General features: G+C 39.1%; 1 protein-coding gene across 1 annotated transcript; it reads left to right on the top strand.

Annotated features, from left to right (window-relative positions):
• Positions 1-25,538: 25,538 nt before the first annotated feature.
• LOC308051498 (annexin A1) lies at positions 25,539-38,506 on the top strand. The gene is made up of 12 exons (XM_080361937.1): positions 25,539-25,614; positions 27,839-27,932; positions 28,719-28,813; positions 29,355-29,468; positions 30,078-30,168; positions 31,067-31,146; positions 32,093-32,149; positions 33,564-33,657; positions 34,273-34,368; positions 35,778-35,836; positions 36,689-36,811; positions 38,307-38,506. The coding sequence occupies exons 1-12, from the start codon at positions 25,549-25,551 to the stop codon at positions 38,364-38,366; spliced, it is 1,029 nt and encodes a 342-aa protein (XP_080218063.1). The 5' UTR covers positions 25,539-25,548; the 3' UTR covers positions 38,367-38,506.
• The last annotated feature ends 33,583 nt before the right edge of the window (positions 38,507-72,089 follow it).

Genomic DNA, 72,089 nt, shown 5'->3' with positions numbered 1-72,089 from the left:
TAGTTTTGTAGCCTCACACAGAGCTTTTATATCTTCGGGTCAGTTTTGAGGTAATGTCTCAGTATTCAGTCCACAGTGTGGCATATTTTCAGAGAGTGTAGCCACCTAGAGCATTAATTATTTTAATGTCTTTCAAATTAAATAAAATCACTATAGAAATTATTAGCATATTAGAGTCACCTCTCAGATGTATAGGGTTGCTCCTCCAGAGATGCCTGCACAGAAAATTCTGTTGAAACTCTGTACTTAAATGCTAACTGGAATGCCAATGTTGTATGTGAAGTGTCATATAAGATACAGGGAAATAGATAAAACTGTCATGTACTCTCATAATCATAGTGAGCTTTTGTTGACCTCTGGCTACGCTGAAAACCAATCCAGAACAGCTCTGATAATGGGGCTCTGAGAGTTTCTGCAGATCATGAGATGGCTAAGTCATTCAAATTGCAAGTTTTCAAAGTGTGTGACATGACCTGGAACTGCCAGAACACAAACTGAACCATACTCTATTGAGAGATGCTCTAGGACCCCAAAAAAATCTATGCTGTAAAGGAGTGGAGAAATGAGCCAGGTTTGTATGATAACTTGACTCTGCCAGTGCAGTATTTAAATCATAATGCACACAGTTGAATTATTCAGCATCTCACAGTTTGAGTATGATAAATCAAAAACAGATTAATTTCTCTGTCCAGTAAACTGAGGTTTCAAGACTATGGCAGAAAAAAATAAATTGGAAAAGTAAAAATACACAGCACCTGTTTCTTGTTAATAGTATTTAGATTGTGTGAACATTGTGTCCTATTCTATGACCAATTGTACTTCAAGCCACAGAACATTTTAATTTTCGTCAAAATGGCAAAATAGTGAAGTGAATTTAAGCATTCATGGCAATTTCTTATTCCTTCTCGAGACCTGGGCTTTGTGAGGAGCAGTTGGGGAAAACTAACTTAGTGCTATATGTGGGCCCCACCTCTCTGTTGTGAGTAATATCTCTAATTCTACCTACTCATTTTTAGGAAGGTAACAGTCAGTACCTCACATAAATGTCTGCAATGACAGAAGAAGAGACAGAATATATAAAACAAATGTTCTTTTAATAACCTTACATAGAGATGCTGTCTGGGAGTAAGCTTCTTCATCGCTCCTTGTTACAGGCCTGTTCTACCAAACCACAGACTCTCCTCTATTCAATATTAGCCATAATGCAAGTGCATACACTAGGCTTTCTTGCAAAAGCATCAATGGGCTCAACAGAGCCTGTCCTATCCCCTGTGCTCTGATGCAAGACAAGGAAGAGCAGAGAGAGAGAGGACTTTCAGGGTTGGTGGGAGTGTCTTTAAAGTATGTTACAACAGATGATCTACAGTTAAAGAGAAGAAGACTGGTTCTTTGACTTGGGAAGACATACAGAGCATTTCCCCCTTTATTATATGGAAAATGAGGTACAAAAATGGATGTGGATAAACTGTTTTCCCAATGCCATGAACAAATGGATACTGGCAATCAAGGCTGCAATGTTTCCCTTTGCTGCTTACAACAAGGTGGAAATCGTCATTTTTATTGCAGCAGCTGAACACTCAGGCAAGCAGTCAATTAACAGATTGTAGTAGCAATATTCACTGTAGCTGGGAGATTTGGAATGGGCCTTTTGGAGCTTCTTCTGCTGTTAATGGATGGAATAGTAGATGCCTCTGCTATTTACCTCCAGGCTGAATGGTCTTAGTCTGGTCCTTAGTTCTCATTGAGCACTGCATCGTGCTTATATTGTTCTATAATATTTAACCCTACATTCATAGCAATGATTGCTGTCACATGAGTTCAGCCCTTTTATTGTTAATAGTAAGATTACAGTATCACAGTATGTTTGGGATTGGAAGGGACCTCAAAAGATCATCTAGTCCAATCCCCCTGCTGGAGCAGGAACACCTAGGTGAGATCACACAGGAACATGTCCAGGTGGGTCTTGAATGCCTCCAGAGAAGGAGACTCCACAACCCCCCTGGGCAGCCTGTTCCAGTGTTCTGTCACCCTCACTGAGAAGAAGTTTTTTCTCAAATTTAAGTGGAACCTCTTGTGTTCCAGCTTGATCCCATTACCCCTTGTCCTATCATTGTTTGCCACCGAGAAGAGCCTGGCTCCATCATCATGGCACTCACCCTTTATATATTTATAAACATTAATAAGATCCCCCCTTAGTTTCCTCTTCTCCAAACTAAAGAGCCCCAGCTCCCTCAGCCTTTCCTCATAAGGGAGGTGCTCCACTCCCTTAATCATCTTCATTGCCCTATGCTGGACTCTCTCCAGCAGTTCCCTGTCCTTCTGGAACTGAGGGGCCCAGAACTGGACACAATATTCCAGATGTGGTCTCACCAGGGCGGAGTAGAGGGGAAGAAGGACCTCTCTCGATCTACTAACCACTCCCCTTGTAATACACCCCAAGATGCCTTTGGCCTTCCTGGCCACAAGGGCACAGTGCTGGCTTATGGACATTCTGTTATCCACCAGGACCCCCAGGTCCCTTTCCCCTACACTGCTCTCTAATATAGAATTTCCTAACCTATACTGGAACCTGGGGTTGTTCCTGCCCAGATGCAGGACTCTACACTTGCCCTTGTTAAATTTCATTAGGTTATTCCCCGCCCAACTCTCCAGCCTGTCCAGGTCCCGCTGGATGGCAGCACAGCCTTCTGGCGTGTCAGCCACTCCTCCCAGCTTAGTGTCATCAGCAAACGTGCTGATAGTACACCCTATTCCCTCGTCTAAATCGTTAATGAATATATTGAATAATACTGGCCCCAGTACTGACCCCTGAGGCACTCCACTAGATACTGGCCTCCAACTAGACTCCGCACCATTGACTACCACTCTCTGGCTTCTCTCCTTAAGCCAGTTTGCAACCCACCTCACTACTCTATTTTCTAGACCACACCCCCTCAACTTAGCTGTGAGGATGCTGTGGGAGACTGTGTCAAAGGCTTTACTGAAGTCAAGGTAGACCACATCCACCGCTCTTTCCCAGGGACAGAGGTGAGGCTGACTGGTCTGTAATTACCCGGGTCCTCCTTCTTGCCCTTTTTGAAGACTGGAGTGATTAATTCTCTTTATCTTTTATTATTCCATCCTGTGCCCTGAAAGTACCTTAACAATGACCTCTGACAATATTTTACAGGTAGAGGTTTGTTTCTATTGTCATAAGCTACTATTTTTTCTTCCTATTCATTCTGGTCAAACCACATTTTTTTCTCTAACATTCTCAGGTTACACTGCCTTTAGAAAGAGCCTTGCTGAATGTCATTGCTTAACAGGGTTGACAATCAATGACCCTGTTTAACTTGCTATGCTCAACTTCTAGTGTGAGAGAAGGTTACACAGCCAGTTGGTCGACTCCTTTTTTAAAATTGAAAATCCTTAATTATTGTAATATAGTACACTGGTATGAAGAACATATACAGAAGTTCTCAACTAAAAAATTTTTGGTGTGCCCAGTCTCTGCTCATTCATTTTTAATTTCCCTGAGAATAAAAACAGATCACAATGCCCCACTAATGGGGTCCTATCCAACTCCAAATAAGCCCTGGAAATCTTTATTTTTAATCTTTGATAATGCATTTAGATTTTAAACATAATGCTTGAGAAGTGTATTTGACAACTTAGAAAGTATTACTTTTATTAGTATATATGGAAAGGTTTCAAGTATCATAGAGTCACAGAAAGGTTGATGTTGGAAGGCACCTCTGGAAGTTGTCTGCTCCAACTCATCTACTCGAGCAGGGTCAGCTGGAGCAGACTGCACAGGAATACATCCAGGTAGGTTTAGAATGCCTCAGAGGAGACTCCACAAGCTCTCTGGGCAGCCTGTTTCAGTGTTCTGTCACTCTGAACGTAAACAAGTCTCTCCTCATATCCAGATGGATCCTCCTATGCTTCAATTGCACTTCATCCTATATTTGTGCACCACTGAAAAGAGCCTTGTACAATGCTCTAGAGAGCCACTCTTGAGATATTTATAAGCATTGATAAGATCCCCACTCAGCCTTTTCTTCTCCAGGTTGAACAGACCCAGTTCTCAGTCTTTCCTTTTAATGAAGGTGCTTCAGACACCTAATTATCTTTTTAGCTCTCTGCTGTACTCTCTCTGGTAATTCCTTGTCCTTTTTAAACTGTGGAGCCCAGATCTGGACACGGTACTGCAGATGTCACCTCACCAGGGCAGAGTAGAGGGGGAAGATAACCTCCCTGAAACTGCTGGTCACATGCTTCCTAGTGCACCCCAGGATGCCATTGGCCTATTTGGCCATAAGATCACATGGTTGGCTCATGGTCAACCTGTTGTCCACTAGGACTCCCAGGTCCTTCTCTGCAAAGCTACCTTCCAGAAGGTCAGCCCCAAACATGTACTGGTGCATGGAGCTATTCCTCCCTAGATGTAGGACCCTACATCTAGTTCAACCTTTGCTGAACTTCACTAGGTTCCTCTCCACTCAACTCTCCAGCCTGTCCAGATGTCGCTGACTGGCAGCACAGCCTTCTAGGGTACTGGCCACTTCTCCCATATTTGTATCATCAGCAAACTTGCTGAGAGTCCACTGAGTCTCTCCATCCATGTCCTTGGTGAGTAGTTTAAATATGCTCATTAATATTAGGTAAGAGCAGACTGTTCCTTTATGATTTATGTACAAGACCTGCACAGAAAACCCAGAAATCTTCTAATTTTTCCCTCACACAGCTTTTCAGCAGCCTGCTGCCTAATGTGGAGCCAGGCCATCCATCCTGCTTTCATCATAGACTTTGCATAACTGTTCATTTATTCTTTAATTACATACCCTTGAAAAGTATGCACAGAATCTGGCTTTTTGCTTTCACATATATAAACTCCTAAATGGGTATGCAGTAAAGGCCTCAAACTTAAAATGACTGGATATGTTGGATACGTTTAAAGGCAAACCTCAGTTACCTGCTAGCCTCAAAATATGGCCACCTTGGAGTGTGTAAAAAAACAAAGAAACAAAAAAAATCTGAAACCTCACAATAGTATCTTGTAAGAGGTATTCTATGTAACAAAAATTTGTTTAGGATACCCATGTAATTTCATGACAATCTATGATACATATTATCTCTCTGGAAAACCTAGTAGGTAAACCCCAAAGTTTGTCAGTGTAAACTTGATTTCCTTTTGTTGTGGCACTATGTTATCTTCTTTGACGCAGAATCCTCTGGTAAAATTATTTACCTTGAAAATGATTTTTTTCCACATACAGAAGTTAAGATTTCAGGGATTCCATTTTCTTTAGCCCTTTGATCATTTCCTTGTACAATCTTAAAAAAACTTATATCTTTCAGTATGTCTCTCATATCAGTGAGTTCTTTTTATCCTTGACTTTCACTGACACCTGAGAAGCTTAAAAATAGATCGTTATCCTCTTCTCACTTTTCACTTGTCTAATGTAATAGTGGCCTCACTCCACCATTCCACTCTCAATAACTGTGTGCCAAAATGAAACACAGAAGATCCTTTTTTTTTTTTTTTTCCTTTTGCTAAATAAACATTATGTCTCGAAAAAATTACCTTCATCTATTGCAACTGGTTTGTTTCTCAGGGCCAGCATGTCCATGGACATCAGAGGTAACTTCTGATACTTTCTGACAGGCTCCGACCCCTCATGCATGCATATTTAACCTGTAGAAATACAAGAGCTTCATGAGGCAACAAGACACTTGCAGAAAGTAAAATGGAAGACATGGATCAGGTTTAACCTCGCTGCCTTCTGTGGCTAGCAATGTCTGTTTTGTCAGGAGACAAAAACAAACTAGAAGAAACTCAAAGCTGTAGAAGACTTCACCATAACTGAAAAAAAAAAACCCCAAAAACAAACAAACAAAAAACCAAACCAAACCAAACAAACTAAAAAAACCAAACCAAAACAAAACAAAAACAAACAAAAAAACCCCACAAAGAAATACAATGCAGGCAGATGTTACATGCTTGAAAGCACAACTACTCACAAGATCAAATACTCACAAGATTAGAAGGGTTTCTATAAAAAATTTTATGAATGTCCACGCTCCCTTTTTTCAGCTGAAAGAATGTGAAATATGATACTCTTGCTGCATTTCCTGTAGGGGTGAAACTGGTAAAGATATAATGGGCCTTTTATGCAACTTCAGCCTTAATTTCACATAAACAGAGTTATTCAGTGCTTCCAGGTGAAACTGCTGTTACATCAGAGCAAATTTTGCCTTGTTTCGGAGGACTGCTTCATGGAAGTGCATTGCTGTCTCCCTTCTCTGCTAATGAAACACAAAAAAGTGCATTTATCATTGTCAATACCATTATGCTGAGGCTGCTGTCAGCTAATGAGACAGGCAGGTTGTTTTGAACTGTAAATCAAATATGCTGTTCTCTTGGAATAACTCCAGGCACACAACGTTTGATGTATTCCTATATTAATAAGAATAATGCAGCAGCAGGAACTGGGAGAAACAAGTACTACTCAGCAGTTGCAAAAGCAAATACAGAACAAACTGTTTGCAGGCTGGTGTGACCCAGCTTCGGCAGGTGAGACCAGTGGCTCGGGATTTCTGCTTCACTGATACTGTTCTGTACCCCACCCCTGTGTCAAAAATGATTAAGAATAGGAGCTTGCCTTTAGATTGTAGTCCCAAAGAATATCTTTCGGTATCAGTAAGTCGACAAGCAGTTTTGCTGTGGGTTTATAGGAGGCAGCTTCATTGGTAATCTTCTTCTAAATAATCCACAATTTATTAATTTTTATGACTAGCTTCTCTTCTTCAATACATTACAGCTTCACTGGGATGTGAGGAATATAGCATGATATGGGGTCTAGATGAAAGTTTTCTTTGGAAATATACTTCCCTTATATGAAAGAAACTTTTTGTGATTTTTCTTTTTCCAAAAAACCCAAAATACACTTTTTTTCTTTTTTTGTAAAATACATATTCTTGCAACAATAAAAGGATGTACGACACAGAATTAGCACTGCAACTGCTTTTAAAAAAAAAAAAAAAATGAAAATGGCAAAACAGACTTTCATTTTTTAATATTCACTGTAAGGCTTCTTACTTAATCTTTTAAAGACTGTGTAGTAGCCCCAGCCCTGAACTACAACCTGACTGTGCTAGCTATTAAACAAGCACAATGAAACAGTCTGTCTGTGCCACAGATATCTCAAGTCACTCCTTTCAGGACTTTTGTTCTGGTTGTTGTTCTTGCTAATCTTACTTTAGGAAGAATCTTCAAATGACAGATCTTCTTTGTGTTTTTACTTAAAACACATTTCAAAAAAATCGCTTTAGTTATCAATTGTAGCTTATTTTTTCTCTTAAATCACCATCATCTTGGAACTCAATATTCCAGTATTGCTTCTGGTATTTTGCTACCAATATTTCATGCATAATTTTGAGAAGGTAAATTTCTAAGTCTAGAAATCTCATGTTTGTCTTTGTATGTTCCAAAGCACCTTGATTCACTTTAAAACCTTGTAGCAGCTTCAGGGATCAGTAATACATTGTAGTATAGAATTAAGCCACATTAAAATGTCACATCTGCAATTTCCCCCTATGACGAAACCTGGATGCAAATAAAGCTCTGAGTTATGTAACTTTAGGCAGGTCTATAATGGGACAAATTACAACAAATACAAACATGCCTTGAAGTTTCTTCTCTTTGAGACAGAAACAAGCCCAAACCCTTGACAATTTCTAATGAATAATTATGACTTGCACCAGGTCATCCATTGCTCTCTATGTGGTATTTCTGCCCAAGTAGCAGCAGCCTTGAAGCAACTCAGCCTGGAGGAAAACTGAAACACAAAATAGGAGTTTTCTGGATTTTTATCTTGAAACACAACAAGTAAGTGCTATTCAATATCTGAATACAGAAGTCACTAACAAATCTGCTGGATGCAAACTCTTTTGCTGAAAGTCAGCAATGAAATTATAGTTAAATCGAGGAGAAAACACATAAAATGGAGGAAGCCAGAAAATCTACATCTTACAAATGCAATATTGCAGATTGTTCTATCTACGTTTTTCTACAAAGTTTTGGGAAAAAGCATATAAAAAGCTTCCTTTTGTCTGAGACGAAACTATTCTAACATTCCATAGAAGTAAATCAGTTCGACCATCACTGAATAGTTGTGAAATAGTTGTGTCTGTTCTGCACAGAAATTTCACTCCTAATTTTCACAGGTAAGCTACTAAGCGTAATAGTGACACCTAAGCCATCCCAGACAAAGTTTCATAAGCACGAGAATCCCCCATTAATAAAAGGAAGGTTCTTATTAAAATAAATGGTATGCCTAGTTTCCTCAGTTTTTGCTGACGGTTCTTATCACACCCTGAATGTAAACAATTAGAAAAACATTATTTGTTTTTATACATTTATTACGAAATTCCTGTTTCAGTGTGGTAGTGGGAGCCAAGCCAGGGCTATGCCACTCTAAACAGGTCTCAGCTTGAATCAAGTGATTCTGAAGCTTCAGAACATGATAGTCACTCCTCATTGTAGACAGGAAGTAAGAGATGCTTTATTGTTTTAACTTGAATGTTCATATTGTATAGATTTACTCACTGGTATTCATTTCAACATGCAGGAAAAACCAAAGGAGCACAGTTTGCTAAAGATATATCTGGGAATTTTTGATTTCTTAAACTTTTTTAAAGGAAAAAAGGAACCCAGAAATGGTAGTAGATGTTAAGCTACTTGAAAATCAAACCAATTTCAGAACACCAAATTAGCTTTAAAATCCCAGAGACAGAAATTTAACCCTCATGTTGCAACACCACTGGAAGTTCACCTTCTCATTAATTTTTTGCTGGTTGGCGTTGTCTCTTATTTATTTGAAGTTACAACAACATAATTTTGCAGCAGGTTCAGTCTCTTTCACCATACAGAGGACTTTTCATCCTGCTTTTCAGCTCCACTGGAAGACACGGCCTAGCTCCAGTCATCCTAGAACCAGTTGTGACACACCACCAGCTCTCCTGATCTTTTTGTTTGACTTGTTATTTCTTTCTTTGCCGTTTGCTTGTTTTCACAAGACTTTCCTCCATTAAGGACACTGAGCTTTCCACTGCTCTCATATATTGTTAAAATGTGTGAAGCAGAACTCTGTCTTTTGAGTTCCCTTCTCTTGAATGACACTTCTGTTATTATAGACACCCCCTGACTAGCATTATAGAGTATATAGGACAGTAAAAACCTTATCTTTTCTTACTTCTTTGTTTTATCCCCTTAAGAGTTCCCACTACATGTGCTCTGAGTTCTGCCTTTCCCAGGGATTTCCTATTTTTCTTGCAACTTCATCTTCATGCAGGTCTGTTTTGCTTACCTACGATTTGGAGGATTTGTGTAGCCAGGGTTTGGAAAGCTTTCTTTCCTAGAGGCTTCCTAGAAGGTCCAGATCTTCCTCCTATGAATTACTTTGGCACACAACCATGGTGGATTTTGGGCTTATGCCTGGAAGGCACTCTCAGAAGTTGGAAAAGGTTCTGCAAGTGTTTCTCAATCTGTATCCCTAAGATGAATTCCTGGTGTCCTTAAAATGAGTGACAAAGCTTGAATTCATTTAAGCTCAATGAGACTTCTAGTACCTAAAATTGTGGCATCTTGACCTGACTTTGCACACAGATATCCTACCAGTTCTGAGTACTGCATGGATTTTTTTTTTTTTTACCATAAGACCTGGAAAATACCTTTACACTTCTAGAAATCTTTGGAGCTACATAGTAAGTATTGGAGCCAACTATAGAAGCCAATGCATGTTGATGAAAGCATGAAGCTCCTGTAGCCAGCGTGTCAACGCCAAATCACAAAATATTGGCTAATCCATAATAAAACAGAGAGGTGAATGATAAATATTTTATATGTGGTGCAAACCCAAATACAATTAATCCCAGCTAGAAAATGCCTCAAACCATTTTGAATTATTTGAACTATTTTGAATCAGTATCAAGACACAAACAGATGTTGGCCAATTTTTTCACTCTTTGCAAGCTTGCAATGAGGTCTGAAGCTGAAACATCATCTGAATGGGAAATAACGCATTCATGAAAATAAATCCTCTAACAGACAAGCTATAAAGAGACATTATACGGTTTTGATGATGTGTCTTATGAAGACCTTATTTGTTTTTCTTTAAGTCTGCAAGTTAAAAAGAAGTTGTGTGTCTAGATTTTAAGCTCTAAGGAACTCAGCCTATCATATAGGATCATGGGTATGCCCATGATCACAGCCCAATTCTACATGGACTTGTCTTGAATCATGCACATTAGGTGCAAATGAATACATAGTCCTGCTGTTTTCACTAAAACTGAAATCTAATTGCTTGTGATGTCAAAGGAAGATGTGGAGGTCTGAGGAGGTAGTATGGAGAAAAGATATTTTTCTGAATAAAGTCAGCGACACATGCTTCATATAATAAGAATCTATATAGGAATTGGTAAATACATGTTAGTAGAGGAAGTGCTGAGCTTGCTCTGGAATGATTTGTTGGAAATATTACTATCTTCAGTAAGATGGATGTAGCTCATACAGTGGTGACATTACATGTTCTTAGATCTATATAACCTATATCACTGTCTATTACTTGAAATCTGAGTACAGCTGGCTATTCTGCAGGTCCTGGTTGGCTATAGAAATGCAGTATTGTGCTTCTCCTCAGCTGTGTAGGTTGTAGATAAAAGCTACTGAAGACAAACTAAGTCACAAGGTGCAAAATGTGGGAGAGACAGACTCCAGGTGGCTCTGCCTTGCTATGAGCTGGCTCAAAATGGAGGACTATCCCAGTGGAAAATAGGCAGATTTCTGTTTTATGACTTATTCTCTGACTTAGTACACTCAGGAGGTCCTGCAGGATCATGCTATTTAATAAAAATGCAATTTATTACCATCAATTTCTACTTAAGGACAAGGGTAATCTGAAGGTCACTTATAAAATAGTGTCCTTTGGCTGAGTGTGGGTAGAACAATCATCTCTCAAGTACACCCAAAATTAAGTCTTCTTTCAGATATCCCAGGTAGAACAAACACAGAACTACAGAAGGGGAGACATCAGCCTCTGAAATAGAGGTAAGGGCTGCTGATCTGGGTTGGGGCAACCACCAGTATAAATACAGGCTGAGGGATGAAGGGATTGAGCGCAGCCCTGCAGAAAAAAACTTGAGGATACTGTTGTGAGCTCCCAGCCCAGAAGGCAAATGGTATCTTGGGCTGCGTCAAAAGGAGTGTGACCAACAGGTTGAGAGAGGTGATTCTGCCCTTCTGCTCTGCTCTGGTGAGACCCCACCTGGAGTTCTGTGTCCAGCTCTGGAGCCCTCAGTGCAGGAAAGTCATGGGCCTGTTGGAGAGGGTCCAGAGGAGGTTACCACGATGATCAGAGGGCTGGAACAGCTCTGCTGTGAGGACAGGCTGAGTGAGTTGGGATTGTTCAGTCTGGAGAAGGGAAGGCTCTGGGGAGACCTTATTATGACCTTTCAGTACTTAAAATGGGCCTCTAAGAAAGATGGAGACAGATTTTTTAGCAGGGCCTGTTCCTATAGGACAAGGGGTAATGGTTTTGAACTAAATGAGGAGATCCAGACTAGATATGAGGAAGAATTTTTTTACAATGAAGATGGTAAATCACTGGAACCTGTTTCCCAGAGAGGTAGTAGATGCCCCATCCCTGGAATCATTCAAGGCTAGGCTGGACGGGACTCTGAGGAGCTTGATCTGGTTGAAGATGTCCCTGCCCATTGCAGGGGGTTTAGACTAGATGATCTTTGAAGGCCCCTTCCTACCCAAACTATTCTATGATCTTTGTCTCAACATCCAACAAAATTCCTAACTTGTTTAGGAGGAATTCCTTGGGGAAAGTCCATCTATACACCCAAGCTGTTAACAGAGGCTCAAGAGGCACATTTGGCAAGATCGAATCTGGCAGTTTACCAAAAGTGAATATTTTTATTTTCGATTTTTACTGAAAATTCCTGTTTCTCTCAGCAGAAACTGTATTCCATATTATGCTGACTATTGCAACAAAATAGTGATACTAGCAGTGCCTGAGAGATATCTCATCGAGAATAAAATAAAGAAGGTTTGTGGTTTTTTTCTCATGTATACTATGATAGTGGCTGCATGTCTTGCCACTCTTGAAAAAACAATACTGGTTCAACAATAAAAAATATATGAACAGTTACAACTTTATCAGACAAATGATGGAGTTGCAGTTAAAAACTTAAAAATACACACTAAAGCTCCCTCCAACTAAATTGTAGTTTTTAAGTGTAAGAATTTTCTACAATAAACCTCTTTAGCTCAGATGGTGATTCACTCCAGCTTCAGAAAGACGGTGAGTCAACATCTCCCCACCCATTAAGAAGAAGGAAAAGCCAATGGAAACAGCTGCTGCAATGAGATCTAGCACAATGCCTTCAAGTCAGATCACTCTGAAAGTCAAAACACAGGTCTGAAAGAAAATAATTTTTAAAAAAAGTGTGAACTACCATGATGAAAATGGGATAATAATTCAATTATTGAGAAAGCGTATTATAAAAAAGAATCTAAGTGGAGGAGTGTCCTACTAAATACTTGTAATGCACTGATTCTTACTCTGCAGTAAGTTCTGCTGTGCTGTTTTCTTTACTGACAAAATGCCAAAGACTTATAATGATTCTCTAAGCCTATGTAACCCAGCTTTTTATGTTATTTCAGTACTTCAAAAGACTCAGCTACATGCACAGGGAATATCCACAAATCTCCAGCTTCACAGTATAAGTGAATTGTAATTAGCCACGCTTATTAACTGACAAGTGAAACAGTCCCAGAAAAAAGAGTGTAAACAGAGGTTTTGGGCAATATCTGACACAGGTGAAATAAGAATTTGGAACCTGTGCCATTTGTAGTGCCATACTGACATAGAATCATAGAATCATTTCGGTTGGAAGAGACCCTTAGGATCATGGAGTCCAACCATAACCTAACTCCAGCACTAACCCATGTCCCTAAGAACCTCATCTAAACGCCTTTTAAACACCTCCAGGGACAGTGACTGCACCACTTCCCTTGACACTTTCTTCCAATACCTGACAACCCTTTCTATGGAGAATTTTTTCCTAATGTCCAAACTAAACCTCCCCTGGTGCAACTTGAGGCCATTTCCTCTTGTCGTATCACTTGCTACTTGGGAGAAGAGACCAACACACTCCATGCTACGACCTCCTTCCAGATAGTTGTAGACAGCGATAAGGTCTCCCCTCAGCCTCCTTTTCTCCAGGCTAAACAACCCCAGTTCCTTCAGTTGATCCTCATCAGACCTGTGCTCCAGGCCCCTCACCCGCTTCATTGCCTTCTTAATAATAATAATAATGCATCTAAGCATATACTCACATGTAGTATTTATTCCAGTGACTGCACATGAGAGATTGCATCCATGAAGTGGCTGTTAATTTTAATTTAACACAGAAAGAAACCATGCACAAAGATACAACTGAAGGAGCATATTTGGTCAAACTTCCACAGAGGTTCCCAGCAGACATGTTTTGCCAGGCCATTGGCTCCCATTAGCCCTCACTTAAACACATCTCACAGATTCACTGATGAAGCAGTTTAGTAAGTTGCTTGCTGTGTAATGTAAAAAGAATAATTGCTTTGTCACTTTCATCTGCACTCTCTCTAGCACCTCAATGTCCTTCTTATGATGAGGGGCCCAAAACTGAACACAGAATTCAAAGTCCGGCCTCACCAGCGCCAACTACAGTGGCACAATCACTTTTCTAGTTCTGCTGGCCATACTATCCCTGATACAAGACAGGATGCTTTTGACTACCTCAGCCTATTGATCCAGCCAGACCAGATCCCTCTGTATGGCCTTCCTACCCTCCAGTCAACACTCCTCCTCAACTTAGTGTCATCTGCAAACTTTCTAAGGGTGCACTCAATCCCCTCATTCAGATCATTGATAAGGAGATTTAACAGAACTGGTCTCAACACTGAGCTGTGGGGAACACCACTCACCACCAGCCACCAACTGGATTTGACTCTGCTCACCGCAGCTCTTTGGGTCCAGCCCTCCAGCCACTCCTCCAATCCACTGAGGAGTGCACCCATCCAGGCCATGAGCTGCGATCTTCTCCAGGAGAATGTTGTGGAATATGGTGTGAAAGGCTTTATTGAAGTGTAAGTACATAATATCCACAGCCTTTTACAGAATCACAGAATCACAGAATATTAGGTATTGGAAAGGACCTCGAGAGATCATCTAGTCCAATCCGCCTGCTGGAGCAAGAACACTTACATGAGGTTGCATGGGAATGTGTCCAGGCAGGTTTTGAATGTCTCCAGAGAAGGACACTCCACAACATGCCTGAGCAGCCTGTTGCAGTGTTCTATCACCCTCACCATGAAAAAGTTTCTTCTGAAATTTAAGTGGAACCTCCTATGTTCCAGTTTATACCCATTGTCCCTTGTCTTACCAGTGGTTGTCACTGAGAAGAGCCTGGCTGCATCCTCATGGCACTCACCCTTTGTATATTTATAAACATTAATAAGGTCACCCCTCAGTCTCCTCTTCTCCAAGCTAAAGAGACCCAGCTCCCTCAGCCTTTCCTCATAAGGCAGATGCTCCACTCCCTTGATCATCTTCGTGGCTCTGCGCTGGACTCTCTCCAGCAGTTCCCTGTCCTTCTTGAACTGAGGGACCCAGAACTGGACACAATATTCCAGATGTGGTCTCACCAGGGCAGAGTAGAGGGGGAGGAGAACCTCTCTCGAACTACTAACCACACCCTTTCTAATACACCCCAGGATGCCACTGGCCTTCTTGGCCACAAGGGCACAGTGCTGGCTCATGGTCATCCTGTTGTTCACCAGGACCCCTAGGTCCCTTTCCCCTACACTGTTCACCAACAGGTCATTCCCCAACGTATATTGGTACCTGGAGTTGTTCTTGCCCAGATACAAGACTCTACACTTGCCCTTGTTATATTTCCTAAAATTTCTCCCCATCTGACTCTCCAGCCTGTCCAGGCCTTGCTGGATGGCAGCACAGCCTTCTTGCATGTCAGTCACTCCTTCCAGTTTGGTGTCATCAGCAAACTTGCTGACAGTGCACTCTATTCCCTCATCCAAGTCATTGATGTATATATTGAACAGCACTGATCCCAGTACTGACCCTTGAGGTACTCCACTAGATACAGGCCTCCAACTAGACTGTCCCAATGACCAAAACTCTCTATCTTCTTTCCTTCAGCCAGTTCACAGTCTACCTATCACGAAGGCACCCCGAAGTTAGTTTAAGGGACAACAGGGTCCAAAACAACTTTCATTAAACCGGTGAGAAATAGGGTTTTAACACTCCGAAAGTTACTTGAATACAGGTTCGGATATCAGTTGAGGAAAATTATTAAGGGGCAGCAACTAATACAACTGGAGGTCCACAGTGTGCATGCATGTGGCTTCACCAAAAACAGTTCCAGAGCCGCCCCTGAGTCCAGGAAGAGTACACACTTGACTGAACACGTTTTGGAATTATTTTAAAGGGATGCATGTACTCGTGTTGAGTATGGAAAGTGTACACTCGTGATTCTGCGAGGGCAAATTTATAATACAATTGCAACCCTGCGAGGAGAAATACACGTGCAAATATGCACGGAATATTACATGTGCTTATGTGGAAGGATGGGAGGAAAATACACTTGCGATTCTGCAAGGGTTAATTTATACACGTGCTTGTATTGAGCATGGAAAGTACACGTGCAAATGTGCACGCAAAGTATAAATACATGTGCAAATGTCCATGGAAAGTAGATATGCTAGCAACCTGTGAGGGTTAATTTTACTCATACAGGTGGTAGCAAGGCAAGCAGAGTCTCCATCCTGGGCAGGGGGGTGGCGGGGGATGGCAGTGGCTCAGCTCGTAACTCCAAGAGATCCGCACAAGAGGAGGAGTGTCAACGAGAATCCTGTTTTTATAGCCTGATCAGATCTGACTGTAGGCATTCCAGATGCTTCTCTGCACCCCTACACTGACTGTGGGGTGCCCCTGAAGCTTCCAGACATGTCCCATGCTGGCCGCAGGTGCCCAGCAGCTCCCTGGCACCTCGGCACTCCCTTAACTGCCCTGGCCAGGGTCTCTGGGGCCAAACAAAAGAAGCTGTTAGCCTCAAGAAGCAGAGAGACAGGGAGATGTGTCTACTACTTCCATATCGAAGGAGGGAGGGGGAGACGGGGGGGGGTTGCATTCTGCCACACTACCTCACTACCTGATCACCCAGACCACACTTCCTCAGTTTATCTTCAAGGATGCTGTGGGAGACTGTGTCAGATGGTTTACTGAAATCAAGATAGACCACATCCACTGCTTTGCCATTATCTATCCACTTGGTTATGTCCCCATAAAAGGCTATGACATTGGTTAGGCATGACTTCCCCTTAAGAAGCCATATTGACTACCTCTAATGACCCTCTTATCCTTGATATGCCTTGTGATGGCACCAAGGATAAGTGTCAGGGATGGAGGTGAGGCTGACTGGTCTATAGTTACCTGGGTTGTTCTTCTTGCCCTTTTTGAAGACTGGAGTGACATTTGCTTTCCTCCAGTCCTCAGGAACTCCTCCCATTCCCTATGACATACCAAAGATAATGGAGAGTGGGGTGGGTCACCTTGTTGTAGAAGGAGATCTGGCTGGTGAAACATGACCTGCCTTTCATAAACCCAGGCTGACTGGGCCTGATTGCATGGTTTTCTTGTATGTGCTGCGTGATGTCACTTAGGATGATCTGCTCCATGACCTTCCCCAGCACCAAACAAGTCTGTAGTTGCCTGGATCCACCTTCTGCCCTTCTTGTAGATGAATGTCAGGTTTGCCAACTTCCAGTCAACTAGGACCTTGCCAGTTAGCCAAGATTGCTGATAGATAAAGGAAAGTGGCTTAGTGATCAACTCTACCAGTTCCCTCAGCACCCTTAGGTGTAGCCCATCTGGCTCCCTAGACTTGTGGGTGTCCAAGTGGTGTAGCAAACAGGTCACTAACCGTTTCCCCTTGGATTATTTGGGCTTCACTCTGCTCCCCATTCCTGCCTTCTGGCTCAGAGTACAACTCTTCAGAGTATTAAAGACTGAGGCAAAAAAAGGCATTTCGTACCTCAGCCTTTCCCTCATCTTCTGTCACTATGTTTCCCCCTACATCCATCCGGGGATGAAGATTCTCCTTAGCCCTCCTTTTGCTGCTGATAGAAACATTTATAGAAACATTTCTTGTTGCCTTTGGCAGCAGTAGCCATGCCGAGCTCTAGATGGGCTTTAGCCCTTCTAATTTTCTCCCTGTATATCTTCACAGCATTTTTATATTTCTCTTGAGTGGCCTGCCCCTCCTTCCAAAGGTTAGAAGTTCTCTTTTTATTTCTAAGTTACAGTCACAGTTCTCTATTCAGCCAGGCCAGCCTTCTTCCCCACCAGCTTGCCTCTGGCACACAGGGACAGCTTGCTCCCCCGTCTCTAAGATTACCTTCTGAAGAGAGACCAACTTTTCTGGACTCCTTTGTCCTTCAGGACTGCCTCCCAAGGCACTCTGCCAACCAGCCTTCTAAACAGATCAAAGTCTGCCCCTCGGAAGTCCAAAGTAGCAGTTCTGTTGACCACCCTTCTAACTTCTCTAATAGAAAGATCAATCATTTCATGACCATTATGCCCAAGGCAATGTCCAACAGATATGTTGCCTGTAAGACCTTCTCTATTTAAAAACAACAGATCCCATGGGGTTCCTTCCCTCCTTGCCTAGGCTCACTTACCAGCTGTGTTAAGAAGTTGTCTTCCATGCACTCCAGGAGCCTCCTAGACTGCTTCTTCTCTGCTATGTAGTGTTTCCAGCAGACATCTGGTAGGTTGAAGTTCCCCACAAGAATAAGGGCTAGTGACTGGGAGACTTCTAACTGTCTGCAAAATACTTCATCTGCCTCTTCATCCTGGTTTGGTGGTCCACAACAGACCTCCACCAGGATGTCCTCCTTGTTGCCCTTTTCCTTGATTCTCACCCATAGACACTCAACCCTATCATCACCCTCATCAAGCTCCAGACAATCAAAACACTTCCTAACATACATGACTACCCCACCTCCTCTCCTTCCTTGCTTATCCTTTCTGAAGAGTTTATAGCCATCTAATGCAGCATTCCAGTTATGACAGTCATCCCACCGTGTTTCTGTGATGGCAATTATATCACAGTTTTTCTGGCTCACAATGGCTCCCAGTTCCACCTGTTTGTTTCCCATGCTGCGTATATTCATATAGATGCACATCAGCTGGGCCATTGATTCTGCCACCTTTTTCTGGTGAGAAGCTCTAATTCCTTTGTGGCCGTCATCAAGTGCTTCCACAGTTTCTAACATACTAATAACCCTTGTGTTTCTCTTACTAACATGGCTCTCCATCCTCTACCTCCACCAGGACAGCAGATTGAAGGGCTAGCACTCCTCTCAAATGGTGGCATGTCACCCTTGGGTGTGCCTCTGCCACAGCTGGATTCCTACCTTTCTCCCTTCAAATCTAGTTCAAAGCCCTCTCAATGAGTCCTGCTAACTCCTGCCCCAGGATTCTTTTCCGCTTTTGAGATAGATGCACCCATTTGTTGCTAGCAGGCCTAGTGCCATGTAAGATGCTCCAGGATCAAAAAATTCAAAATTCAAAACACCAGTTCCTCAGCCAGTTATTGATCTGGTGGGTCTTCCTGCATCTTTTCTCATCATACCCTGCAATTGTGGGGGCAGAGGAGAATACTACTTGTGCTCCTGATCCCTTGACCGTGTGTCCCAAGGCCCTGAAATCTCTCTTGATTGTCTTCAGTTTTTCCCTTTTCAGTTTCATCACTGCCTACCTGAAAAATTATGAGTGTATAATAAATAGTCTGAGGGCCTAAGCAGGGCAGGAAGGTTTTTTTTTATATCTTTAACCCTGGACCCAGGGAGACAGAAGACTTCCCTAAGAAGTGGGTCTGGCCTGCATATAGGGCCTTCTGTTCCCTTTAAAAGGGAGTCTCCTATGACCACATTCCACCTTTCTTTCTTTGTGAGAGGTGCTTTGATGGAGGGTGCAGGGTGACTTATCCTCTGCAACACTTTTAACTTAGTTGAACCACCTCCCTCAGTGTTGTTGTTTGGTTCTATTTGAAAGGCCTCACCTGTTCTGCAAGGTTGGGGTGGTCACAGAAAGGACCCCTCTTCTTGGCTGGGTAGGAACATGCTGCCATTTCCCCTTATTCCTCAAGTTGCTGCATTCCACATCCTAAGCCTCATGACTGTTGGACAGAGGCACCTGGGAAGGTGGGGTGGGTAAGGAGGTGTTTCTTCTGCCACCTTGACTATGGACTTCCTTTCATTCATCCCTTTCCCTTGACCTGCCTTCTTCAGTCAGGCAAGGGGAGAATGCAGGAATTCCTTGATCTTCATTTTTTGCTGGTGGTCTTACCTGCCCCCAGGAGACCAGAGCTTGATCCCAACAGTCAATTTCCTTTTCCAGTTCCATGATACTTCTCAAACTTTCCACCTCCTCTCTCAGCTCTACTACCAGGCTAAGCATCCACCTGCTCACACCTCATACAACTGTTTTCTCTATTTCCATGAAGAAAGTCATAAGAAGGGCAGGAGGGCAGGAGTAATCTGAACTTCACACATCATAATTCAATTTTTTAAAAAAACAATACAACCTGACAGCTTGCTCACAATATTGCTGTGAGCTGATAGACCACTTCAATTATTCAACATATCCAAAATATCTTTGTTAAATAACATGAAATCTGAAAGAAAAAAAGGAAAAAAACCACATGCAGGGGAAAATTACTGTCAGTGTCGGGTGAGCTGAGGGCTACCTGGGGGCCAGGACTGTTGGGGCACATCCTCATGGGGGTTGGCAAGACAGGGTCTGGCAGTCCCTGCTCTCCCAACACCCCAACAAGGGGCAGGACAGCTGGGAGGCACTGGGGGTAGCCTGAGCCCCAGGCATTGGTTACTTCGCTGGGGATGAAGATGGGAATGAGACAGGACAGGAAATCATCCCACAGGCTGGGCCCAGCTCAGGTCCCACAACCAGTCCCAGCCTGGCTACAAGACAGCAGGGTGGTGGCTCAGGTGGGGACCAAGCATTGGGGCTGCAGCAGAAGGCAGATTCCAGAGCTGGGGTGGCCTGGCCACCACCTCCTGCAGCACTAATGGAAGCTCTTCCCTTGGCCCAGTGGGATGGCGACCCCCCTGGCTGTGTTGATCCTGAGCTGATCCCTGGCACCCACAACAAAACCCTATTGGGGGAAAGCTTTTAGGCACCAAACAGTTTTTACAGAGATATTTTAAACAGAGGAAGGCATAAGCAATGCTGGATGGTGTATGTAATGATTTGCTACATTTGAGGGATTTGTGAGTGTTCTCTCTAGTGCTACCAAGCAGCCTGCTCCTCTTCTTCTCATTTCATGAATTGCTACACTTGGGTTTTACGGGCAGGCTACATTTTGTATCATATACATTCATGAGAGATTAGCCATACTTCCTAATTCTGGAGGTACCACTGTGTTGCAGCAAGGTTTGGTTAGCAGAAAGCAGGATGACAGACAGCTGGGAGGCCAATCTGTTAGTTGCAAATTATTCTGATTCATGAAGTGGTATTTCTTCACCAGGTGTCATGTTCTGAGCCAATTTGAGATGTTAGTGATACACTGCATTTTGCTGTGCGAGACGTACTCTGGAAAATGTGTTTAGCTGGCTTGATGAGGAAGTGCTTGCAGGAAACCACTTCTAGCAGGCTGGTGAAATGCCTCATCTTGTGCAAACAGAACTGAAGAGTTTAATCTGAATGTTTCAACCTCTTTTTAATTATGTTGGTGCCAGTTTGCCAGTTACTGCCTTTCCATTTAGCCTGTCAGTTTCCAGAGGTTCTTTTTCAAATAAAAAGAAGGAAAGAAAGAAAGAAAGAAAGAAAGAAAGAAAGAAAGAAAGAAAGAAAGAAAGAAAGAAAGAAAGAAAGAAAGAAAGAAAGAAAGGAAGGAAGAAAGAAAGGAAGGAAGGTATGGATATTAAGTTTAAGACATTTCTTGTTTCTGGACCATTTCTGTCAGGAACTCATTTGCACAAGAAGCAGAGCTAATAGCCATCAGAGCTCAGTGAAGCACATACTTGCATTGACTTTTCTACACACTCTTTTTTCCTCTCAGATTTTCACTGAACAAAGCTATACCTTATTATATTTATCTGAAGTGGTATCTGGTATGTCAAAATGTGAATGAAGTAACTAGGTTAGCTTTTAGCATTTTATTTTTGTGATCCTGAAAGATTTACAGCAGTTTACTACAGTGTCCATGGCAGTGGAGCAGAGCTACCCTTCTCATTTGTTGACTTTTCCCTTCTGAAATCTGTTCCTTCTTTCTCCAGCGCATAGTTTTGCAATGACATTTTTGTGTGGATCTGTGGTTTGGACAACACCCACATTTAGCTGCTGCAAAGAGCAACCAGTTGCTGGGTTGCAAACATGCTGGTTGCTAGGTGGGGTCACTCATGCAGTGCTATAAAAGCATTGCAAGCCCTCTGCTCTTGTACTCCTGACTTGTGCTGCCCTGAAAGGTAGTGTCTGTGAGGAAGAAGGTAAGTTTTTGTAGTTCTTTGCTGCTTTCCATAGACCTGATACACTTTAGAATTGTACGCTAAATATGTGAAGTGACCCGGTGCAATGTTCTGTTTGATTTGCTGGCATGGGAAGAGATGGGTGTGAGCAGGAGAAATTCTTTCAGTTTTGAAATGTTTCATGTACACAGAAGGGCTTGAACAGTTACTGCTTTTATTTAATGCTTGTAAGGAATTTGAAAAAAAAAAAAAGCTTAAAAGTTTAAAAGGAAACTTATTTGGTGTTGACTGTTTCCTGTGTTTCTCTTTGTCTCTGTAGTGGACTGCTGTAGAAATGTGCAGTAAAACTTGCATTGCTAGAAAACTACTGTTCTTTGTATGAAAACTTTAAAAAAGTTGTTAGTTCAACAACAGTTTGATGGTTTGGGACTTGTAAAGGGGTCTTTACTCATCAAAGTGATGAAAATGAGCCAAAGAAATCTTCTAAAAATACAAGAGGAAACTCTGGGTTTTGTGAGGAAGAACTTAATGGAAAATCCCGTAAGTGAGGGCGGTATCATCTGGGGTTTGTTCTGTTAAAACTTTCCACTAAATCTTCCAAGGATTAGTGTGTTTTTCTCTCCAACATTTTCATTCGTATTCAGTAGACTTTCCCACTATAAAATTAATTATTGTGTTAGATTGACTGCCTGTTTTTCTGACAGGGTGTAAAGACCTTAATTTACATCCTTACCCTGGTAACTAGCATTGGACAGTAACCAGATAGTGTATCTCTGGTGCAACTCATTACATGGTTCAATAAGCACAGAGAAATGGTGTTATTTGACAAAGACTGTAGTGTAAAAGTTGAGTTTATGTCTTTAAATATTTTCAATAAATACTGAGTATTTTCTCAAAACTACTAAACATTTGTACATGTCCAGTTCTAGGGTGCTTATTCTGGCGACTGGGCGCCACACAGAAGGCACCAGTGCAGTAATTCTGTGAAGCAACAGTTAGGACTTCCCATTTGGATCTCAGTTTGGCTTTTCAGTCCAGTTGCAATGTCGATCATTCCAATTGGAAATGATAAAGTGCATAAAAATAAGTATATTTTTCAAACTGAGAAAGTACTTGCTCCTCCTTCCTTTTAAACGGAACCTCTATACATTCTAGTTTAGGAAGTGGAACACACCACCGGTATTATATTTTATTAAACAGAATAACTCTCAAATAGGCATTCAGTATGAAGTAACCAGAAATAAGTGTCACACTTGTCTGCAGTATCTTCTGTTTGCACCACTCTGTAGTTACACGCATTTTTTTTATCTCGCTGTTTCTATGCTTTCTCCTGTGCTCAAAAGAAACAGAAAATATAGGGCAGAAAACCATCAGTGTTTCCAGTCCTTTATTATGCTAAATTAAAATGTTATTTTGATGGAATTTGTAGCTCCTGGATCTAGGTACTGTTTACATGAGCTGTCTGCACTTTAGAGTGGCGTAAGTCAAAGGGTTGGGAAGGGCCTCTACACTGTCAGGGGTCTGGCTGGCTTCCTGGATTCCAATCTTCTTATTTCTTACTAGCCATAGCTTCTGATAAAGCAGGACACGGTTTTATCTGTAGGGTGGTTTCTTAGCTTTCTGAGCCAGCATAGCAGAGTAAGGTCTTCAGACCCTCTCAGAAGCCATTGCCTAGTTTGACTTCTATTAAAATTATGTTATTTGTTTGCTAGATGGAAATGAATTAATCTGCCTGTAGAAGTGTCCTTATTTAAACAGGAGGGAAAAATACAAAGCAACTTTGTTTTCAAGGCACTGAAGTATTTTTCTGTAGCTCTAATTTACATTAGGATAGAGATAAAGGTTCAGAGGTTTAATAAACCCTATTTAATGTAGGCTAGCAGCCTTCTGGTCTATTCATCCCCAAGAGCAGAGAATCCTCTAGAGGTGGCTGTGAGAGGTGGGGGTTCATACAGGCAGAATCACAGAATGAGCAGTGGAGATGTTACCACTTCCCTCTGCAGGCAGCTCTACCAGCTTTATTCCAGAGAAATGCTGCTCTATCCACCAGAACAGAGTTTTGTTCCCACCCCTTCTCAGATCTGGTGCTGTGAGACTGCATCCTGTCTCTTGGTTTTAAATGATCACACACTTTGTGAATCTATGAGTTGACAGACATATCTGTACATGTCACTGTTGGCAACTCAATGCATGTAGTATCTAGACTTTAAAAGATTTTCATCCCACTGTATATGGCCTTTATCTGTGCTGTAGCAGCTCATCTGGCCTCATATACTTCTGTCAGTACAAGAAGTGTACAGGATTCACTACAACAACTTGATAAAGTATTGTTTTTAATTGCAATCTAAGTATGCGTTTCTGATCCTCAACAAATGACGTGCATAAAAGTTTGTTGTTACAACTTAATGCAGTATTCTGACCCACATGATACGTGCTCTAAGTAATATATAAATACAGATTTGGAGTAATTTTTCAGTTTTTCTTACAGTGCAGGCAGAGCTGAATTTTGTGCCCTCGGGGCTGAGGGAAGGGCACAAATGTGAGAGTTTTCTGAGGAGGAGGGAGTGTAGGTGGTTCCTGGTTTGGAGTGGGAAGGGTAGGGTGGAGCTGGGCTGGAGGAGGGCTCTGGGAGGTTTCTGCTACTTTTTTGGCTGCTGAGGCTGGAAGTTTTACAGTTTTGCTACAAGAAGAAGCTGTGATGCAGCTATGCTGCTTGTTCATATGTGTGTGTTTCTTTAGTGCCTGCTCTTTGCCCTTCCCATGGGACACAGAGCATAAATAAGGTATAACCATAAGCATAGGTCTGTTTGCATCAGGAGCAATATTGTTTTTTATACTTATGTATGCAATCTACGTTACATGATCGGTACCTCAAGACCACCAATAGCGTCTTGTCTCATCACACTAGATTCAAAGACCCTCCTGTTTACATTGAACATTATCTTTAGCTGATTGTTTCTAAGTATGACTTAAAACAAAGCCTTCTCTAGGGTTTGTTATGGAAGTGGGTTTGGGGAGAAAAAAAAAAAAAGAAAAGAAAAACATAAAAAACCTTTCTGAGCAGACCAAAAATACTTTACTTGATAAAATGTTAATTTCTACTCTCTGTTCCTTCACTGTTTCTGTTAGCAAACAGAATATTCTGTGAACCAAAGTTGTTAGGAAGTAAATTGTTCATTATTTTTGGATGCTCACATCACCATTGGTTATTTTTCCCATTCTGCATGGTATTTTATGGAAAAGCTGTACTGTTTTTCATTTTGAGCAGTAAAAAGCAGAAAGAACTTTTTTTTCCCTTCTGAAATGGGTAATGTTAAATTATTCTGTAGAAACTGAAGGACATGTGTAAGAATTAAGGAACGGTGTAGGTGAAACTGTCTAATTTTATTCATTTTCCTTAGGAAGGGGATCTTCAAAGAAATTACATGAGAACATAGTGTACAAGGGAATATGCTTTGTCTTAACACACAAAAGCTTCAACCTCAGTAAATGAGCAGACAAGAATACTTATTTACTACTGAAAGTGAACAGAATCAAATATTTGGTAATCTAAATGGGCCTAGTGGATACCTCAACTAAGGTGAAAAGGCAGACTTTCATTTGTTTCTGGTAACTTCCTTTTGTAAGTCAATGGTAATTCTTAGGTATTGCCATAGTAAATAAGCAGATACTCCGACTAGTTTATTGTTCTCCCTCTAATCTAAAACTTCTGTAAGTAGCTATGGGTGTAGGAGCGAGCAATTGTAGAGCTTTGTGTCACCTGCCAAACATAAACAAAGGTTACCAGCTTCCAATAGAACAGGCAGTTACTGCTTGGGAAACTAAACCCTGCACATCATAACTGAAAAGAAAGGATCCTGAGAGTGGGAAACCTTGAGTTGCACTGCTGCTGGAAATGATGAAAAATGGTTTGTAACTTCATATGTCTCTTCCCAGAAACTTTGTCAAACATGGCTATGGTATCAGAATTTCTGAAACAGGCATGGTTCATGGAACATCAGGAACAGGAATATATTGTAAGTATTATCACCTCTTGAGAGCATTATGCTTATTTTCAAGTGCTTTTAGAAGTAACTTAAAGGCATAAGCCACCCAATGTCTTTCTTACACTCAAAAGGATGAAAACCAATGTCAAAGCTGCAGCTGATCAGAACAGGACCCCAATTTTATTGCATCATATAATCCAATATCATCCAATAACCTAGAAAATTTGCTATCAGATGAAAAATTACTCGTATTTGCACGTATCAGTCTAGTTATCAGTTCCTAGGCAGAATTAGTTACTGTAATTAAATTATAATTTCCAGTAGCCAATCACTGCTTCACTCAAGATGTCCTTTTTGAAGTAGTAATATGATGCACAGGTGTGTGCATGTGTAAGAACATGTTCAGATCATACAGAAACTCTTAGCTCGAGGTACAGGAAGTCATGAGTGTAAAGGAGGAACTAGATCACTAGTATATGTCTTAGTTTTTGCATCATGTGTTTGTTCTTATGCTGGGAAGAGTCACAGTATGTAAGAAAACGTCTTGGATGGTCAGTACTGATTCTGATTAGAAGGAAGGCTTATGGTAGTGAGAAGTCAAGTTAATGCACTAGAATGATGTGCAGAGTGTTTGTGATAATAACATAAAGATTCTGAAATTATTGTCAGCAATGGTAAAGCAATACCTTGTGAAGTCACAGGAGATCCTGAACAACTTTCATCTTGAGAAAAATGGAACATGGGGAAATTTCAATAAATAAAGATTTCTGCTCTAGACCTTTGTGGATTTTGAAATTTTGACTCCACAACATTTTGTGCATAAACCTGTGGCTCCACCATCTCATACTCCTTTCAGTCCCAAGGTCCTGAGTCATCACAGTGATGTTGGTTACAGTCAGGTTTGCATTGTTAGGATATAAGTTTGCCATGGAAACCAGTATACAAAGACTAATCTGGCATGCCTGGAAAACAGGCAACAAACTGGTGCTGTTCCTTTGTTGGTTCATCACATGAGTCACAGTGATTTTTTCAAAAGTATACAGGGCACTGCTTCAAATATGCAGTCTCTCTTCTCTTATAAAACTACTAGTGATATATTTGCGTAGGGAATTAAATATTGAATTGTCAGTTGTTAAAAGTGTAAAAAAGTCAATGGAGAATGCTGTATGTAAACCAGATATTCTTAAGACCTTGTCATTTGTCTTGTACTATTTAGCTTTAGTTGCAGAAGATTTAAAAAATTGAAATAGTGAGTTGTTGAAACAGGACAAATGTTATAGATGATTCTGAAAAAATTTAGTTACACTACTTTTGGTATCGTGGTTTGGTTTTGGTTTGTGTTTCCTTTTTTTGTTTGTTTGTTTGTTGGTTTTGTTTTAATTAAATATCTCATCATATGTCATATCAAGAGGAATATCTTTAAATATTTCATGCAAGAATCTTAGGGCATTTTATAGCTTCTGTGAAAGACAGTAACCAGTGTGGCACTGGTGAGGTCATGCTATTGGGTTATAGGCTCTACCAGTAAGTTGATTTGTCGTATTTCTGATTTGAGGCAAGCCACGTAATCTCACTTAGAGGAACTCATCATCCCTAGCTATTCCCAGAGCACCTTAGGCAATGACTAGGGAGTGCCCATCTAGGAATGGATTCACCAAAGTTCACTAGTAGGTAGTAGCTGTGAAGAAAGTGTGGCTTGTGTCTCAAGTTTCAAAGCTGTTGGGTAACAATCCTCCACTTCCGTATAGGATTAGACTTGAACTCTTCTCCAAGATATTATGTGCAAGAAGGGCTTGTAACCTTAGAGATGAGTTGGCTGGGAAGTCCCTTAATGTGATACACAGTCAATTTGCATAAGATGAGCAGGGAAATTAATAGGACTTTATTTACAGCACCTGTAGGATTTCATTGTGGTTGTAGAGCCTTTGAAGTTTGGGCATAATTGCCCAACATGATGGTTAAGGAGTATTTTCCTGTGGAAACCAACTTACCTAAGAGAAATAGGTCTTAAGGAACCTGAAAGAATATATGAAGTACTTGCTGTTTAATATAAGAGATGTGAAAGGAATAGATCCAAAATGTATCCATTACTGAGCCTGTTTAGTTCTCTGCCGTTACAAAGCTGTGTGTGCCTTGATAGTTCTATAACAGGAAATTGCAAATACACAGTTTATTCAGACCTTTAAAACGGCTTCTTTGCAAAGCAATTCTTTGGAATGAGGACTTTATTTATTTATTTCATTTTTCTTTCCAGAAAAGTGTAAAAGGAGGCCCTGTAGTACCACAACAGCCTAACTTTGATCCATCAGCTGATGTTGTTGCTTTGGAGAAAGCTATGACTGCAAAGGGTAAGAGGACTGACTACTGAACCTGCTACATTAGGACTCTTCCATAGGAGAAGTCAAGAATTGTACAGAATAAAATATCAGAGCGTGAGACAATGGCAAGCAGGACATTTGCCTCTGTTGTCCAGAGCTTGGCAATACAGTCAGTTATGCCATTTGGTAGACAATCTCAACTCTTTGACATCCTGATGCCGTGTTACAATTTCAAACCTTACTACTATCTTAGAGTTCTGAAGTATGTTGAAGGAAGGGCTGTAGATATTTAATTTCTAGAGAATCAATCAATACTATAACATACCATACTCATAGGTTTTTATTTGATTTGAATGAAGTCCCTGTGGGAGGCAGGGAATATGCTGATAATGTTGCCTATGCTTCTATTGTGCTTCTCTCTTGTAATGAAATTCTCACTTGGCACTTGCCTGTACTTTGAAACCTTTTCCAGTTCAAAGTCCTGAGATTAAATGAATATGCCTTCTAACTTTTTATTTTTTTTCAGTTCCTCTGTAGTGTGAGTACCACTTTAAGACTTCCTATACGAAACTGTAGAATCATAGTTTTCTGTGTTCTATGGGAATGTATTTGTTGGATTACTTCACTAAATCACTAATTGTAAGTCAGTAGGTGATTATAGTTTCTCCTTTGTTTAAACTTTAGTGTGTCAAAAAAACCAAATATGACATAAATGAAATAATAAAATGGAAAAACTATTATTTGGCTAAAGGACACTCTAGAGACCACTATAATAATTGCAGTGCCTTAGACATGTTGTTTTTTGGTGACTCATAGGTGTGGATGAAGCCACCATCATTGACATAATGACTAAAAGAACAAATGCTCAGCGTCAGCAGATCAAAGCTGCCTATCACAAGGCTAAAGGAAAGGTAAAGTATATTCAAGCCAAGCTTAAATTTACACCCAGAATATCGATGTTACTCCTGGCTCAGATGGTACCTATGACTTTGTTTTCATACAACAAGAAGTTCAAAGCCTTTGAATACAGCAGCCAGAATTTTGAAACATAAACAGACTTTGAAGTTCTGACTTTCCATCTTTCTGAATGCCCTTTACATCATTGAATTGCTGGTGATGGAGAGGTCATAATCATGACAGCAATTTAGTAATTCCTTCTCTTGAAAAAAAACCTATTCTGAGTCTTCTTCTGATACGTGAATGAGAGAACGTGGCTGAACTGACTGTGTGAAAACTCTCTGGAGTACTTACTGAAAAACCCTGACACTTTGACTACCACAAAGGAGACGAATTAAAAACTTCAAGTAGGGCTTCACCATTCTTTCTAGTAGCTAAAGGAATGATGTACATTAAGACTCCTCAGAGATTAGACCTGATGTCTGGATTGTAGTTGAATAGCAGCTTTTTACCCTTCTCTCTAGCTTAGTGTGTTCCTTATGCTTCCTGTCACAGAGTCTGGAAGAAGCCATGAAACGAGTTCTGAAAAGCCACCTGGAAGAAGTTGTTGTGGCTCTGCTCAAAACTCCCGCTCAGTTTGATGCTGAAGAATTAAGAGCCTCTATGAAGGTAAGTCAAAAGCTTCTGAGAAAAACTCTCCTGAAGAATATAAATAATGTCAGGGCCTGTAAGGGACACTGGACTTGGATTTTAAAGCCTATGTCCTGTCTTCATTTGAACCCCCTTTTGTAAAATAAATCTATACCTGTAAACCAGGTTCTCAGAACCATATCCAGCAATCTCCACTTAATTTCAGGCTTGGAGGAGATTGGCTGCAAATGGTATTCTGTTCTGAGTTCATACTCTTTCTGCCTTCTGAAAACTGATTGCAGATGCCATGGTGGAAAGTCCTAGTGTTAACGTATGTTTACGTTCGAGAAAACAAAAAGGGAAAGGGAATATTTTCTTTGTAAGCTTTACATTCATATCTTTGATGTGCACTGTTTGGTCCCTTTAGTGCTCTTTTTGGGTACCAGTGATACGACATGTGATACAAGAATAATACCAAAAGAGCTGCCATCACAACATTGCATGGAAGCACAATGTTCTTCATTTTTCTTTCATGTTCCACATGGAGCCTTAAAAGCCAAGTCCATGGTTTTCACCTTATTTCTGGTCTTCTGAATTTTCACTTTGTTTTATCAAGTAACTTTTCTAAAAATTCAACCATGTTATCAGGGGCTTGGAACTGATGAAGATACCTTAATTGAAATTCTGGCCTCAAGAAACAACAGAGAGATCAGAGAAGCCAGCAGATACTATAAAGAAGGTAATTCAGAGCAAGAAAGGAGTATTAATGGTATAACACTATAACAGGCACGTTACAGTCACACCTCCACTGCTGCTTATGAGAAGCTGAGGCACCAAGGTAGGTTGTGAGTGAAGCTTCACATCATCTTGATACAGTTGCAGGGGATGGAGGTCATACTGATTTTTTTCCGACTTATGTAGATCCCAATTCAGAAGGAAAAGGCACATCATCACCTCCAGAAACTGCAGCTGTCTCATGGAATGAGTCATGCATTTAGATGCTTTCTAGGATGCAAACAAAATCCAGCTGCCTTTTGTAACTAAACATTGGCTGATTTCTGCTTGAGAAAAAATGAAAACAAAACGCACAACTTACTGAGGTAGCAACACAGGTGACATTTGCGGTAGGAGCAACCAGTGAAGTAAAAGGGGACAAGCTTTAGAGAGATAACTAAAACATAATATGTTATATCTCATATATGTGGAGTTCACTGGAATCAGCCAGTGTTGTCTACTTAAATTGTGTTTTCTGACATGATGCCCTAACTTTTCCAAGAGATTTCCTTTCAAAAATCTCAGTTAGAAGCCCAAATTAATGCTTTGGTTTTAGAAGAGTCTTGTGCTTAAGTGTTGGTAAGAGCAAGCAGAATTAAGAATGAAAGACAAATGGCGCAGAAGAAGTTTAAAACTCTCTTCTTTCTTCATGAGCAAGAGACCAAGATAATACCCATCTCTCAAAGCTAAATGAAAGTAAGAAAACTGCACATCTAGTAGGCATATCTAATTGGGAAATAAAAAGTTGGAAAAATGAGAGAGTAATAGCCTGGTTTGGGATGGAAGGGGCCTTTAAAGATCATCTAATCAACCTAGTTGATAACTTTGAAACAAACCACAAATTCTTCTTGTTTTGAATTCAGTGCTGAAGAGAGATCTGACACAAGACATTATCTCTGACACATCGGGGGACTTTCAGAAGGCTTTGGTTGTTCTAGCCAAGGTATGCTGTGCTTAAGGTTTTTGACTGGTGTTACCCATAATAAAAAACTAATGTTGTCATAACTGTATTAGAGAAAGACATACAGTACATAAGGATTTAGGTATTATGTATTTAATTGTATTATTTTTTAATTACGTGTTTTAGACCATATGTAATTGTTCTTAACCAAGTGATTATAATGAGCTTTTATGTCAAAGCATTTCAAAACACAGTGATGTTTACTACTGTTTGTTAGTTGTGCTTTAAGACTTCTTTTGTGTGTGTGGTAAGTGTAAGAAGTTGAAAAAACAAAAAGGATGATGTTATGTCAATGGACTAGAAACAGAAATACAAGAAATGCTTCCAGTTGCAGAATTAAGCCTTTTGCCTTGCTGTTAAGATATGCTTCTAGTAGTTAGACAATGCAACAGGGAGCAAACAAGTGGACAAAGTCTTGTGTGAATTTGTCTTTAAAAGCAGATGAGCTTAAACACTAGAGCTGCCCAATAAAAAGACCCTTTTAAAATCCATAAATATTTTATTCCATCATTTTGAGTACATGTTTATGAAGGCTGTACATAGACGCAGGATTAGTTTTTAGTAGGCCTGTGTGCATAATTTTGATTTTCAGTTTTTGGTTTTAAAACAGCGTGAAAGTAGTCTATCGAATGGCCATGTGGCAGCAAATCACAGCTTTGAAGGTTGTAACTTCAGGTTTAGAAACAGTACTTCATCTGGATTTTAATGTAGGACTTCAGAAATAAACTGCTAATGGCCTTAGAAATATGAACTCTGATAAACAAATGCAACAACTTTATTCACAGAATGATTGACAGTGATTGACATCTATATGCAATTATGTATCAATTTATGTATGAGGATGATTGGGCAGAACTCTTAAATGCTGAGTTCTGGGGAACTGGATGATTGTGAGAACGAGTGAAATCTAATCTATTTGTTTATGTAGGGTGACCGAAGTGAAGATCCTCATGTGAATGATGATCTTGCTGACAATGACGCCAGGGTAAGATCACACTTGACACTCTTCAGAGTTTCTTCATCTGACTTACTTGAGACTACAAACTCTGGCTGCAAATGTCCTGCCTGAATCTTGTGCATTCTGTACCTAACAGAGATTTATGTATTATGTAGCAACCTTTTCTGAAGGGATTCTACAGGGTGTTTGAAGAAGACAGACCAAATTTGATTTATGTTTGCTTTGAAATTAGGTCCATCTTTTTGAAACACCCTGTATTTTACAAGTTCAGGTAAGCTTTGGTATCTGAAGGAAGTGAAATATTTGCTCTAATATCTAGCTCCAGAAACATTTCTGCAAGACCTCTTCTATGTCATGTAAAGTGTGCAGAGGTCAACTAGTGGAACAATTAGACACAATCTTCCTTCTGTTTTAACACAGTCCTTGAATTAGGGGAAAGGGTGTGCTCAAGTATATGCATAACCAGCTACCATACCTGAACCAGAGTAAACTCCACAGTATGTTAATTAAAGACATTGCTTTACAGTGATGAACCTTTCAAGATTATTTGGTAATGCTCACAGTATTTTCTGAATAATTCTAAAATAAGTTACTGATCTTTCCCTTATTTCTTCCACCATTAGTGTGAATATTTTTGTTAAAATCTTGGTAAAACTTAGCAGTGTATCCTGAGTTTTCACATCTGAAATCTTAGGTCGCTTTTGTAATTCAAATATAGATTGATTTTATATTGATTTTTTTTTTTTTTAAATCCAACGAAATAAAGGTCATTGAGCAATACTGTTTTTATTCTTGCTACATAAAATGTTTACTTTTGTCATCAAGCCTCGATACAAAAGCTCCGTAAAATAGTACTCTGTCTAAGCTCAAAATTTCAATATTATTGCTCTCGGTAGAGAGAGAGTATTGTTAAATCATCTTTGCTGCTCTGTGAATGTCTTCAATTATTCCTTGTAGAGGGGTTTGAGGAGGTGAGGAAAATGAAGGAGACTGATTTGGTTCTTGCTTTCCATTAATCCCCTCCTGGAAATAAAAGGAGTACTGGGTGCTTAGGCTACTCCTTCGAAATTGTCTAGTTAATCTCAGGAGTAATTTTATTTGTCCGAAGAGAGCTTGCCAGTCTTAAACACCATGCAGATGGCAAGCATATCATGACATGAAAATTATCTTCATCCCAGAATGTAATGCATCCACGAGAGCTTGGTGGTGATTGTAAAAACTCTCAAAATACGTTTTTTAGCTGCATAGTGCAAAGTATTGCTTAATAGAGCTAGAGTTAGTTTGAGGTTCTGCAGGGTTTTGTTATGGATTGGATCAAGGGCTAGAGTGTATTACTGAAAAGAAATGGCTACTTTTGGCTGGCAGCCTCAGAAGTACAGTATTTCTGTTCACACTTTACTATGCTAATATTAAATTTACCACTTTCATTTCTTTATGACAGGCCTTGTATGAAGCAGGAGAGCAAAAGAAAGGGACAGATGTTAATGTGTTTGTTACCGTTCTTACTTCAAGAAGTTACCCACATCTCCGAAGGGGTAGGTTGGAAGAAACTTTTTGTTTTTACAGAGATTGTATTTTGAATATGGCCTACTCATGAACTCAGGGAAGATATAGATTATCAAGACATGACTCTGCTGTTTTTTGTGACAGGACACATGGTTGCTAACTAAGGGTGCAGCTGGCAGCTTGGCTGTTCTTTCTATACTGGTGATGAGCCATATCATTTAGGTTGTTAATAAAACTGTTTGGATGAAGTCTCACAGAGCTAGTGAACACAAGGCCAAAGGATCAATGTGGTGGGGGTTCTATATGTTCCCCACATGGTACTGCTCCTCGGCCAGTTTGCCCTGGGTGGGGATGTATCATCTAAAGTCACAGGGTCGTGCGGAGTCACTAGACCACCTCTGTCCCTACCAGTGAGAACACCAATGCAACCATATCAACAAAGTCCCATTCCTTACACTGAGTCCCCCAGGCCATACAGTAACACTGTTCTTCACACAGTGATGTCCAGGAAATAGGAGAAAGGTGGCCTGCGATCAGTCATCTGTGGGCACTGCTGCAGCAGTGAGGGCAGAATAAGGCAGAGGCAATGCAGAGAGAACACTGTATTTTCACCACTGCTCATGGAGTTTTCTTCCCTCATTTAGTCTTTCAGAAGTACACCAAATACAGCAAGCATGACATGAACAAGGTAGTGGATATGGAGATGAGGGGTGATATTGAGAAATGCCTGACTGCCCTTGGTAAGTGGTTCTGCAGATTGTAAACTAGTAGATATACTGACTGTACAATAACCTATTTTTTTACTTCCATCATAATTACTCTGATTGGAAGCCATTCTGGCCTTATCGTGTTTCATTGGGAAATTTGCTAAATTATACTTCAGAAAGTCTAGTCTGAGGATAGTGATTTATTTCAGTTATTTATAGTCAGTTCAATTTGATGAATGACCAGAAATATCTCTCCTGATACAGAGAAAGCTCTTGTAAATACAGATGTGTCCTCAACGTAGGAGGACCCTTACAGGAAGTCAATATGCCAAAAAGTCCTGTGAGAAAGGAGAATCATAGAATAGTATCATTTTGGTTAGAAGAGACTCTCTTGATCATCAAATCCAACCATATGGTTAACTCTAGTACTAAACCATGTCCCTAACAACCTCATCTAAATGCCTTTTAAACACCACAGGGATGGTGATTCCACCACTTGCCTGGGCAGCCTGTTCTAATGCCTGACAACCTTTTCCAGGAAGATTTTTTCCTAATATCCAATCTAAACCTCCCCTCGTGCAACTTGAGGCTATTTCTTCTTGTCTTATCACTTGCTACTTGGGAGAAGAGACCAACAACCTCCATGCCACAACCTCCTCTCAGGTAGTTGTAAGCAGTGATAAGGTGTCTCCTTAGCCTCCTTTTCTCCAGGTTAAGTAGCCCCAGTTCTGTCAGGTGATGCTCATCAGACTTGTGCTCCAGACACTTCACCAGCTTCATTACCCTTCTCTGCACTCGCTCTAGTACCTCAATGTCCTTCTTATAATGAGGGGCCCAAAGCTGAACACAGGATTCAAGGTGGGGAGTCACCAGTGCGAACTACAGTGGCATGATCACTTCTCTAGTCCTGCTGGCCGTACTGTACCTAATACAAGCCAGAATGCTTTTGACCACCTCAGCCCAATGATCCTGCCAGTCTAAATCCCTCTGTATGGCCTTCCTACCCTCCAGCAAATCTACACTCCCATACAACTTGGTGTCATCTGCAGACTTACTAAGGGTGCACTTGATCCCTTCATCCAGATCTTTACAAGTGAAGGGCAAGTAACATGCTTTACAAAACATCAGATCACGTCCTCCAGCTCTGTTTTCATTTCTTTCTTCTTTGGAGCTACAGCATCTTTCTTAATTTTGTGGCAGTAGACAAAGGAGGGCATACTTGTAATTACTCTTCCCTGGCTGAATTGCTCTCTGAACAAATGGAGTAAAGGGACTGCTACTTCTCCCATACTTTGAAAACAGGTAACAAAAAAAGCAGACAAATAAGATATTCTGGTAGGAACACTGAGACTGCTTGTAGAGTGTTTTCCTTCCACACTTGTGCCTTTTGTCACTCATTATATGTATAAGAAGTGTGACCTAATCTAATTGTTTCATTACAGTGAAGTGTGCCACAAGCAAACCAGCTTTCTTTGCTGAAAAACTCCACTTGGCGATGAAGGTAACCCAGAGAGAGAACTTCCCTTTGTAAACATGGGGTGCTTTGTAAGCTGAAAAATAACCAGCTATCTAGAGATCTCTAAGCCCTTTATGTGATAAAACAGGACTGCAGAAGGAATTTCAGTGTTTTCTTCTCTCTCTTTCTGTTATTTCCTTTGAAACCTCTCTATGTCTTTCCATAGGAGTAGCTGTCTGTTTGCTATGGGTATTCAGGAAGGCATCTGTCCATCCACATGTTTATCTTTTACTCTAGACAGTGACAGAAAGCCAACTGGAACTTTTTTATGAAAACACAAAAATATAAGCGAAAATTAAATAGGAAAGTACTTACAGGTCAGGACAGGAACGCTGTAGAAGCCTGATCTTTGGCAAGCCATCCATGGTCCTTCTGGAAAATTTGGAACCTGGGCTGCGTGAGTCAGGTGGAGATCTTGAAATGGTCTAGTATACAGGTATTTTCATAATTCCTGTGACTTGGCTAGGAGCGCTGTGAGTTCATTGCACTCCTAAAAAAAATACTGAAAAGGCAGGGAAGTCTAGGTTGTCCATGCATCTAGCAAGCTCATTGAAGAACGTGTCTTTTTCTAGGAAACAGCTAAAGAAATGCTTGGAAAGGAAATCCAGGGGTGGATGTAGTCTGTCAGAAGTGAATTGTGCTCAGAGGGAACAGAGTGGGATAAGAGAAGACTCCTTCCTGAGAGATGTTAAAGGAATAGGATGTTGGCCATGTATACTCACAAAGAAGTCTGATGGGTTAACACATAGAACCTTGCTTTAATATGTTTCAAATAAATAGCCCTTTTTTTTTTTTTCCTTTTCTCTTTTTCAATTTTTTTTTGTTCCTTTTACACAGGGCTTTGGGACACGGCACAAAGACCTCATCAGAATCATGGTTTCACGCCATGAAGTGGATATGAATGAGATCAAATGCTATTACAAGAAGATGTATGGCATTTCTCTCTGCCAAGCCATTATGGTAGGTTCTCTCTCAGGTTATGTATGAAATGTAAGCCAAGCAAATGCTTTGGGAAATTTAGTAGGGGTTGTTAATTCTTCTGATTCTCAGTCACCAAGTTGTTCTGAGTAACTCGTTGTAGCTGAGTAACCCAGGTGCTTAGTGATGGACATTGCAAGGGCAAAGTTTTTGTCACAAAAGCTATAGCAATATCTTACTGGTACATGTCTCAGAATATCATCTTACAGTTGAAGCCAAAAGTTAAATTGAAACTACAGTATCCCCAAGTTCCCATGCTGGGACAGAGATAAGGAACATTGACAGGAGAGTGGACATGACTACACTAAGAGCTCTGTGGAAGATATTGATGCAACCCCCTATTGGTTTTTGACATTTGAGGTAATTCTGCAAATAACTTGTTAACTTGAGAGTTATGAGACCTGCTTTCCAGGTCACTTAAGTGAAACCATCTTCTTAAAGGAGACAGGCCACCCAATGTATTTTCCAGAAAATTTAAAGGAGTGAGGGACTTGAAGAAAGATAAACTTGCAAAGCAGTTTTGTGGATGATAGTAGACAGCAATAAATAAATAAATAATCAGATAGATACATATGTCTTAACTAGAGTAGAAACCTACTCCCCAGTTATATTAAAATACCTCTTTGATTTTTATTGGTGTCTATTTTTTTCAGATAGGTGCCAAACGTCACTCATAGTCTTCCACCAGTAGTGTTTGTGATATGCAATTTGATATGCAGTCACATCACCTCAGCGTATTCCAATGTGTTTATTACATTCAAATGCCTTGAGGCATAGCTTGGCTACACTAACCAATTCATTTATCTCTGCAAAATAGATTCAAATTTGAGAAAAACAGTGTGTGTAATAATTAATGTGCGTAGTTAATGCATATAACACATTTTTTCCAAGCTCAACAAGCAATCCTATGCTGAATCAGCTATCATAGTAAGATGAGCCTGTGTTTGAGATAATCTTACATACAAGGTGTATAATGTTCAATATTAATGAACACTAGACATCACTGGTCAAAGAAGGCATTTACACTTTATCTAGAGAAGGAAACCATATGCTCCTCAGTGAACAGAAATCTTCTCTGCTTCTCATCTTTATTTATGCCATGAGTCCTCCCAGGATTTTAACTTGCCTGGCCTACCTCTGCTCCACTCTGGAGATCACAGAATCACAGAATGTTAGGGATTGGAAGGGACCTCGAAAGATAATCTAGTCCAATCCTCCTGCCAGAGCAACAACACCTAGATGAGGTTACACAGGAAGGTGTCCAGTGTGTATGTTTATTCCTAGGTCGTAGGAATAATTTCAATGAGGGTACGTGGTTCAAGCACAGTCTGTGGCTAACACATATGTATTATCAAGTGATTAATTTATGCAGGTGAAGGCTCCATGATTGGTACATGTATATTGAATGCTTATTGAAATTTATTTCAGTTAAGATCATTATCCTAACAATTGTGGTTTTTTGTGCTTAAATTGATAGGATGAACTCAAAGGGGATTATGAAACAATCCTGGTGGCTTTGTGTGGAAGCGATAACTAAGGTTCCTGTTCCTGCAATGCACTCAAGCTCTGTTGATGAAATTCTTTATGTTTACCTCAACTCACCCTTTGAAATACAGGCTTTACACAGTGAGGTTTCTCTGGAATGGTCCTTAGTCCATATGTGTTATGTTGAAAACTTGTAACCTGTAGTGTATTTTTTCAGTGTCTTTATATGGAATGACATTAGTATATCTTTTTGTCATTATTTATCCAAAGTCAAAGAATGGCTCCAAGTTTCTATATGATTGATTAATTATGAGAAAAGTAAAATTTTGCTCTATGCAAAGTAAATAAACCTTTAAAAATGCAATTAACCCATGTGGAAATTTGTATGTCTTTTGTTGTTTCTCTGCATTTAATTTCAAATTGTCTGTGTATGAATGAGAGAAAAATCAGTGAATAAATTAACCTAAAAAGAGTCTGGCAATGTCACATGGTATAGCTAAGCCTGTACCTTTCCATTTCACTTCAGCTAGGGCATATGTAAGCCAGATGTAAGAAAAATGACTAAAGATAACATGTTTAAAAATTAACAATATAAAAAAGTTAACCATATCTCCATCTTACTCTTTTTCTTTTGAATTCTAGGGTAAATAAACCTTTTATGTTTTGTGCACAGAGGAGAGAAAAATTGAATTGAAAATGTCTTCATAACCCATGTAGGACTTTTATCTTTTTCCTAATGAGTTGTGTAAATTTTTATATTATCTCCCAAGTAAAAAGCTACTGTCACTGCCTCTCTTTTTGACAGAATTCACACCTGACATTACTGTCCTGATTGTGCTAGATGCTACACAAACGAGTTATTATGGCCCTCAAGTGCACTGGTGGAACTAAGCATTATATGTTGGTTCTTTATTTCATGCAAACACTGCTGATCTTTTCTATAGTGGCCTCTAATCACTTGCATGAAAAACGGCATGCTAAACTGTAGGGTAATCAAAGGTCTTCTTGGCTAATTTGTATTAAACATTGCAGACCCTCTTTGGTTTGTAGGATAACAGATGTAGGTGTCTGGAAGTGTTATTTGAAAGGAAATACTGACATTGTTGGAGCTGAAGAGAAGATTCACATGTGCCTTCCACAAGGCCAAGTTTTGATCTGCCCAACTATTTTCTTAGATCAGTAGTTCCCACCCTACCAGAGTTTACTTTGTTGGGAATTCTTATTTTTCTTACAGGATAAGTGGAAGACAGAGAGATTCTGACCAAAGAAGTTGATGGGCATAGACATGCAAGTCATCAATTAGAACAGAAAAACAAACAAAGAAGCAGATAGATGCACAGAGATCATGTGCTGAGGGATCTGTTTAATCAAATTACAAGCTTCAGAGAAAACAAAATGAAAGTATCTTTTGTGGTTTGAGTGTCGCACTAGTCCATTTTCTTAAGAGGCAGATGTCAGGAGAATGCTATTCCCCAATCCTTCAGACCATATAATGATGAGTTGGAAAGGCTGATTGTGACAGTAAAAGTTGATTGGGTGGAAAGTATAACTTTACTGAATATGAAATGAAGTTGGTATCTTAATTCTTTACCAGAACCCCCTTGCTTCTTTTCTTACTGAAGAAAATACACGGGAATCTCATGAGGTTCAACAAGACCAAGCACTTGCAGCATAGAAGGCAGATCATATCGTAGGCTGCATTAAAAGGATTGTGGCTAAAAAGGTCGAGGAAGGTGATTCTGCCCCTTTGCTCTGTTGAGACCCTGCCTGGAGTTCTGCATCCAGCTCTGGAGCCCTCAGCACAGGAAACACATTAATCTGTTGGAAATGGTCCAGAAGAATGCCACAAAAGTGATCAGAGCAATAGAACACCTTGTCCATGAGGACAGGCTGAGAGAGTTCAGCCTGAAGAGAAGGCTCCAGGGAGACCTTATTGTGGCCTTTCAGTACTTAAAAAGGGCCTATAAGAAAGAGGGGGCAGACTTTTTAACAGGGCCTCTTGCAACAGGACAAGGATTAATGGTTTTAAACTAGAATAGTTCAGGCTAGACATAAGGAACAAATGTTTTACAATGAGAGTGGTAAAACACTGGCACAGGTTACCCAGAGAGGTGGTAGACGCCCCATGCCCGGAAACATTCCAGGCCAGGCTGGACGGGGCTGTGATCAATCTGAACTAGAAGATGTCCCTGCTCATTGAAGGGAGATTGAACTGGATGACATTTGGAGGTCCTTTCCAACCCAAAGTATTCTATGATTCTAAGGGAATGAGGAATTGCAGCTGTGGTTTCCTTTTGAACTTGTGGTGATAATTGTATATGTTTTTATTATCTGCATATAAATATGTAACTAAATATGCATATGAAGCATTGTGGCAATGAGAAGTGAGGCACACTGGGACGCAGACAGAGATGCACACACAGACAGAGATCTTGTTCAGGAAGGAGTGCTGAGCCAAGCACAGCAGAGAGCTGAGCTAGGCTGAGGCCCTTATTAGCCATTGACAATTAATAGGATTTACAGATATGGGCCTGGACTAAGAAGTTACATGAGATGTTTTTTCAATAATGGTTATTAAAAACACACCACGCTTGTGTTATGTTTATTTCAGTTATGTTCCCACTCATACACAGACCAGGAGGCCCAAGGACATTCGCAAATCATACATATGGGGGCGATTTTCTGACCCGAGATATCAACCTCACTGGCCTGGGCTATCACTTCTTACACTCTTAAAAAATACACTTCTGTATAATCTGTCCAAGGCCCTTTAGCTGGAACTGCTGTTCCCACAAAACATATGTGCTTTGTTAACCTCTTTGACATGGGTAAAACTTTTTAAAAGTAAAGAAACTTCAGCAAATCGATTTTAAAACTACCTGTGTTGCTGACTGGACTCTGAGTGAAACAAAGGAAACAGAGTAAACCTGCACTCAGTGTTTGGGCCGTAATGAATTTACTTGTAGCCAGTAGATCATTAGGCATAATTGTGAAACTCTTGTTTCAAAATTTCAGTCATTGTGAAATTGAGAGGTGGTATTGCTAAGCAAAGGGAAAGAATCTGATTTCAACAGCTTAGGAGAATTGTTTTTCAAGGGGTATGTTTACCAGAGAAGCCAAAAGATGAAAAAAAATAGTGAAAAAAAGCTATACCAGGGATTTCTAAATTACTTCCAGTTAATGCTGAAGGAATGGTTAGAAATTTAATTTTATTTGGAGTGGTCTCTTTCTTTTTGGCTGAATTCAAGAGGGTCTCAGCACCAACATGCTAAGTGCAAGAGACAAATCTGATTATTCAACTTCAAAATGTGAACAAGTGAGCACCCAGAATTTTCAGAGTAAAAGAGAAGATGGTATGAAGTTAAATGTGTTATTAATAGAAAAATGTTTGTTATCTGATTATGAGTTTTGCAGGACTGCGCAACAGAAGTAAATTATTAATGTACATTGCTGCATTATAAAGTCTTTCTAATTTTAAGCTATCTCCCTATAATTTTATGTGCACTCTTGCTAGAGGCAAGAGTAGCTGCATTTTGATTGTATTCTGTTTGTGTCTGTTTCTACAAATGCAAATGCTGCTTGAATCGAAGAGTAAGGATTGGTGGAGGTCTGCATGGTGGTGCATTAATGAGAAGTCACTGGTTTGCTACGACTGCAAGCCAGCTAAATTCCCCTAGGCACTCACTTCTCTGTGACAGGCATACATTTCTGTACAGTGAGGGTACTACTTCCACATGCATTTAAAAAAATATATATACCTTTTTTTTTTTTTTTAATATTCTGCTTACATGGACGTTTCACAAGTGTCATCAATGTTATGATGTATTTATATGACTCCCGATTTCCATGGAAAATTTTCAGTGAACCATTACAGTCCATAAATGTTTTCAAGTACTGTGAAAAATAGGGCTTAGGTTAATGCTTGTGGAACAGAGTGATTGCACCATCCATTTCAATGCCAGAATGCTCCTTTATGATCTCAGTGGAAGGGGACAAAATTTCTAAACTAAAAAAAAAAAAGAGGTTTTCAGTTATAGCAACACATAAGTGGCAAAGCAATTTCCTGGCATTAAGAAAGGGTAGTCCTTGTCCTAAAGAGCTATACTGCACAATCAAGGGAGAAAGAAAGCAAGAGAACTTAATGGACCAGCAAAAGTAAGGCAGTGTTTTCTATGCAAATTAATAAGAGAATCAACAGAGCAATGTAAGTGAAGCTCAAAGCATGAATGTCTCTTGTCAGAATACTGTTACAAGAAGCTGGGTTACCACAGAAGACAAGTAAACAGAGGTCATTTGGATCTTGTTTGTTCTTACCTTTCAGTGTATCAAAGGATAAAATGTCGCATTTGAAATGTAAGTTCCTAAGAACTCTATTCAATAGCATGCTTCTCTCTGTGCTGAGCTTCAAGCATGGGTTGAGTTCAGAGATTTCTACCAAAATGGGATGTTTACACATTTTCTGCAGCTGTATTCCAAATAAATACTAGAAATTATAATCCAGTAAAAGGAAAAATAAGAGGGGAGAATGAAAAAAAGTATTGTTAGAATTGAAGTAGAGTGGGGCTTTTTGCCTTCAACTAAGAATTCTGAATGCTGAATGGTCATGCAGCCATTTAAAGCTTAAGAAGGTGAGAGATGAAATCAGGAGGAAAGCAACTGTCAGTTACTATACTACAGAAAAAGCCATAGTGATATTCATGAGAAGGCTTCCATGCTTTGATGTGAGTTGGTGGGGTCACAAAAAAACCCCAAGATAACTGAAATGTGTTTTTTGTTTTTGTTTTTGTTTTTGTTGTTGTTGGTGGTTTTGTTTTGTTTTTTTTCTTTTTTTTTTTTTTTTTCCCCATCATGGTACACTTGTAGCCTAACCAGGAAAATACAGTGAGGACACAGCTTGAAAGCAACCCTGTAAATGAAAGAATCACCCTTCATCTTCAGTGATTCAAGACAGGAAAAGCTTTCTTAGGGGACGGGAATCTTCTAATCAGTTAGAAAGTATTGGAAAACCATTACATCAAATAGAACTTATTCTTTCACTACTGTTTGATAAAACACGCTGGAAATGCTAAATTTGTCACATCTAACTTTGTGATAAGCCATCTCCCGCACCAGTTGGAGAGGTTCTCCCATTTTTACTTCACTTTGAATGATCTCTGGTTCTATTGACTGTGTCCTCACAAAACGACTTACAAATTTGCAGGAAAAGAATAATCCAGAATTGCCAAATGGTGTTTCCAAAAATTTGAGCTCTGGTGCCACCTAGTGAGCAAATTGATAACAAGGCAATGTTACACAGAAATTCAGTCACAAACAAGTAATGATCTCATCCAACATTACTTGGCAGTAGCAGGCCATCAGAATGATGAGAGCTAAACCAGTTCAGCCGTTTTTTGTTTGTTTGTTTGTTTGTTTTTTTGTGTGTGGGGTGTTTTTTTTTGGTTTTTTTTTTTTTGGTTGGTTGGTTGATTTTGTTTGTTTGTTTGTTGTGGTTTTTTTTTTTTTCTCCAGTAGCTTTTTTTTTTTTGAGCCCTGGTTTCAAAAGGAAAGAGCAGGGGAAAGAATGAACTAGGACTAGCCAATGTAATCTTAAGTAGAGATACAAAGAGAGGTTTCTCAGGGCACTGTGACATGAAAACAAACAAACAAAACACAAACAAAATACCCAAACCAAACAAAACAAACGAAATCCTCCCACCATCCCGAACGTGTCAAGTGTGCATGGGTGCTTACACAAATCCGTGCACTTTGAAAGACAGACTCACCCATCTTTCTGTCTCCTGTGATACGCAGGAGGCTCTGAATGAAGGTGTTTATTAGATTCTTATTCAGTAGATTTGGGCAAATAAGGGTGATTTTCTCATACATACTGTAACAGCAAGCTATATGGCCAGGTGATATGGCTAAGCAGCCTTGTGTGTTTAGCATAAGGATAAAAATATGCCAATTCAGTTTTGGAAATTAAGCTGACTTTCCATCTACATTCCGGAGGATATCTATGAAGAAAATTTTCAATTGTTTTTTTGCATTTATTATAAGCTTTTATTTTTGTTAAAATCATTGGATAAAATGTCAAAGACCTAAAGACTTTTGATTTTTCAACGTCTTTTTTTTTTTTTTTTCATCTGTTGAAGTACCTCCTTCATTCCAGTCAACTAATTATACAAAAGCTGAACAAACTTCTGGTGGCAATTTATTACATCTAGAAAAGGTGACCATCGCCATATTTAGTATTGTTTTCTATACTATTCTTTACACTTCAATGGATCAGGATGTTTCTGTATTTGTCTGAATGAGGAACAGCAGAAATTAAATGTCATATATTCTCTGATCATACTATGCAGAAACTTTCATTAAATTATTAACTGTGATTCTGATCTAGGTACCCAGAACAGTTGCAATTAATTAGCATTGTCTAATATACATTTATATGATGCTGGCAATAATATGCATCTGCAATCACATTCGCTATGCCTGTTTCAAACTCCACTTAGCCCTTCCTTCCTGTCCACATTAAATGATTGTGGGTCATTATCAAGACTTGCCATTTGAACTTTCCGCATAGCTGATAAATGTGAGTTGATGAATGAAACAGGAAGTTTGGACTTCTTAGTGCTCAGTTTTATCTCCTTTGAAATTCAACACTTCCTTTTTCTTCCACCACCTCTTACTATATTTTAAAATATGCTAGAACTTGGCTAGTAAGGTACTGACAATTTTTTTATAAGCTTCTTGGGAGGCTATGTCAGACCTCAGGAAGTCAAATCCTGCTATTTTTGCAATTTTACAGCAAAACACTCCACTGTTCATTGGGTCATATATGTTTAATTATGAAGATGATTAGGTGATTTTTAATTAATTTTTCTAAGTGTTTCACATTTCAGTTAGTATGAAGTTATTGACAGATACATACTTTTGATTTAAGAATTTATATTCTTATTTCCAGACTTGCTTATTCTGAATAACAAGTCTATGTGAATAATTACCATACATTGTTTATTATTCTAGTGAACATTGTTCTGTTTTTCAGAAAAGGCCAGGAGTGTTGTGTTTGGAATATTAGTTGCATTATCTAAAATTATGAGTATGTGGCATTGTTTGAAATGTATCAGTTTGCTGCTATTTGATTGAGATGAATACTTCTGGAATAACTAAAAAACATGACATTTGTTCTATGGAAAATGGAAGATTTTGTTAACCCATGGTACATCAACCAGGTCTGGAAAAAATGCTATAGTTAGTTGTTTCTCCTTTTATCAAATGCAGATATGAACATGTAGAAAATTACTTGAAATTGCTTAATCCCACCCCACAAATTGTAAATCTTAGAATGTGGCATGTATAATTTGAGGTGCATTTCATCTATAGATGTGTTTAGCTTATTAATAAGGAAAATAGACAAATGTAGTATATGAAACTCTTACAAACACACAACTCACTATGACAAAGGAACTTCAGTTTCCACAGATTCATTTACACAAGATAAACTGAAAACAACAAAAAAAAAGTCGCTTCAGTGAAGCATTAGTGGTATTAATTACATAGCTTTATGTTGGAGAATATTTTTACCTTTCCCTTTAATGAAAAATACAGAATGCTTTCCTGAAATGTGGGTTGGCTGTAGGAGAAACTGCCTGTGCTACATAAAATCACTAGATGTAGCTGTTGAGACTTGCAGGAGAAAGGTACATTTTCATTCCCCCACTCCTCCAGAAAGTAGGTGGTTTTTTTTCTGTTTGTGTGTGTGTTTTTTTGTTTGTTACTTGTTTTTTTTTGTTGTTGTTGTGTGTGTGTTGTTTAGGACTTTTTTTTTTTTTTTTAAACAAACCTTCATATTGTGGTTTTGTTTAAAATGTTAGGGAGCCTCTTTCACAGTCCCTAGATTTTGCAATCTGTTTTCCATTACATGTGATACAGAAAGTTAGAGTACAAAATTTAAAGATTACATGATTTTTCATGAATTTATTATGAAAATAAATTAGGATATATACTTCCAGCAATTGGCTTGAGATTGCAACTGGAGTGGTGTAGAGCAAGTTTCTCTTGCAGCTTCAACGCATTTTACATAGCTAGGATATAGCAGTAATCCGGCCAGCTGCAATTGCCACAATACCAGACACATCCCTAAAAATAGAAGTCCTCTAGTAATCTTTCTAGATTATTGAACTCAGTGACCACTTGGCAATATATCAGGAAGTGCTCGCAGAACCAAATTAAAATATATCGTGAGGTTTTATTTTCAGTGACATCTAGAAACATCCCATATTCTGTTCTACCAACTTAATGGAAAATGTATTTATAAGGATACCTGATTTGCTATATTGATTTTACCGTTTTTTTTTTTCCAGCTACCAGTACCATAATACAATTCAAAATAGTATCGACAGCGCTACTCTTATATTTTATAGGAATAGTTTAATTAAGAAGATAAAATGTAGAGATATTAATTTCCTTATCAATAAAAATAAGGTATGTGTTAGTATGTACAAAACTTTTAGTATCATTTTCCTCTGCAGCGGTTGAGAGAACTATGTTTGTAGGCACATAGATTTGTATTTAAATGTTTTTCTAATGTATAATTGTAAAATGTGCATTTAGAGAGAGAGACAGAAAGGATGAGAATGGTGGTGGATGCTCATGCATTTTGCTGGTTTTCATGTTTCATTCATGCCCTGTGAATGAAAAAGAACTGAAGCAGGGGTCTGATGTATCTAGCTGATAAATGCAAACAAACAGTTAATAAAATGAAGTTGTAGTTACAGGAGAGTGTTAGTGACTGACTGTTTACAAGCACATGTACCAGTACATCTATGTATGCCATATTACTGAGAGAGACGCATGAAGACTTGGGTTTAGTGTACTGTTAGTGAAAGTGTTTTATTTGTTGTTAACATGAGTTGTGTTATGCATACAAACTACTGGTAGAACAATTGCATCTACACCCCTATCTGAGTGATACAAATAACCTTTCATATAACAGTGTCATCTGCTCCCTTGGGCATTTGTCCTTTGAGCCCATCTCCTTTTCTCAGTTTTGCTTCTTTTGGTTTTTAGTGTAATTGCTGTAGTATAAATACATCTATATTAACATTTGTAGATCCATATATGATACTGTGCCTCCATGGTGCCCAGTTGACTTTCACAGAAGCTCTGATAACCTGTAGGGACATCTTGCTTTCAAAGCATGGCAAATGCCTGTTCAAGGCAACAGTGGAGTATATTGTCAGTATAAATAAACAGTCTAATGATCAGAGTGATAGGGTTATAGATATTTAAACAAAATCAGAATTTGCCTTCAGGAATTTTGCTATAAGAAACTCCAGAATTCAAACTAAAATTAATCCCTGAAGTGTTAAGATAATAATGAATTAAACTAGTTTCTTAGGTGTCTTTCCTTGCTCAGCCAGTGTAAATCTACTCCAGCCACCAAGCCAGGAGAAAAACAGCAGCAGTATCACTGTGTCTGAAGTTTTCCTGTTTTATTTGATCTTCTCAACAAGTGTGATCTTCTTGCTTCTTTTCTGTCCACTGGTTTCACTTCTTGGCTCCTCTTTTCCTACACCTAGTCTCATGCTACTGCTTACTTCAATGCAGTTTTGCTCTCTCCTCTCCTCTCCTCTCCTCTCCTCTCCTCTCCTCTCCTCTCCTCTCCTCTCCTCTCCTCTCCTCTCCTCTCCTCTCCTCTCCTCTCCTCTCCTCTCCTCTCCTCTCCTCTCCTCTCCTCTCCTCTCCTCTCCTCTCCTCTCCTCTCCTCTCCTCTCCTCTCCTCTCCTCTCCTCTCCTCTCCTCTTCCACCTTCTTATCTCATTTCTCACTTTTTTCGATTCCATATCCTAGGGATATAAAGAGGAGGAGCCAAGCCAAGATGTTTTAGCAGAAATATAGTACAAATTCAGATCTCATATGAAGATTTCTCTTGTCATTCACCCTGCTTTGGCTTCTAATGTGGTATCTCTCCTCTTTTTCATTTTCCTCCATTTTCTGGTATCTCTAGAATGATCATTTCTCCCTTGGAAATAATCTCACTGTATGTGCTCAGTTCCTCAGTCTCTGATTGTAGCAGAGACCCTTATCTCTTCCACCAGCACTGTCTCAAAAGTTACTTGCATGTCAAGAATTCATCTGCCTCTTGTCCCTTCCTACCTTGCATCAAGAACCAAGGGTCTTTGGCTCAGTTTTCTTTCCCTTGTCACTTGTATTCCTCCATCTCTTTTTCAATATTTTTTATTTTGTGAAAGACATTTCTGTGAGCCAGCACTGTGCCCTTGTGGCCAAGAAGGCCAATGGTATCCTGGGGTGTATTAGAAGGGGTGTAGTTAGTAGGTCGAGAAGGGTTCTCCTTCCCCTCTACTCTGCCCTGATGAGACCACACCTGGAATATTGTGCCCAATTCTGGGCCCCCCAGTTCAAGAAGAACAGGAAACTGCTGGAGAGGGTTCAGCGGAGAACAATGAAGATGATTAAGGGAGTGAAGGATCTCCCTGATAAGGAAAGGCTGAGGGAGCTGGGTCTCTTTAGCTTGGAGTAGACTGAGAGGTGACCTTATTAATGTTTACAAATATATGAAGGGTGAGTGTCATGAGGATGGAGCCAGGCTCTTCTCAGTGACAACCAATGGTAGGACAAGGGGTAATGCATTCAAACTGGAACACAAGAGGTTCCACTTAAATATGAGAAGAAACTTCTTCTCAGTGAGGGTGACAGAGCACTGGAACAGGCTGCCCAGGGAGGTTGTGGAGTCTCCTACTCTGGAGACATTCAAAACCCATCTGGACACTTTCCTTTGTAACTTCATCTGAGTGTTCCTGCTGCAGCAGGGGGATTTGCCTAGATGATCTTTTGAGATCCCTTCCAATCCCTAACATTCTGTGATTCTGTGACATCATACTGCCATATGTGATCTATTTGCTTTCTTTGTGCTCTCTTTTCAGACATGGACATTTCTCTGAGGACTTCCTCTTCCATGCTGATGACTCTATTATGGCCTTATCCTTATAAATCTGTGGTCTCTGCAGTTGCACCTTTGACTTCACTCACTCAGCTGAAAGACTACTCATGTGCTTTGCCTTTCCTACCACTCAGTTTTCATGCTGACCTTCCTGTTACTTCTTTGACATTGACTGGTGCTTTTCATCATTAAGTTTGCCTTTTCTCTCTGATGCTGTTCACTAGGTCTTCCATGAGCAGTGATGCATTTTCTCCCTCCCCTTCTCTCTTTCTTCCTACTTTAATATAGTCTTGATTCTTTTCCCCCTTTCCTTGTTTTCCCACCCAGCCTTGTTTTTCTCCTGTCACACTGCAAGGCTGGGAGTTGTATAACAAACTTGTGTTTCTCCTTCTGCTTTTGCTTTTACAGTTTTTCCTCTGGAACTGTGAAGACTACACTGACACACAGACAGACAGCTCTTTCTGCTAGTAAGTCATACTCTTCCCCTCATGTTTTCTTCTTCAATGCTAGCCATTAGCAGGAGATTTTCCCTGCCTAATTTCATATTTTATGATGAACTAGCTGCAGGTGTATGAGGGCACACTGTGCACACACTTACAATACAAATAAAACTGACATTTGAAAGATAGATAGGAATTATCTGTCATTAATGTCTAGCATCCACCAGGTGGTCATTTATCCATAAGGAAAACATTGTATTGGATATTTATTCTTATACCACTGCAACTTTCTTTTTCTATTTAATTCTGTTTTTCTGTATCTGTATACCTCTTCTCCCCAGGCAGGTGCAGGATAAATGAGCTGCCACTTAACAAATTGCAAAAGCTGATGTAATAACATATACTTAATTATGAATAGTAGTTCTGTGTCTCTCTTTCAAAACTTCTCCTTTCTCTTAACAATAAATATATTGTGGGCTGTACATCCAGGCTAAGCTTTTCAGCTGACATTGAATCATATGAATCCAAAGAGGTGCTTTTTTAAGGTTGAACTTTATGTATCCCCAAAGCCTTAAATTATGCATACAAATTGGAGAAATCTCCAGGTATTTCTACTTGCAAAGTTCTACAGAACTGAGCTGAATTCTCTGTAATTCTGCAGGCTGGGTGAAAATTGTCTTTCAAATGCATGAAGTGTGTCAAACATGGATCTAATAGATCTGCCTGGATCCATTCTGGGATGCGCATACCACAAATACACTTTTATTTTCTTTTCAGACAAAGAAAGGAGCTGTTTCTGTAAGATTTTTACCAGCAAAGAATTCTCTTTATGCACACTTTAAAGGAAACAGTTAAGCTAACAAAGCTGCCATCCTGGAGGTGAAAATTTGGTATGTTACATCTAATTGGTAATTGCATGAAGTAGAGATTAAATACTGGTACTGTAAAAGAAACAAGTATACCTGCACCGTTGGCCTACTGAGTATCAAAGTCTTGTTCAAATCAGATGTATTTTCACTGAATGTATTAATATTTGTGTATAAGTTTTAGTATTCTTTTGTCATATTAATTGTCTTGTGCATGGAAAACATGAAATTGCATAATATAGAAAATTAATATAGAAATATACAGTATCGTATAGAATACTATATATAAAATACTATAATATAGTATAGAAAAGTAAATTCTTAAATCCCATTTGGTGGGGTGGTCTGTTTATTCGGTTTTTGTTCGTTTGTTTGTTTGTTTGAAAAAAGGAAATATCATTCATATTAACAGGGATAGAGGGTTACTAACCTCCTGTACAGAGATGATAACTACTCAAATGATTTTCAAAGCTTAAATCATACTGTTGGAAATTCTAGGTCTTACAAGACAAAAGTCACATTATAAAACTTGTACAGAGGGTAAAGAAAGAGTGTACAAAAACTACCTCAGAGATATATCTCAGCAAAAGTTGTGAAGCAGGGTAGGAAAAGTAATTTTTTTGCTGCTGTTTCCCATACTGTACCTAATCTATTTTTCAAACAGGGGTCTGGTGTCCCTCAGCCATGAACTCTGTGATGCCCCTCTCAGAAGTACAACAGTTTTACTTTCTATGTATACAGTACAGAGGGTCATGAAAACAAGCACTCTGTGTACATATCATTTTGTATAATCAACAAGAAGATTTAAAGTCTAGGTTGGCTGATTTGCACATTTTCATCAGATACTTGCAAATGCAATCAAAACAAAACACTACAGTTTTAAAATTCCAGCAATGACTCAGTCATTTGGTATCAGAAAAGATAAAAAACCCAAACTCCCAAACTGATGTCATCCATTTAACACTAAATGAACTTTTATTTTAACCAAACCCATCTTTTGTTTTTTGTTTGTTTGTTTGGGTTTTTTGGGGTTTTTTTTTGTTTGTTTTTTCCTTGAAGCCTCTGAATTATAGAATCTGAAATGGATTGTCAGTTATTATAAAGATGATTCTAAAACTGAGTTTCTGGCTGCCACACAAAGCTGTTTACTTGGAAAAGAAATGGAAACACATGCCAATACAAAACATTACTAGTATTCCTGATTCGTTTAAACTGCCTGCTCTGATTCTGACTAAAAGTGCCTGAAACCTTTTTAGCCTGCTTTCCATGGTTGCAATGAATTTGTTGATACAGTCCAAAAGAGGTGTTGCGCTGCATTTCATACACCTAGAAATAAAGAAAGTCTGTTCTGTGTATGTAAACAAGTTACTAACCATCAGAGAATTTGGCCAGAGGTCTGCACTGCCCCTTGGTGTTTTTCTGGTCCTTGGACTGGAGTAGGTATCCCTTTCCTTGATGGAACCTGCAAAGTATATCAAGATTCATGGACGCATGTGTAGCCCTCATACCCGATGCTTTGAACTGCTGGTGGAAACAAGTGCAATGCAGGTAGCGTGACACACTCCTTACAGCTGCCATGGCATAATAGAAGGGCAGCTGCATCCAGCATCAGAGCTTTCAATAGCCTTTTGAAGATATTGCAGAGAGTACCAGAGTGATTTCGTCTAAAAGTTACATGTGCCTGACCCACTGTGGTGAGCCTGACCCTTGATGAAAAGCTTGTCACATAGAGATCAATATAAACGCTTTCAATCAGGAGAACCAAATGGAAATATGGGAACAGTCCCAGTTCAAAAAGCAGTCCTAAATTACAAACCTAGACTAACCCTTTCAATAACAGGGACAGGAGCTACACTTGTTATGCTCTCAAATATCCTGTTGCCACATACATCCCTTTTGGCTACACCTAATAATCTTCAGGTGGGTGAAGTACTTTTTAGACCCTGGAAATTTTTAGATGTCTCTCAAGATAAAAAAATTAATAAGAGCACAAGGCTGTTGGTGTTCCACATGGACTCATTTGCCTGTACACATGTACTTTATGTAGATCCCAATGACAAAAAGGTTGAGATGCTTTAAGTAAAATAAAAAATAATCTTTTTTTTTTAATATGTAATTTTTCACAAATACCAGAATTCTTTGACAGAACTGGAAGTACCATGTTCTGTTAAATGACTAGTATCAAGAATAAATTTTCATGGTACAGTTTATAGTGTTTCTGCATTGAAATAGGCAAATCCAATTAAAAAGCTGGAAGATAAGCACAGCTATACTGTAACAAGACATCTTAATCATAGAATCATAGAATCACAGAATCATAGGATCATTTTGGTTGGAAGAGATCCTCAAGGTCATTGAGTCCAACCATAACCTAATTTTGGCACTAAACCACGTCCCTAAGGACCTCATCTACAAATTTTTTAAATACTTCCAGGGATGATGACCCAAGCAGTTTCCTGGGCAGCCTGTTCCACTGTTTCACAACGCCTTCTGTGGATAAATTGTTCCTGATATCTAATCTGAACCTTCCATGGTGCAACTTGAGGCCATTTCCTCTCATCCTATCACTTGCTACTAGGGAGAAGAGACCAACACCTTCCATGCTACAACCTCCTTTCAGGTAGTTGTAGACAGTGATAAGGTCTCCCCTCAGCCTCCTTTTCTCCATGCAGAACAGCTCCAGTTCCGTCAGCTGATCCTCATCAGACTTGGGCTCCATACCCCTCACCAGCTTCATTGCCTTCTTAATAATAATAATGCATCTAAGCATATACTCACATGTAGTATTTATTTCAGTGACTGCACATGAGAGATTGCATCCATGAAGTGACTGTTAATTTTAATTTAACACAGAAAGAAACCATGCACAAAGATACACCTGAAGGAGCATATTTGGTCAAACTTCCATAGAGGTTCCCAGCAGACATGTTTTGTCAGGCCATTGGCTTCCATTAGCCCTCACTGTATGTACTTAAACACACCTCACAGTTTCACTGATGAAGCTGTTTAGTAAGTTGCTTGTTGTGTGATGTAAAAAGAGTAATTGCTTTCATTTTACTGGAAGTGCTCATGAAAGCATGACAACACACTCAAAATCAGAAAACAAAAAAGTGTTACAGCAGATACTCTGTAGCCCACTCTGCTAAGGGCTGACACTAAGACCAATGTCACAGGTAAGTGCAGCTGCTGAGAAGAGGTCAGAATGGCGATATGTCTTTTACCTTCATGTCTCACTTACCTTTTCAAACAGATTCCTACACACTCCTTCCAGGAAACCATCATCCAGAAATCATGTCAAAGTTAAAGAACTAATTTCTGTTGCATGCATACACTCCAGAGACAAGAGTTGTCTTACCATTTTTTAAATAGAGCTGTCTATTTTACCACTGAAGAAACAAGAATACTCCCATTACTTATTCGGCAGGTGCTAATGAATAGTGAAGATGCTTTGAATAATTTTCATTTATTTTTGTCCCTCTAGCAAAGAACCTTAACTTTGTGACCTTTTTAGCAACAAATACAAATGAACAAAAATGTAATTCTGTATATTGTTACTTATGAAAGGTATCTGATGAGATTTGATTTCTCTTTTCAGGAAAAAAAAAATGACCTAATGGAGGCAAGAACTGCCAGAAGGGATTTTTGTCTTTTTACGGCATTCCTACATTCTTGAAGGCAAGTTTAAGACAAATGGATGCCAATAAATCCCATAGGAAATGTGTAGTTAACATTACTGCTGCCCTTATGAGAAAGGTATGCTGCTTTATCTGGCTGCTCTTTTATATAGACAATAGTCCATTGTCTGTCCCACCCAAAAAAAAGATGGCTGATGTTTGAAAACAGTTATAAGCTAGTCTTTTTGGAGGTCATCCAGGTATTTTTATATTTTAATTTTGCATTGGTGTGAGAAATTCAACATAGCTATTTGTAATACAACTTCAGATGTTGTGTGCAACATAGTGGTGGACAAACACATGCTCCAGCAAGTTAAAGGGAATTTAATGATAGGCCATCCACAGTAAGAAAAAAAACCACTGAAATCAGACTTTTCCCAACATCTCAAAATCCATCTGCTTTTTCAAGACAGCTACCATTTCTAATATAATTGTGAGCTATAATGGCAATTGATCTACAACAGATAAGTGTCAGAGAAATCTCCACTATTGTGTCTTCAGAGGTAAAACAGCCAATCTGTTTTTAAAGCTGAAATTTGTCATTCTGTTGTCACTTCCCCTGATCTCATTGACATCAACAGAACTGCATTTGCGTAAGTCCACTTTTACTAAAAAAAGCACTAGACTACACAATCTAGTCTGTGGTGGGTTTTAGTTCATTTGGTCATTACCCTTCTGCAGTGTATTCAGGGGAACACCATACTGCGGTGTACTGAGTTATTTCTGGACTGCTGCCTTCACAGAGATAAAAGTGAGAGAACTCATAAGAAAATAAAATAGTAGACTTTGCAGGTAAGCTTGTTGCCACTACATTGTTTTCAGACATAACAACAGAAATATTTGTAAACCAGAGGAGCAGCAGGTTGACATGTGACAAATCAAAGTGGGGGAAGGAGGAGGAAGTTGTGGGTTGTTTTTGTTTTGTTTTGTTTTCAGATGTCAACGTAGAAAGTCCTTGTTAGTATGTTTTTAGAAGAAAGCCTGTCATTTTTTTTTTTTTTTTTTTTTTTCTCCAGCTTATAGTTATAATGGCATAAAATAAGCACAGACGGTGGTAGTCAGCACGCATGAATCTATTAAAACACCATGAGCGACTGTGATCTACATTCTTGAAATTGGCAAAATGTTAGAAACCTTCCTAAAGTGACAAGACAACAAAAAATCCCAGTAACAAAGAATTCGTGTGTTATTCTTCTGTATCAAATCAGAGTCCTGCCTGCAGTAAAGGATGGTCTAATCAGCAAGGAAAAAATATGGTCTAAGGTCAGTCTCAGTGAATGACAACCTGGCAGAAAAGACATTTCAGAATCTTCCTACAATTTCCTGCAGTTGATTGTAATGGCTGTTGATTGTAATGGTAGTTTGAGCCATTTTATATCATGGGAATTGTCAAAATCTGTATTGTACAAAGACTCATAGGTGTACAAAAATACTCATTAGGAATCGCAGCTAATGCAATCTATAGCCTTCCTAAATACTAGATGGAAGCAATCTCTTACCACACTTTCCCCCTCATTTCTGCATTTCTCACTTTCATTATGCTATTACAGTAATTATTTGCTTTGCACTGCTTCATTCTGGGGACCATTGTGTGCATTTCGGGATTGTCCCTGGCAGGAGTAAAGACTGTTACAGCCTGAGAACAGGGACCCTGATATTATACAAATGATGTTCACCAAAGCTTATGCAAGAATCAGACTTTTGACCTCCAGATGACACATTATTACAAAAGGAGCATTTGAAAATTGCTGCTGTTTGCATGGCTGCTCCCAGGATGCTGCTCTTTCAACTGAAGATTACCTTATTTTGTAGCTGAGACAAAATACTACAAAGCAATCTAAACCAATATTTGTTTCCATCTTCCTCATGTCCTGTTTCTATCGCTATTTACTTCTGTTACTCTCCCTGCTAGAACAACATATAAAGTTATCATTTACCTTCACTTGTCTCTAGCATGCAATATATGGTTCTAACTCTATCAACAGTTCTTAAGTTTGTGTTTCTGACTATGACGGTCAGCCTGAAAGTTTGTGGTGCCATTAAACCACAATATAACATAGTAGACTTTTCACATATATTTTTGTAAATAAGGTTGAAAATTAGTCTAGCTTTAAGGCCATAGGAATTAACATCATGCCTCTGAATGCAGCTTTTTTTCCTGTGGAATATCTTCAGGTATGGTTTCCAAGCATGTTTATAACTTTTGACCATCACTTTACTCTAATGATCCGTCTTGGAGAAGGTTAAAATGTATACCATGCTGAAAAGAAATAAAGTCAAATTGAAGATCCTTCAATCATGAGGGATATATCTGGTAGATATAAGTCAAGAAGAAAGTAGATTAGTGAAGTTTCAGCTATGAATCCTAGAAAAGTTGTATAACTCCAACTAATCCTCCAAAGTGAGCATTAAGATGTAAGATGTCATGTAAGAAGTCTCTCAGGTATACATCAGTCATATATTTTTATAGGGTTTGTTAGAACTCATAAGAAAATTTACTGACCACTACAATTCTAATTGCTTCTGCTTTCATTTAAACACTCAGCAGTTGTAGAGAGCTGGTATGGCCACAGCATGACTCTAATCAATAAAAAATGTGCAGCTGTTATAAAAAAAAAAAAGTCTGCAGAATTGGAGAACATAATTTTGGTATAATTCTTCAAGGCTGAGTCTAGCTTTATGAGAAGGTTTCCAGTTTCCAGTTTCCAGTTCTTTTCGCTATTCCCAATAAATGTTCAAGCTTAGAAAGAACTGGAAAAACATAGGGAGAAACATGCAGCTAGCACAAAGTCTGAAGAAATAGTGCTATACATTCTCACCATTGAAAAAACACTTACTGCAAGAGATCTCATAAAATGAAGAACCCCAAATAATATTTTCCATAGCTTTTTTCTTTCAAAAGGTATCTAAAAGAAAGAGGAAGTATTTTTTTCTTTTCTTTTTTTTTTTTTTTTTTTTTTTTTTTTTCTTGACAGTATACATTTTGATCTGGTTTGAAAGCAGTCAAGGGCAAGAACAGAAGGAAAAAGAACTTTTGATTTCAGGTCTAACACAAAGCTCAGTGACTACACTGGAAGACAACTCAAGAGCCTTAAGAGGAAATCACAGAAATAGAAAATTGGCCACAACCAACATGTAAAACCCCACACAGACTTCTTAAACATCAAGAAAATCTGAAATAGAATTTGATTCCACTGTGCTTCTTCCTGCAGCTTTTACTGTTGAACTCGGTGGCACTGACAGATGCCAAAATACGTTACTATACATCCCTAAATCAAATGCCATGATTGCCTGATTTAGAAAAATTCTGAATCTTCTTTCTCACTACACCAACCAAATCTAGCAGCAAACAAATAAAACAAAACAAAACAAAACAAAACAAACAAACAAAAAAACTCCCAAGAAAACTATAAAGGTATGTGATTGTAACTCCTAGACTGTGTAAGATTTGAAGTTTCTCAGCACAAAATAATCAAAAATCATTGTCACTTTCTATATAGTAACATCTCACTGGAACAAGCCTGGAAAAACTCACCACTAAATGCTTTTGTTCAGATCACCTTACATAAGTAAATACATTTTTAAGCAATCTCTAGATAAATCTCCTAATGGCTTATACTGGCTTAATCCTGGCTAGAGAAGGGTTCTGTCTTAAAAGAGATACGCTTCTGATCCATGAAACCTGGGGACATCAGGGACTTGCTTATGTTTCAACACAAAATTTAAAAAAAAAAAATGCAAACAAAAACCAAACCAACCAACCAACCAACCAAAAAAATTATAGCTTTGTAATTTTGGGAAAAAACTTATAAAATGCAGAGCAGTCTAGTTTTGGGTTTTGGTTTATGTTTGTTGTTTTTGTTATTTGCTTTTTTTGTTGTTGTTTGTTAGTTTGTTTGTTTTTTCCAGTCTGAGACATTCTTACAATATCTTCTGAACTGCATTGACACCTATGGAAAAACAATGTGTGTATATATATATATATTTTTTTTTTTTTTTATTTTTTTTTTTTTTTAACCAGGAATGTACTTTTGCGTTTATGCATGGGCATGTTATTTTTTTTTATTAAGGGGTACCAGATTATGGATAATAATACTGGATATTCCAAGGAGAGAAAAATACGGGTTTTAGCATTAAAACACAGATAAGGAAGAAAAACTGTTAGACAAGGTTTGTAAACATTAGAGAATTAGGACAAGCTTTAGGTACCACAATGCTAGACATGATTATGCCAGTACTCAAGAGCAGGCTTCAGCTTTTTTCTACTGAAGGAATCAGAATACAGCAATAAAGAACACAAGAGTTTAGTAAATAATTCCAGCAAGAACTACTGAGCATAACTGCCATTCACTTTCCCATTTGGTAGAAAAAGATTAATAGAAGTTACGGTTCATTCCTGCTTTTAGGGCTGGTATTGTGAATAGGCAACACTTTTCTGCAAAATGAAAACAGACCCCAGTAATCTTTATGATTGATCCTTGTGTCCAAGATTCACTTTAAACACTTGCATAGAGCTACTTCAGAGAGCTGTGAAGAACCTGGACAGAGCATCTGTTCATATCTCACAGTTTGGCTTTGCTGCAAAGTGTGGTGTTCGTTTCTTACTCTCATTTCATGAAGATGAGATAGGTGATTTTCTCAGATTCCTTCACTCCACCTGTCTGAATATCATACAAGTACAACATGTCATAGAATCACAAAGTCATAGAATGCCCTGGGTCTGCATTGGTGTAACCTCACCTGGAACACTGTATGCAGTTCTGGGCACCGCAGAATAAAAAAACATGTAAAGCTACTAGAGAGTGTCCAGAGGAGAGCCATCAAATTGGTGAAGGGTTTAGAAGGGAAGCCATATGAGGAGTCGCTAAAGTCACTTGGTTTGTTCAGCTTAGAGGAGACTGAGGGAGACCTCAACACGGTCTCCAGCTTCCTTACAAAGGGAAGAGGAGGGACAGGCACTGATTTCTCTCTGGTGACCAATGACAGAACCTGAGGGAATGGCAGAAAGTTGTGCCAGAGGAGGTTTAGGTTGGACATTAGGAAAAGATTCTTCACCCAGAGGGTGATGGAGCACTGGAACAGGCTTTCCAAGGAGGCAGTCATGGCCCCAAGCCTGAGAGTATTCAAGAATTGATTGGACAACACCCTCAGACACATGGTGGGAAACCCTGGGGACGATAAGGAATGGAGCTCTTATTCATGAGAGTCAACATTTAATGCAAGGCAACGATAAACCGTGGCAGATGCTCTCTGTTAATCCCGCCCCCCCACCCCGCCACCCTCTCCGCATAAGAAAAAGTCCTCACTAAGGGAAGGTGATAGGAAGGAAAGAGGGAGAGAGACTTCAGGTTGGGAAGGTTTAAAAGGCTTTACTAATGCCACTAATGACTAGAGAAAATATACAAAATACACAAAGCCCAATCTTGAATATTGCAGGTAGCAGAGTTTAACCCCTTCTGTGGTGAGCGGAGCTGGTGAGGCTCCAGCAGCTGCAGGGCAGGTACCCGGACATCCTGGGCAGGACTTCATAGCAAACCAGAAACTGCATTCAAGGATGCAGGGTCTCAGACCTAAGATTGCAGGCACCACTGGCAGGGTCCTCTCTAGATGCCAGTCATGGTGAGAAAGAGACCCTCTTGATCTCCCTCTTATATAGGGTGTGTGACGCTTACGGGAATGAATACTCAGTTGGTCGGTTTTAGTCACCTGTTCTGTCTGCCCCTCCTTGCAAATATGTCCCGTTATCAGTTAGCCTGGGTTACCATAGTAATAAGTCTAAACATGGGGCTCTTCTGCATTCCGTTGGTCATCTTATCAGCACTGAACACAGTGTCTGAGAAAAATACACAGCTAACTTCACGGAAGTGCAGTTACGTAGAAGAACTTAGCTGTAAGGAAAATTCACTAAAAGAGAAACTGGTCTTGTTTTTAACAAAACCAGGACACTGCAACAATTTCTGACAAACATGAATTCCATTTTATAGTGAGGGTGTCCAGATAGCCAGTATAATCCAGCTAAATTGTTTTCTGTGTCCCAAAACTGATTTAATATCCTTTCTTTTAATTTCTGTGGAGATAAAAACAAGAGATTTCAAAATAGAAAACAAACAAACAAAAAAATCTGCTAAGCAATTCATATGGTTCACATCCAGATCAAGAAACAGAAGCTGTATTCAAGACAATGGATAGTGTGTCTATAACAAATTATACAAATAATGTGTAAAAATCAGCAACAAAACTAAATGCACTCTAACATCTCTTTCTATTCTGTGATTCTTCTGGCCTACCAAAGGCATTGAGCTGTCCACAAATCAACAGAAGGACCTAACTCTTAGATAGTTATTCTAAGGAAACAATGGACTCTGTCTTTTCATCAGAAACCAAAGCCCAGGAAACCTTTCCTGATGTTTTTGTCTTAACAGTGAAAGCAAACACTTAGAACCAAGAAATGGTTTAGATTGGAAGGTAATTCTGTTCAGCTGAGTTTTGAGTGTCTGACAGGAAGGTGATTTCCTACCCTCTCTGAGAAATATCTTCCACTATTTTACCACACTAATGATGAAAACGTGTTGTTTGTTTGTTTGTTTGTTTGTTTGTTTTTCCTAGAATCTAGCCAGCATTTCCTAACAAAGCTTCCAGTTTTGTTTTGCTTATGTACTCTTCATTAGATAGTTGTGGAGAGCCATCAATTATCTTCTCAGCTTCTTTTTTTTTTTTTTTTAATCCCTGAGGCCAAACAAACGTAGCTCTCAGACACTCCTTGCATGTTTTATGCTCCAGCATCCTTACCAGCTCGGTAGCTTCTGCTATTTGCACTCCAGTATACCCATGTACTCTTCCGGGGATCCTAAAACATGACACAGACATCCAAAGATAGTCTTCTGTTTGCCAAATAAGCAGGAAAAATCTCTTTTCTTGACTTGTTTGCTACACTTTTGCTGCCACTGGAAGAAATGCATTAAATTATCCTGTAGACTCTTAAACATGATGTTTAGCCAGCTTTTAAATGTGTCTCTTTTAAACACAGACCTTTTTCATTTTTAGTTAAGATTTTGGAAAAGGCAGTGTTCAGTAATATGGGATATTTGTAAGTTAGGGATTGTTTTTCACTCATGACACTTTAGTTCTTTTAATGTTTATTGTTGACTAGAGGAACAAATAAAGACGTACAGTAACAGTCTAACATGCTGAGATCTTAGTAATGATGATCTTGGTAATGACTGCACTCTGAGATGTTTTCAGTTTTAATGCTTCAGGAAGTGATACCTCTCTTTCAGTCAAGCCCCTTTCTTTTACTAGTAATGTATTTTAAATTAAACCTGAACAATTTAACTTGATATTTATAAACACATAGATAAGCACTGGCTTTGGTTTTTCAGTCACTGAAAAGGTGGTATATCAATGTTTTATTTTCTTTTTTTTTTGTATCTCCAGTACACATTAATATTTGTCATCCTCACAGCAATGAGAAAATATTGTTTCCTCTTAAATGGTGAGACAGAACAACATGCAGAGGACAGTTTAATCTTTCTTAAGATGGCATTAATTCCTATTGTCCAGTTCAACATGCATAACCAAGTTTACCTGAAACCCTGTGCATTCACTTTTATTTCCCCGCTACCCAACATGGAGCTTCTTATTAATTTGTTGTGTTGTATAAGTTTTATGCTGCTAAAAGATAATTTGGACATGGATCTAGCATAATTTGATATACATTTCTGTTAATAGATGACCTCCTCACAGGCCCCTTCTATCAAATGACTTAATTTAAAACTTAAGTAGCTTTCCTGTGAGTGGATTGCTTCAGGTTTGATTTTCCTCATATGGAAATTCAGCTATAGAAACACAAAGTCTCTGGATTTAAAATTAATTTTACAGAAACTTTGTATAATGAGGGGTTGGAAAATAACTGTAATAGAAATATACTTGTTTATAATCCTAAAACAGATTAAATGAAGATGGTTTTGCTGAAGATGAGCCATTGTAAGGGTGAGTTGAACAGTCTATTGTGGCAGAAACAGCTGGAATAGCTGCTATTGATAATTTAGTTCTGAAAGAACAAGGCCTTGAGCTGTCTGCAGAAAAGTGATTTTGACCTTGATGAGGATTTCGCAGAAGGGTCAGTTGTTAAGCATCTGATATTTTACCTATGCTAAGAGATTTAGGGGAGAATCAGGCAAGTTTGAAATGAACACATTCACTACAACTGCAGTCTTTTACAGGGAATCCCCTTCCACATTGTTCATTTACATTTTTGAGTAGTGTTTCTGCTTTACTTGTCTTTTTTTTTTTTCAAGAGTGTAAAATTCCGTTGTTTCCTGTGTACCTGTGTTTACCGCTATCCAGTGACCATCTGTCACATGAAGGTGCAATTATTATTTTCTTGGCAACTCTGGATGGAGATAACCTTTTATTTACTGCTCAGATACCTAAACAACACCTAAAGCTGCAGATAGGATCTTAAAACTTCCTGTTCTTGTAAGGTGCGTCCTTGCATCAAACTCCAGAGTTTTGTTTGTTAGGTTACCCAGCCCAGCAAAACGTGTGGCCTTGAAACCCAAGGAATGTTCGATATGAAGTTTCTGGTGGCAGCACTCCTCAGAGATACTCTGAGTACTCCAGATAGTGTTTTTCAAAGTGTATGGCCAAATGCTAAGTCAGGATCTTTTTTATTTCAGTAAGGTGTTAGAATTACAAACTCAAATATTACCAGAAGTGTTATGGGGAAGCTGGAGAAGGTATTCTTGGCTTAAGAGAAAATTTAATCATGTTGTCAAGTGATAAATTCACCCAGACAGAATTAGACTTTGACTTTGTTTTGAGATTGTTTATATTTACCTTTTTCTGAACTGTATGTTCTTAGTCCTACACTCAAACTGAATTTGCTTGTTCCTGTTTCCTCAAGCATAAAAGGATTGTATTTCTGACATATCCCAAGCCCTAGCTCAAATGCATGCTTTCTCTGCAAGGCCAAGATAGTAGAAAAGAAAACCAGACATTTTGCCATGGAAACTTTCTAAATTCAAATTGCAAGGCATACGATCCTCTTGGCTGGAAAACAAAGTGGGGAACTATTTCACACATAGGGAAGGCTTTCTATTTTTCACTTTGAAACCCAGAACGTTGTTGTGCAAATTTTTTAAAAATTTAACAGTGCTGGTGCTTTCTTATTTTATTCAGAAAATGAATCTTCTTCCCTTTTGATTTTTCATGTTTATTGATGTCAAAATATCCTTGATTTTCTGTAATTTTTGAAATATCCAGACATAATGGAAAGACATTATGAAACAGCAGACCACCTGTATGACTGCATAGCTTTCTAAAAATAAATGAGTATACATGAATAAAGATGCTTGATTGATTTTTTTTTGGTCATGTTTTCTGTTTTTACAAAGCTGAGAAAACTGTGATTTTTTTGTAAAACTATATCAATTCTTCTGTACTAAGAAATATATTCCTAGAGATCTCTGGTAGATAGCAAGACAAGACATGATTTTTAGATATTAGCAGTACTTGCAGATAAACTGTTTAGAAACAAGGGGAAAAGCTCACCGTGGGGTTTTTTTTTTTTTTTTTCTGTTTCAAAACTAGCTGATTATTAGATTATTTTCCAATTTCCTTTTATTGCACTTATTCATTAGAGGATATCTTCTGCTATAGTTCATTTGTAATGAATTAGATTAGATGATAAAAGGCAATTCAGAAAGTGTTAGATGAGTTAGTGTAGATGACAGGATAAAGGACACCCAGTCTGCTCATCTTGTCTGGGAAAGTTAGACTATAAATGGCTGTCTTTTGCCCTCCAATACACACATTCAGCTCCCATTGAAGTCAGCAACACAGAAATCAATGGGAATTCTTTGTGTATGTATCAGAGCATATTTTTTGTTCAATCAAATGCTTTTTACTTCGTGTAGGAAGATATAGAGATTATAAGAAATCTGAAATATTCAGAATAGCAACATAATCTATAAATCCACCTAATCCTGCTGTGTATATTTGACGGTGAAGGGACATTCTTAACATGCGTATATAATACACATCAGAACAGATTTGAAATAAGCATATCTATAAATATACACAGCATATTTCATCTATATTTTGCATGCTGTACTTTATAGCAGAAAACAGAGGATGACTTTCCACAATTCCTTTCTGCTATGATTATTTTTCATATTTGTGAAATCTTGTACTTATACTAGAGAGCATTATTCTTCTCACTTGGACTATATTCTTAGTTCCTTAGACTTTGATTGCAAGTTTTGTTTGCACAGCAACACAAGATTCAGGCTTATTAGATATTAAAATGTCTGGAAAACAACCCTAAGAGATACCATGCCAGAAAACATATTAAAAAAACACTTGCTGTATTTGTTTCTGTCTTCTTTGAATCAATCTTCAGAATAAAGAAAGAGTTAATGTAAAGCTCATTTTGGCAAGGAATGAGTTGTACCATAATAAAATAGTGTCAAAATAGTGAATTTTTAGCAAGCAGATAATTTAAACTGAATTAAGTTACTAGGCAATAGAGGAGTGTCGATGTTTTCCTTTTGTGTACTCTGTTTGCAATTATAAATGCCATCTGTGAATATATTCCTAAACCTTTTTACCGCTAAATCCACAAGCTGCTCTTTGCCTTCATTTTATATTTTCACCCTTTTTTACACTATAACTGAGGGGTTTGTTAGCCAGACTACCAATGAAATGTTATTATACAGAGGTGATTCTCCAGGTGCAAACATCTTTTCAGACTGGAAAGTGTCTCTCAGCACGAAAAGTTGATTTGTCCAGAGAGGTCTGCAATGTCTTATTGTAGCTGATAAAAAGGGTACATGCTCCCAAAGTAGAAGGAGAAAGACAAGCATTTTTTAGTATCTTAAGGTGATGGGAAAGTTGGACAGGAAGTTTTGATGGGGGAGTGGAAAAATCTATACAAGCATAACACTACAGTTTAGCAGCACTCCTGACCAAGGCCAGGAAAGACAAAGTCTACTGCTCCTGCAGACTTCCACAGGAACTAAGAAACACTATGGTAAAGGGAGAATTCTGTGACTTGATAAAAGACACTGGTGATGCCCACCAGTGAATTCAGTTACCTGTTCCCTTGTACCTCCATTTCACTACCAAGCATTTACACTTTTGTTGATATTTTGAGGGAATAACTGTGTTTCTAGCACAAGAAGAGTCTAAAAAGTCAAGGCATGAATGAATCAATAGGCAGAGTGAATTCAAGAGTGAAATTTAAAAGAGGTTTTTGGCAGAGAATGCACCATTCAAAACCAAATCACAGAAAAATAATTGATATTTTAAATCTCCACAAGAGCCAAATTTCAAATACTCCAGTAGCGGAGTCCTCCTGACAACATCTTGTGATAGGCCAAACTCTGTCCCTGGAATAGCACTAGGAAAATGTCCTGCAAAGGTGCCAGGGCTTGGAAGTGAAAGTGACAGCCTACTGTTAAAATAATGGTTCTAGGAATACTGCTATCTCAGTGCTTCTTGGGTTATATACAACTGAGTGGAAGGAATAAATTAAGAAAAATAAAAAATAAAAATCCAGATGAACAACATCTGGAAAGAATGGTGAGCTTAGCCTCTGCAGCTGGAAAGGCTAATATAGGAGAATGAAGGTTCCTTGTTATGAGCTTCGTCTTCTGTGGAGGCTTCAGGTTTTGCAAAGTTTTGGGCAAGGTGAGAATTCACTCAGGAAATTTTATAAAGTGGAAATCCATCCCTATCTTAGTCTGCATGAAGCATTACTATCTGTCCTTTTAAAGTCAGCCTGTAATATATTCAAGGTACACAAAAGAAATACTATGGTGGCAAAGTTTAAGGAGGCAAAGAATATGGTGAGGGGAGTGTGTGTCTGCTTATGAATAAATGTTTACAAGTCTTTGTGCCAAAAATCTTGACTGTTGGTTGGGTTTTTTTTCAGTTTTATTGGTGAATATGAAAAATTTTACATTTCCTTATGTGTCTTGCTTTACTTGTGTGACAGCTAAAACATTGCAAAAAATAAATTCTACAAACACTCACCATGACTAATCTAATTCCCTTGGTTTGAACTGAACCATCTCTTTTTTCAGGCAGCTTCCAAATCCATAAGACAGTGCCAGCTGAGAATCTGTCCTCAGATGTAAGACCACAACATTTTTGTGTATGAGTTGCTACTTTGAAATGGTGCACAGACCAGTGAAGAATTTAGCAGTAACACTTAGCTTATTAGAAAACACAGACCATATTAATTCCTTTCTTCACGGCCTTATTTATGGTACACTGGGATTTTTGAGTGAAGGAATGGCAAAGAGTTAATAAAACATTTGATGGGTATTAATTACTTTCCACTTAATTACCTGCCATGTGGATCTTGTTGAGCTATTGATTACTGGCAAACATACATCCCACTGGGGATAATGTGATTTAACTTCATCCAAGGAGTCAATTAGCCCAAGTAACACTGGGAGAGCTGGTGCTCTGCCTCAGTAGCTGGGGTTTCTTGCCAAGAATGGTAGATAAGCCATTTATTTGTTCATTAAAACACAGTACTCTTGTCAACAGGAGGCACTTACCAGGTGTTACTGAGATTGGTAAAATGTCACTGTTTCATCAAAGATTAGCAGCAGTTTGTAGCTGCAAAGTGCATGAAAAGACCCTTTCTGATTTGAGAGCACAGACAAATAGATGAGGTCAAGATATTAACCCCTGTTTGCTTTGCATTTGTGAGAATTACAGAATCACAGAATGGTTAGGGTTGGAAGGGACCTCTGAAGATCATCTAGTCCAGACCACCTGCTAAAGCAGTGTCACCTATGGTAGATTGCACAGAAATGTGTCCAGGCAGGTTTTGAGCATCTCCAGAGAAGGAGACTCCACAACTCTCTAGGCAGTCTGGTCCATTGTTTTGCCACTCTCAAAGTAAAGAAGTTTCTCCTCATATTCAGATGGAACCTCCTACGCTTCAGTTTGTGCTGGTTGACCCTCATACTATCATTGAGCACGACTGAAAACAGTCTGGTCCCATCCTCTTGACACTCACCCTTCAGATGTTTATAAACATTGATGAGATCCCCTCTCAGCCTTCTCCTCTCCAGGCTGAACAGACCCAGCTCTCTCAGTCTCTTCTCATAAGAAAGATGCTCCAGACCCCTAATCACCTTCATAGCTCTCTGCTTGGCTCCCTCCAGTAATTTCTTGTCCTTTCTAAACTGCAGAGCCCAGAACTGGATGCAGTACTCCATATGTGGCCTCACCAGGGCAGAGTAGAGGGGGAGTGCCTTGACCTGCTGGTCACACTCTTCTTAATGCAGCCCAGGATACCATTGGCCTTCTTGACCACAAGGAAACGAGAGGATGAGGAATTTGTATTATTTTCTCTCTATATTAGTAGCATTAGTAAAGCATTTTGAAACCTTTCCAACTTGAAGTCTCTCCCTTTTTCCATTCTATCACCTTCCCTTAGTGAGGAATTTTTCCTATGCGGAGAGGGTAGAGGGTGAGGGGGATTAAGAGAGAGTATCTGCCATGGTTTATTGTCGTCTTGCAATTAAACCATGACCCCTTGCTTGTGGAACATAAGAGGTTTATCAACAACCTTGGTTTGTATAGAAAATAGTTCAAACCTGGGCCTTTTCCACATGCTACTCCCACCATTAGATCAATAAAACTGTAAATATAAGGTGTTATCAGCTCTGGAACAGACACTGTCTGAAAAACATACAGCCAACTTCAGAGAAGTGTAGTCACTTAGAAGAAACATAACTGAAAGGAAAATTCACTATTAGATAATTGTTCTTGTTTTAGTTGAAACCAGGGCAATGTGTTTTCCATGTTTCTAGAATTTGCAAGGTTGTAGTAGATTTTCATAAAAGTAGCTATGTAAGTTAACATTATGCTGTTCTGAGTTACTTTAGTTGCACAGGTTGATGTATAACCTCATTTAGGTCAGCAGAATAATTTTGGATTGTTACGAGCAGATGAGATGGATTAAATTCCGTTGCTAGAAATAAACATACTTTATGATGCTGTTCAACAGTATGCTTAGTCTGGGTGGGATGGAGTTACCTTTCCTTATAGCAGCCCACATGGTGCTGTGCTTTTTTTTGGTGTCTAGAATAGTGTTGATAATGGACCAGTATTTTGGCTATTGCTAAGCAGTGCTGACATGGCATCAAGGCTAGGCCAACAAACGCCCGTCTCTTCCTCACAAGACTAGTATTCTTGTGGGATGTCTGGGAGGGACCCAAACTGACCAGAGGAATATCTCATTCCATATGGCATCATGCTCAGCAATAAAAGCTGGGGGGAAGGAAAGAGGAACAGGAGAAGGTAGGAGTTCATGGTGTTTGTCTTCCCCAGCAACTGCTACACATGCTGATTGTCAGCTTCCTAGGAAGTGGCTGGACATCTGCCTGATGATGAGAAGTAGAGACTAAATTTCCTCTTTTTACTTTGATTCCATGTACAGTTTTTACTTTAGTTATTGCCTTTATCTCAACCAATGATCTTATCCATCTTAATGTCTCCTCCTGTGGTGTTGAGAAGAGTGTGCTTGGGTGAGGGTCTGGCAGACAGTCAAGGTCACACCACAATAAAGTTAAAACTGTAATTGGCTTTTGAAGAGTGCACATCTGGTGTTAGTGCACAGTGTATATATTTATGTAGGCACCTCTTGTTTTCTGTTTAAAGCTATTGGAGCATGCTAGGATGTGCTGTTTAATTCAGTCATAGCCTTCACTGCAATAAAACAAAGCAAGCACAAACTCAAAAGAAAGACATGACCAATAAAATATTAGATTAACTGCTATAAATCTGACAAATTCAAGGCATGAGGACAAAAAGGAAGTTCTTAAAATTTCTATTTTAATGTAAGTTTTTGATGTCATATATATGCATCAATGTATCTTACCACAAAGCTCTGGGAAGCTGTGAAATAACATAGGTGAGCAGCAGGGGATGGGGCAGAAATTACTGTAAAACATTCTTGTCTCTCTCAGTATCAGGTTTCTGTGGCTGTAAATTAGCATGCTAAAATGAAAGCAATTGACCTATTTTAGATAGTGATTCAGTTTGTGTGTATGTTCTGGAGGAATTATTTAGTGGAGTGTTGTGCTTTAATGTGGTTAATGGTAGTACAAAAGGGGAAAGGGACCTTGTTTTTCTGCTTATGCTGTAAACAAGGTTTCAGGGGAAATTCTTTGAAGTAAGGAGATCTAAGCTGGACGGTTTTGAATCCCCCCTGAGGTACTACAGAGGAACAGTAGGTATCTGATAATGTTTGCACTTCGAGTAAATCTTTTTGGGCATCAAACACAGTGTTGACAAACAAGATAAAAAGTGGATTATTTAAAAGTGCTGCTTAAGATAAATAGGATACTCATATGATTTGTGGCATTGAAGTTTTTACTGTCTCTCTTCAGACTTAGAAAAAATAATGTAAAGCAGTGAAGGACTAGCTTTTCAAACGATCTCTGCTCAACTCCTGTTCTTATATCAAGATCCATGGCTGAGTTTTAGCAGAGACTAGGACCCAGGCCAGAGCAAAATCTAGAGGCGTACTGCTGTCATCATCATAGAGGTTTCATCCCTAGTGTGCTCATCTCTGGAAAAAGTGGGTATGAGAAACATAGTGACATTGACTGACTCTTGAGTATTTCCAAAGATCTGGTCAAAATGCCAGATTTTCTTCCAACAATCCTGACACTTGCCTTTGTTCAACTGGGTCTGTCTGTCTATTTAAACACGCAGAGAAATGCATTAACTATGGCAAGGTGGTGTTGAGTGAATATGGTATACTCAGATGTTAGCAGTGCTGACTGAAGCCAGCAGGGAGCACCATCGTTCAAACAGAGCATCTCGGGACTTCAGAAAGGGTTACAAATTCTGCTACAGAGAAGGATGATTTACAGTGTGTTATTATAAGCCCATTGTCTTTTTGTGGTTTAGTATGGTTTTATTTTCTTTTCCACAAGCTTTGAAAAAGAAAATAATAAGAACACATTGCCATAACCACTTGTGAGATAATAAGTTTGATTGTAGTTATTGTTATATGTCTTGTGAAGGATTTTTATGAATGTGTTTGGATTCACTTTATTTGCAGGATCTTACTGGTACCCATATATAACAAAGAATAAGGTTCTCATTGTGTACTGTTTAAAACTGGTCTACAAAGTTGGCCTCTTCATTGACAGAACTATAAAGTTCTCACTACACCTTCCATAAAACTTTCTTGGGATAGAATCTGGTTATTATATCTAAGGTGATATATTTGACTGTTAGCCCAATAGCATTATTGGAGATCTGAGAAGCTGAAAATTATGGGAATTTGAGCTACTGAAAAATTTTAAAGCCTTTCAGAAGATAGGTTTACAAGATTTCTCAAAACACTAAGTACTGGCCTAGTTGCAACTGCTGATAGAGAAAATGGCCTAACAGTGTGCCCAACAGTGCACACTATTTCAGCAGAACAATTTTTTTGTTGTGTTTGTTTGTTCATTTGTGTAACAGGGCTGGCCATCCCTGGCAGAAAAATCCACAAAATGCTATTGGCAAAGCCTCATTTACACAGCTATTGGCCACTTAGAAGTGAAGATGGAAGAGTCATCATGAAATGGTTAGAACACTGCGGAGATACAAAAGGCCCACTGTCTTCAGCATCTCCTGTCTCTTCAGACCCTTCAAAAAGCATGGAGATAATGAATGAATATTAACGTTGCCACTTGGTCCTTTCCAAATGCAGTAGTCACCTAAGTGACAGTGATTTATGATTTCCAATGGGGTTTACAGCCCCATGTGGACTACGCTCTCTAACCCTTGGGAAAAACAGTCTTGCAGCACATCAGCCTACACACTTGATAAGGCTTTCCATTCCTATACTGGCGTTGGGAAAAAACCCCACAGATACAACCATTGAACACCACAATTCTGACCTTAGTGAGCTGTCCTGTCTCATCTGGAATAGAAAGAAAATCTAATCCTGGACTGACAATGTATGTTCTCTGTAGTGGTTTGGATTGAACTTTTTTTTCACCTATGCCCAGACATGCAACTAAGAAAGAAAGATGGATGACCTTGGAAGTTCAGACCTGTGAACTCGTCTAGGATGCTCAAAGACTTAAGGCATCAAGAGCTATTCCTCCTTAGTCTGGATAGATTTTCAAAGAAGGTGACAGTATTTTTTCATGATTCACACGTAAGGGCAACCAGTCCCCTTGCAAGAACAGAGATTATCAAAGCCCCAGCTTAAGTGAAATGCTTCCCAGGCTTATACAAGTCTTGCAAAAAACATAGAGACAGATGAAAGGATGCTGTGTGCTCCTGGGAATTACTGAAGAACTCATGTCTTGGTAGTAAACTGCACTCCTTTCACATGGTCAAGCACTACTAAAGATGTTCACTTTCAAATTGTATATCACTATCTACAGCCTAGCTAACTGCATCCTGTGGTTTTTATGAGACCAGGAAGACCTTGAGGAAGAAGCGGTCATGAACTTCTACACTGTTCTGTCTGGCATCTGGAAACAGCACACCACAGAAATTGAGCCATCCTATAGATCGTTCTTGGTCCCAGAAGGAACCACTGTCTTTTGGTGTATTTGGGACTTTTCTCTTACTTTTTTTTTTTAAATTTATTATTATATCTCTTTCTTCTTGTTGTTTTTGAGATTTTTCTGTTTGGATCAGTTTACCGCAATTGCTTTGACTTGATAATGAGAACTAGATGTGTAAATGTTCTTCATCAAATACAATGTATTTGATGCAGAACTAAAGGCCTTAGATGGGCCTTTTAATAGTAACAGAAACACATGAATAAATTCAGAAGTTATCCAAGATGTAACCAGGACACTTTGTAGT

Source organism: Nesoenas mayeri (assembly GCF_963082525.1).
Source record: "Nesoenas mayeri genome assembly, chromosome: Z".
In the NCBI taxonomy this organism is placed as follows: Eukaryota; Metazoa; Chordata; class Aves; order Columbiformes; family Columbidae; genus Nesoenas; species Nesoenas mayeri.
Note: the sequence above shows the minus strand (reverse complement) of the source record. Positions and strands in the feature narration are given on the sequence as shown.

Bases quoted from the DNA above. Each gene is read 5' to 3' on its own strand.
- LOC308051498 (XM_080361937.1), top strand. From the start codon at position 25,549: ATGGCTATGGTATCAGAATTTCTGAAACAGGCATGGTTCATGGAACAT. The intron at 25,615-27,838 runs GTAAGTATTATC...TTTTCTTTCCAG, and splicing joins ATCAGGAACAGGAATATATT to AAAAGTGTAAAAGGAGGCCC. The intron at 35,837-36,688 runs GTAACCCAGAGA...CCTTTTACACAG, and splicing joins AACTCCACTTGGCGATGAAG to GGCTTTGGGACACGGCACAA.